The sequence below is a fragment of the Drosophila miranda genome (assembly GCF_003369915.1).
Source record: "Drosophila miranda strain MSH22 chromosome Y unlocalized genomic scaffold, D.miranda_PacBio2.1 Contig_Y1_pilon, whole genome shotgun sequence".
Lineage (NCBI taxonomy): Eukaryota > Metazoa > Arthropoda > Insecta > Diptera > Drosophilidae > Drosophila > Drosophila miranda.
This window is the reverse complement of record NW_022881603.1, coordinates 6,188,575-6,260,663: the sequence shown is the minus strand read 5'-3', so window position 1 is coordinate 6,260,663 and position 72,089 is coordinate 6,188,575. Positions and strand designations below refer to the sequence as shown.

The following is a 72,089-nucleotide window of genomic DNA, read 5'->3' as shown; positions in this document are numbered from 1 at the left end:
TAACTATCACAATCAAACTCAGAGTTCATCTGGAACAGGTCAGACTAATCGAACAAATCAAAATCAAAATTCCCAAAATCCTGGATTATACAATGAGTTCAAAAATTCCTTGAATCAAGGTAGGGCTCAGAATCCATTCAATCAGCAAATATCTCAAAACCAAGCTAGTGGGAGTGGACCCAACCAACCTACTAAAAGAGGGAGGGAGAGCCAGAGTGGCCAAACGAAGATGGACGTAAATTTTCATCAAGCCGCCTCGGAAGAAACCGAGGAGGACCCTATATAAACATTACCATTAATAAAAGAATATTAAGGTGTATCGCTGACTCGGGATCATCGATCAACATCATGAAAGAAAATTATACAGATTCCGAGATAAAAGACGATAACCTTACGGTCCATACCATCAATGGACCTGTCCGTTTAACTAAGAGTATAATGAGGAATGCGAACAAAACATGTCCGTCCGAACAAAAGTTCTACATACATAACTTTTCCGAAAATTATGATATTTTATTAGGAAGAGAATACTTGATGGCAAGTAAAGCCGTCATCGATTACAGAAATGACACTGTAACACTAGGAGCTAGGTCGTACCCAATCATTCAGAGTGGAGAAGCTATTGAAGCCGGCAAGACCGCACAGAAGTGCACTGATCCCTCTACAAAAGAAGACAAGATCGCACCTAAGTGCCTTGACCCATCTCCAGAGGGAGATCAATACTTCGCTTCCGCTCTAGACAGTGAATTAAGGGAATGTAATCAATTAAGATTGGAACACTTAAACGACGAAGAGAGGGAAGAGTTAAAGAAGGTCTTATATGAGTTTAAGGATGTGCAGTACAGAGAAGGTGACAATTTGACTTTCACAAGTACAATCAAGCACGAGATCAAAACTCAACATGAAGACCCGGTCTACAGACGACCATACAAATATGCCCAGATACATGATCAGGAGGTATACCAGCAAATCAAAGATATGATCAGGCAGGGAATAATTCGAAAGTCGAATTCTCCTTACTGCTCGCCCATATCTATGATTCCGAAGAATATAGATGCTTCCAGAAAGCAAAAATATCGAATGGTAGTAGACTATAGAAGTCTAAATGAAATAACAGTTAAGGACAAATTCCCAACTCCACGAATGGATGAAATCCTAGACAAACTAGGTAAATGTCAGTATTTTACGACAATCGATTTAGCAAAAGGTTTCCATCAAATACCCATGGAACCTAGCTCAATCCCCAAAACTGCGTTCTCCACTAAGCATGGACATTACGAGTTCACTCGTATGCCCTTTGGGCTAACCACTGCCCCAGCTACCTTCCAAAGATGTATCAACAATCTGCTAGAAGAGTTAATCTTCAAAGATTGCTTTGTATACTTAGATGACATCATTATATTTTCCACTTCATTGGAAGAACACTTGTTGTCACTAAGGAGAGTATTTGGAAAGTTGAGAGACGCCAACTTGAAGCTACAAATGGATAAATGTGAATTCATGAAAAAGGAAACTGAATTCCTAGGTCATGTAGTCACTACTGAAGGAATAGTACCAAATCCAGGCAAAATCTCTGCCATTGTCAAATTTCCAATACCAGAAACGACTAAACAAATAAAGTCATTCTTAGGTCTGTGCGGGTTCTACAGGAAATTCATTCCTAATTTTGCAAACATAGCAAAACCCATGACACTCAAACTAAAGAAAGGTGCTGTCATAGACCCCAAGGAAGTAAAGTACGTCGAGGCATTTGAGAGACTAAAAGTACTCATCACATCAGACCCTATCCTTGCGTTCCCAGACTTTGACAAAATGTTCACGGTAACAACCGACGCTAGGAACATAGCATTGGGAGCGGTTTTGTCACAAGAACACAAACCGATCTTCTACGCTAGCAGAACCCTAAATGAACATGAAATAAACTATTCAGCCATCGAAAAGGAATTCTTAGCGATCGTATGGGCAACCAAGTATTTCCGTTCATACCTGTTCGGTAGAACATTCGAGATACAAAGCGATCATAAACCCTTGATTTGGTTGAACAACCTCAAGGAGCCAAATATGAAATTACAAAGGTGGAAAATAAAACTGAATGAGTTTGATTTTAAAATGAAATATCTACCAGGCAAAGAAAATCATGTAGCTGATGCCTTATCAAGGGTAAAGATTAGTTGGTGCAACTGTACATAGCGCACAGGAAGACAATCTAAATCACATTGCTATCACGAAAAGACCAATTAACTATTACAATCGGCAAATTGAGCTAATAAAAGGCAATGAAGATAAGGTAGAAACAATTCGTTATTTTCACAAGCTAATCATCAAGATCACGTATAAGGAAATGACTAACACCTTAGCGAAGGATATAATAAAGGAATATCTATGCACCAAAAAGAGCGCATTATATTTCCATAACGAAATGGATTTTCCTCCATTCCAAAAAGCCTATTTAGAAATCATTAATTCTAACAATATAACCAAAGCTATTAAATCAAGCACGAAACTCCTAGATATTCAGAATTACGCTGAATTTAAAGAAACCATATTAAAGAATCATAAAGGCTTACTCCATCCAGGGATAGAGAAAACCGTCAATTGGTTTAGGGGAAAATACTATTACCCGGATTATCAAAAACTAATCCAAAACATCATAAACGAATGTCCTACTTGTAATATTGCCAAAACAGAGCATAGAAATACGAAGTTGGCATTCGAAACTACACCGGAAATACTCAACATCAAAGAGAAATACGTCATAGATTTCTATATGGTTGGTAACCAACAGTTCCTATCATGTATTGACGTATACTCGAAGTTTGCCACTCTTGTAGAAGTAAAAAGTCGTGACTGGTTAGAAGCAAAAAGAGCCATCATGAAAGTTTTTAACGAGATGGGCAAACCAATTGAAATCAAAGCCGATAAAGATTCAGCTTTTATGTGCACAGCATTGCAAGCATGGCTGAATGCGGAAAACGTCAAAATAGAGATCACTTCCAGCAAAAATGGAATATCTGACGTAGAAAGATTTCATAAAACAGTAAATGAAAAATTAAGAATAATATCTAGCGAGGATAACCCAGAAGATAGATTCACGAAGTTTGAATTAATTCTTTATACTTATAATCATAAAACCAAACATAATACAACAAATAGGACACCAGCTGATATATTCATTTATGCAGGCTCACCTGATTATGACACCCAACTAAATAAAGTGAATAAAATCACTCAATTAAATAAAAACCGCATAGAGTATGAAGTAGATACCCGCTATAAACTATCACCTCTAGTTAAGTCTAAGGTAACAAATCCTTTCAAAAGGACGGGCGAAATTAGACAGGTAGACGAAAAACATTATGAGGAAAAGAATAGGGGTAGGAAAATAACTCATTATAAATAAAAATTCAAGAAAAAGAAGAAATCTAATAGAAGCAAATATAATAATTCCAGAGAAATCGAGGAAGTTAATGGAATCGGCGAACTTCAACACAATTAAAATCCTCATCTTCCTCATAATTACCATCGTAATGGCACAGGGCCAAAACATAGAAATAAATCCTACAAAATCCCAAAACGGATATATGATATTCAAAACTGGATCGATTAACATACCTATCAATTACGAATACCATTATCTAACTGTTAATGTAACTAAAACCGAAGAACTATACCAAAATTTATTAATGCAAGCCACTAAATACCAGGGCATAATCCAAATAAAATATCTAGTAGACAAATTGCAAAGAGAAATGAACGGGCTAAAAATAACCAAAAGAAATAAAAGAGGTCTAATCAATATAGTAGGAACAGCCTACAAATATCTCTTTGGAACACTAGATCAGGAAGATAAAGTCGATTTGGAACAAAAAATAGAAAATTTAGCCAGCCATAGCATTCAAATGAATGAACTAAATTTGGTAATAGATGCAGTTAATAGCGGAATAAACGTTATAAACAAACTAAATGAAAAAAAAGACAGAAATCAACAAATAGAAATTTTGATATTCAATCTACAACATTTCACAGAATATATCGAAGATATAGAACTAGGTATGCAATTAACTAGGCTCGGTATATTTAATCCAAAATTATTAAAACAAGACTACCTGGAACAAATAAATTCTGAGAAAATACTAAATATAAAAACCTCCACATGGCTAAAATCCGATACCAACGAAATTCTAATAATTTCCAACATTCCCAAAGACATTACAAAAGTACCAATCTATAAAATCGTTCCGTATCCAGACGAATTTAATAACATGTTAACAGATATGACATACGACAAGAACTACATAAAAAATGAAGAAGTATTTGTTAAAGAAACTAGATTGAAAACCAATGACAATTGTATAATAGGAATTTTAATGCAAATTCCCACTAAATGTCCATATTCCAAAACTTTTCAAAACTTTCAAATAAACTTTTTTGAACCCAATATACTAATCACATGGAATCTTCCAAAAACAACGCTAAACCAGAATTGTGTAAACCAAGAAATCATAGCGGAAGGAAATACCATTATAAAAATGTACAACTGTTCAATCCAATTAAATGAATTTACAATATCAAACACAATGTTAGATTTTGCCCAGAATATTTATGTCAACAACAACATAACTAAAATAAAACCACTGTCGTATGTCCAAACTAATGAAATAATTATGCAATACACCAAATATAGTAACCAATTACAAATAAGTCTACTAATTTCATTTGTCATAATTATATTAGTACTACTAAGTTATGTAGCTGTTAAATTTAAGAAAACTTCTAAAAGAGTCACGGTTAAATGTATTAACCCTATAATAGAAGCAGAAGAGGAACCAACCTCAGCCACCGCACTTGACACCCCGTCACTATACCCGAGGGTAATCGCCTAGGGACAGGCTAATAACAAACGTTGGGGAGTGACATATCCATAATTCCCCACATCCCATACACATTATGTTTATGTACAATTCATCCACCCCATCCACACAAGTAACAGGACCCCACTCAAGAATCAATAACTGTTTCTTCCCATACTCCAAGCTAGGGCCCCCCATAATATAAACAATGGACCACATTGTTTCATCAACATTAGAATCACGCCACTCTCGAGAAATCGATTCTTTAGAATCACGCCACTCATGAGGACCAATCAAAGCTAGACATAAAACCAAGGAGTATCACATTCCTAGCTCCGTCATGTAATGCAACACCGATCGCCAGCAGTGGATGCCTTTCATCAAAGCCGACGCATCCCCAAATTTCGATCCAGGCACGTACGCCACCGACACGAAGATGCAGCCGAGGAAAGCAACGCCCGAAGCCAGAGTCGGGAGTTCCAAGAGAAGGGCTCATGGAAACTAGCCAGCAGCAGAGAGATCAGTTCCGTTTGAGACAAGCAGACCCAAAGTCAAGTCGGGGAATTCATTTAAATCTTGTGACATAAAGATATTTAAGTTGTAAAATAAAAGTCTTTTTTAAAAAACTTAAAATCGAGTTGCGGATATTTAACTATATATATGTAGTAGTTTAAGTTGCTTGATGGCAACGAGTAACATTTATTTGATAAGTATGTTGGACTTAAAATTATAACAGCTCCAAGTTTTACAAGTATGTTTGTGAATAATTATATGCGTGTACGTCTGATGCGTGGCTGAACTGACAACTGACTATCTCTCTCTCTTGCTATCGGCTCTCTCAGAGCCGATTACTGCTCTATCCCGACGACACGACGAAAACACGACCGCTTCGTGTCTCTCTCTTTCCTTCGTTTCCTACATTCGGCTGTCCTGACGGACCATTCGCCTCGGATGGGTCTAGCCAAGGTTTCATATAATCTGAAACTGTAGAGGTCTTATAGGGACCCTCAGTATCCCCAATCTTCTCGACTTCGTACCTTCCATGATTCTTTACCCTAACCACCTTATACGGCCCTAGATACTTTCCTTTTAGCTTTAATCCAGTACCATACTGAGTACGCTTGATAGCTACTAGCTCATTAACCTCATACTGTCTATCCAGTTTCCTTTTTAAGTCAAAACTCTTCTTGTTTTCCTGCTGTAACCGTGCAATGTTTTCAACTACTTCCTTTCTAATTTTTTCGCGGTCCTTGTTCAACTCTTCGATAAGTGATTCTTCCAATATTTCTTTTATTTTTGGATCCATTCCTATACGCATGTCTAGCCCAGTCAATATCTTGAAAGGTGTTACCTTGGTACTTCGCGGCTCAACACTGTTGATCATTTGCTGTACTTTTCCTAGATGCTTATACCAACTACCGGAATTACCCTGACACAATTTCGACAACATAGGCACCACTATCTTGTGCATCCTTTCGACTTGACCATTCCCACGTGGAACGCCTGTGGCAATCATTAAATGCTGTATTTTCTCTCTCTCACAATATTCACGAAACAAATTGGACATAAACGCTGCACCCCTATCCGTCACTATTCTGTTCGGATTACCAAAACTAGTCCCCTGAATTTCCAAACACTTAACGACCTCTTCAACACCTGTACTACGTGTAGAATATAACCAAACAAACTTAGAAAATCCATCAACGACAACCAGTATATAATTGTACTGTTTTTTAGTCATTTCCATTGGTCCAACGTGATCAATGTGATACGTTTGTAACGGCCTATCACCCTTGTCTATTGGTTGCAAATAACCCTCACGTTTTCCTGTCTTTTCATTGACAATGATACACTCGACACAACTATTTATTACGCGCCATACTTTGTCTTTTAACTTCGGAATATAATACGACTTTTCAATGATATCTTGTGTCTTTTTAACTGAAAAATGTCCTTGCTTATGTGCTATTGATATAATCTCATTTTCCAACTGAGCTGGTACTACGATGAGCTCCTTATCCGGATCCTTAAACAAAATCTGATTCTGAATATAATAATCCTCATATTCCTTGTCCTCCACAATACTTTTAACGGCCTTAACCCAATCGTCGGTTAGCTGAGCTTCTTTCAAACGATGAGCTATACTTTCGGTCACCATAAAACAAGATACACGACTCAACGCGTCAACGTGCCTCATCTTCGTTCCTGAGCGATGTTCTATAACATAATTAAAATCTTGTAGGTACATGGCCCAACGTGCTACTCTCAAAGGAACGTCTTTCTTTTTGATCGTCATTGTAAATGCATTACAATCTGTGACAATTTTGAACTTTATACCCAAAACGTATACACGCCATTTCGCTAAAGCTTCGATAATTGCCAGAACCTCAAGGTCATAAGCAGGATATTTCTCTTCACATGGCTTAGTCCTACGGCTCATATATTGAACTGGATGGAATTGGCTGTCTTCCAAACTCTTTTGCAGTAACACGGCTCCATACCCCCATTTTGATGCATCAGTATGGATTTCTGTCTCCAACTTCGGGTTGTACATTTCTAAAACAGGTCTACTAATCAATGCTACCTTTAGTTGTTCAAACGCAACCTGATGTATCTCCTTAAATTCAAATTTAACATCCTTCCGCAGCAGATCTGTCAATGGTTTTGCAATAACAGCATAACCCTCAATAAACTTTCGGAAATAAGAAGTCAATCCTATGAAACGCTGCACTGTTTTTTTATCAACTGGCACTGGGAACTTTTCGACTGCCCTCGTCTTCTCATCACTTGGTCTTATCGTATTCTTTTCTATTATATACCCCAGAAAATTAACCTTTTGTCGTAACAGCTGACACTTTCTCCAATTTATACGTAGCCCATTCATTTCCGCTATCTTCAGTACTTTTCTCAACTTTAACAAACCCTCTTCTATATCTTGACTACAAATAATAACGTCATCCATATAGACTGCTGCTTCATTATTCTTTACCAAATCTCTCAACACAGCCATTATAAATCTGGTAAACACCGCTGGAGAATTTGAAATTCCAAATGGTACATATAAAAATTCGAACTGACCATTCTGAGTCACAAAAGACGTATATTTTTGAGACTCGACTTCTACAGGCACATGGAAAAAACCATTCGTTAAATCCAACGTGGTGAAATACTTTGCACCCTGCAGTTTCTCCAACACTGTATCCATATGTGACATTGGAAAGTTATCGCGAACTATTTTCTCATTCAGCTTTCGGTAATCACAGCATAGTCTCTTGCTACCGTTCTTTTTGGGTACCAACACTACTGGTGATGCATACTCCGATGTACTTGGCTTTATAATCTTCTGAGCCAGCCACTCTTCCACTTGCTTGTCCACGATTTCCTGTTCACACAACGGTAATCGTCTCGGATGCTGGAAAACTGGTATCTCATCCACTAATACAATTTTCATTTTTATCGGCGCATCTACATTTCTCTGAGGTTGGTACTTTCCTACCATACCCCTAACCTCTCTAGCATGTACTTCACTGAGATGACCAACATCAATTGAAAACTCCTTCTCAACTTCGTCAATACTTGACATGCAAATGCCTTTATATTCATTAAACAATTCCACGCATGAGGACGATGCTACCTGATCAAGTTTCTTATTTTTATCCTCGCCACAAACTCTACGAACAAATCTTGTTCCTGTCTTAGAAACTTGCATGTCCACATGATCCAGAATAGTCCTTCCTAAAATGGCTTCAAAACCAATATCCTCGTCTGGAATGACATGAAATTCTACCTCCATTCCAATCTCATCGATTTTCACTGGTATCGAAAAGCTACCAAAAGTTACAACTTGACTATCTCCAATACCTGTTAAACATTTCTCCTGGCCGATCAGTTCAAGATTTCCAAATTTCAAAAATACCCTACTGCGAATTAAACACAAATCTGCTCCAGTATCAATCAAACCTTGGAATACCAAATTCGCGTACTTAATATCCTTTAATTCCAAACCTGATGGAGTGAAAATACCTGACGGCTTATTGACGACTTCCTTATCTCGAATAATGTTCGTATTCGATCTCTTTTCTTGTCTGGTTTCGACCTTGACATTACAGCTTGCAGCACGGTGTCCTGGTTGGCCACATTTGAAACAACAAAAATCATTTTTGGGACAATCTTTCCTCAAATGCGATTTGTCTCCACACTTAAAACATTTCCTAAAATTCTCTGCCATCGACCCTTTCACCGAACTCTCACTTTTATTACTCAGCGGCCAATTCTTACTCATCGGCTTGGATCCGCCTCTAGCTTTCTGGTAAACATCGATCTGAAATTTAAGCTCCTTTAAGTTTCTAGCTTGGTACAGCATTGCCTTACTTGCCCTAGCGTCTGGTATACCATCCACAAAATATTCGATTAAACTCTCATCATCTAGTTTAATTGGCTTGGCTATCTCCATTAACGCATACAAAAACTCATGCAACGACTATCCTTTTTTCTGCTGGCGCTTTTGCAACATTCTATGTACTTCTACGGACGACAGTTTAACACTAAACTCATCCAACAGAGCTGCCTTCAACGAATTCCAGTTACGAATATCACGCAAACTACGAACGAAAGATTTTGCTGCACCAACTAACAACTGCTTGGCATAAATGAATAATTGTAATTGACTCCATTGAACAGTAGCTGCGCATTCTTCTAATTCCTCTATCCATTGATTGATGTCGGGGTTATTAGAACCAGAAAATTGTGACACACTACCTGCCACGTCTTTTAGCGTAAACCAAGATTTATACTCTGCCTGTCGCGTACCTGGTTGAACTGCTACGGTATCATCCACTGCTGTTACTACGGACTCATTCTCTGACTCTTCTTCATCCTCAACTGGAAAGCCGTGATGTATTAATAGTCTATCTTGCAAATCGCTCTTTCGTCCCGTCGTCTGCAACGCAAGCTCTCTTAACTTCTCTCGCAAATCTGCGACTCTCAGTGTCATTATCTCTTCAACTTGCATCGTGACGATTTAAATACAAAATAATTGATATTAGCTTATATCTAAGAAAATGTAATTAAATCAACTTAAACAACCTTATTACTGCTGGCCTGTTAACAATTTTCCAGTTAACATCGACTCCGAAAACGCCTTTAAAGTCGTCACTGTTAACGATCGCTTCTCTCTCTCTGTTAACGCTCACCTTACTATGGGTTTACCCTTGTTAACTCTCGCTTCTGCGCAGAACTTTCCAGACTCCAAATTTGACGCACACACACCACCACATCCAGATCTCGCTTGCCTGTCGATGTCGCTGTTGCCGTCCTCTCTTTGTTGCCTTGCCTTACTCTCGCTGTTCGCCGTTAACTCGTTGTCGCTTCCCGAATCGTCGCTGCTTCTGCTGTTACAAAATGGTCGTCTCCTTGCTGCTTGTCTCTTCTTGTAGTTGTAGTCTCCGTCCGACGCAGTGCAACACAACAACAATCAATGTTCTTTGATTCTTGCTGTTTGCTGCCGTCGTTTTGTCGCTTCTGCTTCCTTTGGAACGAACGCACTCAGATTGTCGTCTCTGTGCCGCTTGTCTCCTTGTAGCTCTAGCCTCTCAGACGCAATGCACAACAACAACAACGAAGGTTTTGATTCTTGCTGTGTTTGCTGCCGTCTGCCGTCGTTTTGTCGCTTCTGCTCTCTTTGGAACGAACGCGCTCAGATTGTCGTCTCTGTGCCGCTTGTCTCCTTGTAGCTCTAGCCTCTCAGACGCAATGCACAACAACAACAACGAAGGTATTGATTCTTGCTGTGTTTGCTGCCGTCTGCCGTAGTTTTGTCGCTTCTGCTCTCTTTGGAACGAACGCGCTCAGATTGTCGTCTCTGTGCCGCTTGTCTCCTTGTAGCTCTAGCCTCTCAGACGCAATGCACAACAACAACAACGAAGGTTTTGATTCTTGCTGTGTTTGCTGCCGTCTGCCGTAGTTTTGTCGCTTCTGCTCTCTTTGGAACGAACGCGCTCAGATTGTCGTCTCTGTGCCGCTTGTCTCCTTGTAGCTCTAGCCTCGTGTTCGCCAAAATTTCCAAATACACGCACAAATCTCACTTGCAAATGTTGTTGTCTTGGGCTTATCTTCGGACGAGCCCCCAATTTGTAGTAGTTTAAGTTGCTTGATGGCAACGAGTAACATTTATTTGATAAGTATGTTGGACTTAAAATTATAACAGCTCCAAGTTTTACAAGTATGTTTGTGAATAATTATATGCGTGTACGTCTGATGCGTGGCTGAACTGACAACTGACTATCTCTCTCTCTTGCTATCGGCTCTCTCAGAGCCGATTACTGCTCTATCCCGACGACACGACGAAAACACGACCGCTTCGTGTCTCTCTCTTTCCTTCGTTTCCTACATATATGTACATGAGTTTATCAGATCGTTCAGATCTCACTTGCCTGTTCCGTTCCGGGCAATAAATAGTTCGCGTGCTGTCTTGCGCAAAGTTTTGCCATTGACATTGGCCGGCAGCTTGTCGGTGAACTGGACTCCGGCATGCAGTTGCTTTTGCAGTGCAGGTAACCGCTTGGCCACGTGATCCGAAATATCCTTTGCTGTTACTATAGCTCCATTAGCCTTGACCACGAAGGCGTCGGCAGCATCGCCCTCCCGCTCATCGTACACTCCAACGACGCACACGTCCTGCACTTGCGGCAGCTCCGAGATGACACTCTCGATCTCAGTCGGCCAATAGTGAAGGCCCTGGTACTTTAGGATCTCCTTTTTGCGATCGGCTATGTAAAGGATGTTCTGCTCATCGAAGTAGCCCAGATCGCCGGTGTGGAACCAGCCCTTCACGTCCTGCATCTGAAGTGTAGCCTTGGGATTTCCGAAGTAACCATTCCATGTCTGCCCCCACATAGATCTCCCCAACTTCATTGTATGTCAAGTTCTTTCCATCCTCTTCCACAATGCGCATTCTCACACCCGCGACGGGTTTGCCAACCGAAGCTATATTGCTGATTCCAATACTACTCGTTATGATAAAGGTCTCCTTCAAACCATATCCAGAGGTAAGCATCGCATTCTTGCAGAGCTCTTGGGTCCGCTGCAGGGTGGCCATCGAAACCGCACCGCCGACATAGTGCACGTTCTTTAGGGGTGCCAGATCCTCCGGCGTGGCTTCTGGATAACTTATCAGGGCAGAGAGATGGCGTGGCGGCAGCACGGCACAGTCGATCTTGTACTTCTTCACCAGCTGCACAAAGTACTCTGGAGTGAAGGGTTTGCTGGTAATGATTCGAGTGGCACCAAACGCAATGCTATAGATAAATGTGACCACGCCGGTGACCCAGTCCAAGCCACTCGATGATAGCATGCTCAGTTCGCTGTTGATCAGGCTGTGCAAGAATAACAAATTTTCCATATTACTCAGAAATTGATAGGCGATACTCTTGATGGCAGTACCAACCTTCGTCTTGATCCGGATTAACCGAGTGGAATGGTGTTCCATTCATTAGGCAAGCCACTCCCAGGGGCATTAAGTAAGTACAGTTCTTAGCAACAATGCCAATAACATCCTTGTTACTGAGCGTACGCTTCTTGAAGTACTGAGCAATCCGAGTGGCCCAGGTGAGACCCTGTTCGAAGGTGACTGTGACTCCATCAATGTCGTTTATCTGCAGTGAAGTAGAAATCTGTAGGTGGGTCTCTTCGGGGCGAACCCAATTGGTTCTGACTCACCTGCCACACGATCTTGGGCCAGATCCTTATTGTGTTAAAAATAATTTTACCAATGGACGTGTCATAGTGGTATAAGGGGCTGCGTTTGGCTCCACTCCAAATTCTCTCCTTCTCATCGTATGTCGTGTGTATTCCTGCCATATTTGAATAGCTCCAAGAACGACTTTGTCGTTCTTTGTCGACTGTGCCGTTCTCTGTTGTGGAAGAACCTATTTATAGGGATCCACGGCTGAGCACTGTATCAATGTCTGAGGTCGATAGTACAGCACAAGACGCCTGTTGTTGCGCTAGGCCCCTACTACATGATACCCTGCACCAGCAGGGCATTCATATAGCAAATAATCTATTTCGCCTGAGCAAAAAGCTTGCAGCTCTAGTCTAAAATATATTTATGTAAGGGACAGTGTATCAAGCAGTTAGCACTATCCCATCTAAATTAACATTTGAACTTAAGATACCATCGATAAGACCTAACCGATATAGCCAGACTTAACCGATGTTTAAAAGACCTAACCGATAAGGGGCTATCGATACGGGAGTCGGTTGTTGGAAGTAGAAGCAGAAAGTTGAACAAAAAGTCGGAAGAACAGACTCATTAATTGCACATCTTAAATCATACCCTTTGTACTCTTTTTCGAAAAACACTATTAATAAACGATACATTATTATTAATCTTACATTTGGGGGCTCGTCCGCGTCGAATACAGAGCTCGGAGGGTGTGAAAAAGAAAAACAGAAGAAAGCAGAAGCTGATGCAAGAAGAGGCTTGTTGAAAAGTTGTTAAAGTTGTTTTTTGTAGCTACATAAAGTTGTAAAGTTGTTGTTGGTGGCTATAAACATTAAGTTGAACAATCCAAATTCTGTGAGCCTAACAGTAGACACGGAGTTTAATAAAAGATCGGTCGTTTAATTCGGTTGGAAAATTGTGAAATTCATTGTCGCGCCGCAGCGTCGCCTTGTCCGTGCGCAGTACGTACACAAGCAGAAAAAACACGCACAGACACGTTGTGTGTGATACACACTTATAAACAGAAAAGACAAGCACTCGTCGGGTACACAGACACAAGTCGAAAAGAGTCGCAAAATGATGCAAACACCGCCGCCGTTGCACTGGAAAGAGAGAGAGAAGGAAGAAGCTGTACCAGGAACGTCGCGCCCGAGTGCAAACGAGATGGAAGATTTAGAAAATGCAGAAAACAATAGTGATGACAAGATTGATCAAATGATAAAGTTGCTAAGTTTGAAACTGCTTTGCGATGAGCAACGAGAAATGAAGATCGCTCCAGATAATTTTACAAAAGTTGTGAGCGATTGTGATGGAAAATCGGTTCCCATAGAAAAATGGTTTGAGATATTCGAAAAAAATGCCGACGCATATGAGCTTACTGAAAAGCAAAAGTATGTGCAGGCCAGAGGAAAAATGACCGGTGCAGCTAAGCTTTTCCTTGAAGCTGAATGCGTGTGCACCTATGAGGAACTCAAGAACGTTCTATTGGATGAATTCACATGTAGCTATAACAGTGCAGACATTCATAAGCTGCTGCTGCAAGAAAGAAAGAGGAAGAGTAGTGAGTCGATGCACGAGTACTTGCTGCAGATGAGAAAAATAGCAGCAGTCGGACATGTTGAACACGCGGCTGTTATAAGCCATATTGTAAACGGTCTGGACATAAGAAACGAGTATAAGTATGCCATGTATCGCTGTAAGACCTTCAGGGCCTTGAAAGAAGAGTTCGATATCTATGATCGTTTGAACATATCGGAGAAGAAGGGCAATAACGAACAGCATAAAACGAGTTTCAAGCAGCAAAGTGGGCAAAGCGGTAAAAAAGAATATTGCTATAACTGTGGATCAGGAGAACACAAACGCAAAGACTGCAAAGCCGAAACAAAGTGTTTTAAGTGCAATCAGAATGGTCACATTTCGCGTAACTGTCCTTATGAAGCTGATAAAGTTGATAAAGTTCGCGTCATTTTGGATCGCAGTCGCATGAAAAAAATTCAAATAAACGGCATTGTTGTGGACTGTCTTGTGGATACAGGGTCAGATGTAACCATAATCAAAGAGAGTATGTTGAAGACCATGAAAAACGTTAAACTTTTGAAGTGCACAACTATGTTGCGCGGTCTGGGTCAGATATCAACAAAGCCTGTTGGATACTTTAATGCAGAAGTTACCGTGGATAAGTTGCAGACCACACAGAAGTTTTTAGTAGTCCGCAGTAGCCAGATTGATTTCGACGCACTTTTGGGGCATGATTTCATTAAAAAGTTCCGTTTCGTCGCTGATATGCAAGGATACACGTTTTTGAAGCATGACGCAGATCCTGTGCCAACAGATGAGCATGCTCTTATATATAATGTAACTGAAGAGTCATCCTTTGTAGCTCCGCCGCAATATCAAAATGACGTTGAACAGATGATAAGAAACAGTTACCAAATGCCCACAGAAGTTGCAAAGCAGTCTCCAATCCAACTGAAGACGGAGTAATCAAGCCGTTTCATCACTCACCGAGTCGTTTATCAACAGACGAAGCCAGTGCCGTAAAGAAGCAAGTCGAAGAATGGATCGAGCAAGGAATCGTGCGCAAGTCGTCTTCAAATGTAGCGAGCAGAGTTGTCGTCGTGAAGAAAAAAGATGGTACACTTAGAGTTTGCGTAGACTACAGGAAGTTAAACAGCATGGTATTGCTGGACTGCTTCCCAGTCCCGATCATGGAGGAAGTCTTGGAAAAGCTGCAGTCGGCTAAGTGGTTTACCATAATGGACCTTGAAAACGGATTTTTCCATGTGCCTATGGAAGAGCAAAGCAAGTCGTATACGGCCTTTGTTACAAAGGAGGGATTATTCGAGTTTAATAAAGCGCCTTACGGATTCAAGAACTCGCCAGCTGCGTTCATTCGGTTCGTAAGCTATATTTTTCAAGAATTAATCAACTCTGACATTATGCAGCTTTATATGGACGACATAATTGTTTACGCCGCGTCGCCCGAGGTATGCATGAGGAAGACAAAGTTGGTCCTGGAGACAGCTGCGCAGTTTGGCCTAAAGATCAAGTGGAAGAAATGTAGCTTCATGCAGCCACGCATTAGCTTTCTGGGCCATATCATTGAGGACGGGAGAATCTGGCCCGGCAAAGAGAAGACAGCAGCTGTCAGTCGGTTTGCTACGCCCAAAGACATTAAAGCAGTTCAAGCATTTCTGGGACTCACAGGCTTTTTCAGAAAGTTCATCCCTGGCTATGCACAAGTTGCCCGGCCGCTCACGAATCTACTCAGGATGGAAGCAGTTTTCAACATTGGCGAAGCAGAGCAACAGTCGCTACAAACCTTAAAGAATCTGCATGTAATCGCACCTGTATTACATTTATACTCACGAGAAGCGCCAACGGAACTCCACACGGATGCATCCAAAGAAGGTTTCGGAGCAGTTCTGTTGCAGCAGTCTGATGGCAATTTCCACCCGATTTACTATTGGAGTAAAAAGACTACACAAGCCGAGTCCAAACGTCACAGTTACTATTTGGAGGTCAAAGCTGCATACCTCGCACTCAAGAAGTTTCGTCACTACCTGTTGGGGATCAAATTTGATCTTGCCACTGACTGTGCGGCGTTTAAGCAGACAACAACGAAAGTAGATATACCCAGAGAAGTTTCCCAGTGGATTCTGTATATGGAGGACTTTACATTCAAAGCAGTACACCGCCCAGGGGACAGAATGAGACACGTGGACTGTCTCAGTCGTTTTCCGCAGACATGCATGTTCGTGACGACGGCGCTAACAGCTCGGATAAAGAAAGCACAGCAGGATGACGATTTCATCAAAGCCACAGTTGAGATCCTGAAGCAGCACCCATATCAAGACTACAAGCTTAAAGGAGGTCTTCTCTTCAAATCTGTAAATGGCAATGACGTATTGGTGGTTCCAAGGCTGATGGAAAGGGAAATCATTCAAGGATCGCATGAAGTTGGTCATTTCTCCACAGCGAAGACAATGCACTCAGTTCAGCAGCAATACTGGATTCCGCACCTTGAACGGAAAGTAAATAAGTTGATTACTAATTGTATCAGTTGTATAATTTTCAGCAAAAAGTTGGGCAAACAAGAAGGCTATCTTCATTGCATTGACAAGGGTGACACACCACTATACACGCTGCACGTTGATCATTTGGGACCAATGGATGCGACAGCCAAGCAATACAAGTTCATTTTTGCTGTGGTAGATGCATTCTCCAAGTTTGTGTGGCTGTTCCCAACTAAGTCAACAGGTCACGAAGAAGTTGTGAAGAGGCTGAGAGATTGGTCATTTGTGTTTGGTTTTCCCAAGCGCATAGTCAGCGACAGAGGAGCAGCGTTTACATCCAACGCATTCAGCGAGTTTCTTAACGAGTACAAAGTCGAACATATGTGTAGAACGACAGGTGTGGCGAGAGGCAACGGTCAGATTGAGCGGGTGAACCGTTCAATTTTTGGTATCATCGCAAAGCTCTCAGCTCAGGAGTCAACGAAGTGGTACAAGCATGTGCCACAGGTCCAGATGGCGATTAATTCGCATGTGCATTCTACGTTGAAGTCGTCGCCATTCGAGGTCATGTTTGGGACAAAGATGCACAGACAAGCTGAAAGTCGACTATTGGAGGTGCTCAACGAGGAGTTGGTTACGCAGTTTAACAACGAGCGCCAAGAACTGCGTGACCAAGCGAAACAAAACATTGAGAAGGCGCAAGAGGTGTACAAGCGCTATTATGATAAAAAACGACGACCTGAGCACGGCTACAGACTAGGAGACATGGTCTCGATCAAGAGGACGCAGTTCGTCGCAGGACGCAAGTTGGCCAGCGAGTATCTAGGCCCATATGAAGTCACCAAGGTAAAGCGGAACGGTCGCTACGACGTCAGAAAGGTTGCTCAAGTCGAGGGGCCAAATATCACAGCAACGATCAGTGACAATATGAAGCTATGGCGTTTTGTCTCAGAGAACGATGATATATTATCATCTGGGACAGATGAAGATGAGCAGGAGGAACGAATGTAAAGGACAGTGTATCAAGCAGTTAGCACTATCCCATCTAAATTAACATTTGAACTTAAGATACCATCGATAAGACCTAACCGATATAACCAGACTTAACCGATGTTTAAAAGACCTAACCGATAAGGGGTTATCGATACGGGAGTCGGTTGTTGGAAGTAGAAGCAGAAAGTTGAACAAAAAGTCGGAAGAACAGACTCATTAATTGCACATCTTAAATCATACACTTTGTACTCTTTTTCGAAAAACACTATTAATAAACGATACATTATTATTAATCTTACATTTATCCGAAATACCTACTACTGACAGAGACGTAAAATCAGACATGCACATAATCGTTAGTCAGCAGTTTTACATATCTTATCAGTGCATAAGCTACATATAGTCCACTAATTTTTATACCCGATACTCAAAATGAGTATTGGGGTATATTAGATTTGTGGTAAAAGTGGATGTGTGTAACGTCCAGAAGGAATCGTTTCCGACCCCATAAAGTATATATATTCTTGATCAGCATTAATAGCCGAGTCGATTGAGCCATGTCTGTCTGTCCGTCTGTCCGTCCGTCCGTCCGTCCGTCTGTCCGTCTGTCCGTCCCCTTCAGCGCCTAGTGCTCAAATACTATAAGAGCTAGAGCAACGATGTTTTGGATCCAGACTTCTGTGATATGTCACTGCTACAAAAATATTTCAAAACTTCGCCCCGCCCACTTCCGCCCCCACAAAGGACGAAAATCTGTGGCAGCCACATTTTTAAAGATACGATAAAACCAGAAACGCAGAATCGTAGAAGATGACTATATCTTCTACAGTGCAAAATCTGAACCAGATCGTATAATGATTATAGCCAGAATCAAGAAAATAATTTCATTCTTTCTCGCTCTGTCTCTCTCTAACACACAGGTTTCATGGTCGGTTTTGCCAATTGCAAAATATGAGTTCAAGGATCTCAGAACCTATAAGAGCCAGAGCAACCAAATTTGGTATCCACACTCCTGTGATATCGGACCTTGACCGTTTCGTGTCCAAATTTCGCCACACCCCCTTCCGCCACCGCAAAGGACGAAAATCTGGGGCATCCACAAATCTCAGAGACTATTAAGGCTAGAGTAACCAAATTTGGTATCCGCACTTCTGTTAGATCTCACTATAAAACGTATATCTCAGAATTTCGCCCCACCCCCTTCCGCCCACACAAAAGACGAAAATCTGTTGCATCCACAATATTGCACATTCGAGAAAACTAAAAACGCAGAATCATAGATAATGACCATATCTATCAGATTGCTGAATCTGGATCAGATCGGATCATTTTTGTAGCCAAAAGCAAGAAATCAATTTGCAGTGGCTACGCAGCGCCCGACGTCACGCTCAGACTGATTTTCTGTCTCTCTCGCACGCACTTTTTGTCGTGTCGTTTAAGATTAGCGGCGTCTGCCGGAGGAGAGCCATACTGACTAAGTATCGGGTATAACTGTAGAGTTGCGGTGTCCGCAGCAACTCACAACGTTCCCCCTCGTTTATACTTGAAGCTAACGCACTTTGATTGTTGAGACTTATGATACTATGTTCTATGTTCAAAAAAGCTCTTTTCTACGACATTCGATTCCAAAAATATTTTCAATTAGTTTAGATACATTTCACCGTCCAAATTGATATCAATCCTAAACAGCTAAACTTCAACCAAAATGTTTTCCTTTGCCTTATCTCTACAACCGTAAATCCCAATTGAAATCAAAAGATTTCATTTTTGAGTATTGAGTTTGAGTATTTTTCGGCCTAAAAATATACCATCAAATTTTTAGGTCTTTTAATAAAATCGAGAATACGATATTCTTAAAGATTGATTAACTATAAACTACGTTTGGTGTACTCATAATTACAAGTATATTTTAAGGCATTCAGATATTTTGTACACCATTCTTTTTGTATACTTATATGTAACTGCCTATGTATCAAGGACCTAATGTTTCTGCCAAGCGAAGGTATATATAGTTTAGTCATTTCTGTGAAATCTACCCATCAGTCAGGCTATTTCGTTTATAATCTCAATAACTTAACAATTGGGAAAGAAGTATTGCTGGTATTGCTCATAAAATTAGTGATCAAATTTAAACAACAAGGCCGAAAGTCGATAAACTAGCCTGATACTCGGTTATGAACATGTGGCAAGAAAACAGTCTCCAACATCAGAATCGATTTAACCATGTCCGTATGCATGAACATCTGTATCCTGGAGATTACACCTACCAAACTTTGTTGGTGCGAAAAATCTGAAGCTTCTATTGGGTGGAGTTTTTTTAATCAACTCATATATAACTTATCTTCACCGGTGCATCGATTGCGAGAGGTACGTTCTTTCTTGTTCACATTTCACATAGGTCATTGATTCAATTCCTTATTTGAGAGCGTTGATAGAAGCCCTACCGATATAGAAGCCCATTCATAAGAACTGCATCTTATCAGCAGTGCCTAAGAGCTCAAGCTTGTTGAGATATCATAGCTGGTCTTTACAAATCCAGGCCAAAGCAAGAAAAAGGACGGATTATTTCTGTTTCAGGAACACTTTATTGCTGACCAAAGGTTCGTCTGTATTGTCGAGTGCTCAGAACTAAAACACTCCAACTGAATATGATTCCTTGAACTTATCTGACACACTTATGATTGCAAAATATGGGAATATATATATGTACTTGTTAGATCGTTGAGAACTCACTTGCCGGTCACGTTTTGTGCAACAAAAACGTCGCGTGCCGTCTTGCGCAACGTCTTGCCATTGACATTGGCCGGCAGCTTGTCGGTAAACTGGACTCCGGCTCGCAGTTGCTTGTACACTGCAGGTAATCGCTTGGCCACGTGATCCGAAATATCCTTTGCTATTACTATAGCTCCTTTGGCCTTGACCACCAAGCCGCCGGCAGCATCGCCCTCCCGCTCATCGTACACTCCAACGACGCACACGTCCTGCACTTGCGGCAGCTCCGAGATGACACTCTCGATCTCAGTCGGCCAATAGTGAAGGCCCTGGTACTTTAAGATCTCCTTTTTTCGATCGACCATTCAAAGGAAGTTCTGCTCAACGAAGTAGCCTAGATCACCGGTGTGGAACCAGCCCTCGAAGTCCTGCATGCGGCGTGTCCTAACTGGATTGCCGTAATAGCCATTCCAGGCCTGACCTGTGTGCACATAGATTTCTCCAACCTGATTGTATGTCATGTTCTTGCCATCCTCTTCGACAATGCGTATTTTAACCACTGGAATGAGTCTGCCGGCCGAAGAGATGTTGCTGATTCCAATATTGATCGTTATAGCTCCAACCTCTGTCATTCCGTAGCCGGAATTGAACATGGCACGTTTGCACAGCTCCTGGGCCCGCTGCAGTGTGGTTGTGGAAACCAAGCCCCCGCCATAATTCAGATGCGTTAAAGGTGCCAAAGCTTCCGGAGTGGCATCCGGACAACTGATAAGGGCCGACAGATGGCGAGGCGGCAGCACGGCATAGTTAATCTTGTACTTTTTCACCAAATACACAAAGTATTCGGGGCAAAGGCTTTATTGGTTATGATGCGAGTGACACCGAAGACCGCGCTAACGACGAATGCCCACAGGCCGGTGATCCAGTCCAGACAGCTGGCTATGAAGATAACCGATTTGCTGTAGACCAACCTGCGTACGTAGAACAGTGAGGATTATGCCTTGGACGCGATTGAATGGGGTTCTCAAACTTACATGGAGTCTTGTATGAGGATACTGTTGGAAATGCAAACCGCCTTGGGCAAACCAGTTGTTCCCGAGGAGCACAAGATAGCCACAGTCTGGTCGCCTCCGTCCTTCAAATTTTCCGGCCTAAGAAACATCTTGGGTTATCCTCTGTATATTTTATTATTTGGATGAGGCAGTTCCACTTACTGGTACATCTTCTCTGACGTTGTAGGATCCAGAAGAGTTTCAATCTTAGGGACTCCTTCGACGTGGTCTGTGAGCGTGTAGATATCCGGGTGCCATCCAATGGTATCAGCATGCACCTTCTCGTATTCAATGCCATCGCAGAATATCAGAGACGGCTTAGTTATCGAGAACACATGGGTTATTGTAGCTGCATTCAGAAGCGCATTTACAGATAACTCAGTGAGTTTTTACATTAACGTACAGAATGGAAGAACGCACCTGCATCCAGCACTGGATTGACCGAGTGGAATGGTGTTCCATTCATTAGACAACCCACTCCCAGCGGCATCACATAGGTTGAGTTTTTCGCTGCAATTCCAATAACATCCTTGTGGTTGAGTCCACGTTTCTTGAAGTACTGGGCAATCCGAATAACCCAGGTTAGACCCTGTTCAAAGGTTACTATCACGCCATCAATATCGCATATCTGAAGTGAAGAGATAATCTATAAGTGTGTCTCTTCGGGACGATCCTTTTCAGCTAACTCTTACCTGGCACACGTTCTTGGGCCAGTTCTTCATGGTATTGAAAATGATTTTACCTAAGGACGTGTCATAGCTGTATATGGAGTTGCGCTTGGCTCCACTCCAGACGTTAATCTTCTCGTTGTAGGTAGTGGGTATCATTGCCATTTTGGGGTTTCTGGAATAAATTGCGTGCTGTCACAGCCTGCAGTTAAATGTAGCGTTGGGCCAGGTGCAGGTCTATTTATAATGATCCAAAGATCTGAAAATTCAGGCCGGAGACACCTTGAGTGGATCCACTTGCGATGGCTAACACCTGTAACATCTTATCTTCTTCCTGGAGACGATAGTGCACCGCATGAAGAATGTCGTGAGTATGGGCCATGCCTGTTGGATACCCTGTATTAATGTACAGAGTTATAAGTTCCTTCCAGAAAGATATCAATTTTATCATAGTTTTCCACATTTCTACTTTTTTGAGAGAAACATTAAAGTGATATTCATTAATGCAATAGGACCAGTAATAGGTATAGCTCAAAACTGCAACTACATTCATGTGTAGGCAGTTTTCTTTATCTAATCTGTTAAATTCAATACTGAATCGAATCAAAAGGAAATTCCAAGTCACGAGAACTACGCTTTTCCCCAGGAGGCTCCCCACTTGTTTATGGTATCTACGAGTATTGCAATGTATTACTTATAAGATTTGCACACTAAAATTTAACGGGCCCTAATCCGCAGAGTGCTCGTCATACTGGTTCAAAACAAGTAGTGAACAACTTTTTACTTTGTGCCCATGAGCGTTTGATCATCATTTATTTTCTTGTCTTAATATAAATATTGCTGATTATTCTGGAGTTGAAAAAGATAAAACGGAAGCTGAAAAGTATAATACTATTGATGTGACAAATTTAGTTTGCATAGGAATAGGAAGATAACGCCTGAATCTTAGTTATCTTAGTTGTATCTTATCTTAGTTTTAAGTTTGTACAAATGTGTTTGACCCGACCATTGATACATATGGGTACCTGGTTGGTGATCCAGTTGCAAGGATCTTAGCGACAGTAGCAGAGATGGCTTCCGCTAGCTCTCGCCCCCTAGGGGAATTGTAAGTGTCTCCCCACAGCCAGTGTCGGGCATTCCAGTCACCACCAACCAAATACCTTTGCCCGCAAGCACGGAGTGCATCGATGTAATGTCTTTCCTCAATCCTGACTCTGGGAGGGCAGTAAATGGCGCTGAACTCCACATCGCCCAGTCCTGTGGCTACTTTTACTGCTGACATTTGCATGCTGCGTGTCTCAATGACCCTTTGTGGAAAATGACGAAGCGAAGTCTTAACTAAAACCGCAACTCCACCAACGCTATTATTATTCCGCGATGGCTTGAAGGCTGGATAGAAGGCATATCCATGTATTTTTACAGCTGCCCCTCTTTTAATTCTGATCTCCGTCAAAAGAAGAATGTCAACGCTATTCTTGTGCGCGAAGAGCTCAACTTCTTTTGCTTTCCCTGAAATGCCGTTAGCATTCCAGATGAGAACCTTTAGTGGGTTCATTGAGATGCTGAAACGTTGTTCTGGAGCTGAAGATTAGATCCAGCCCATTGCTTAATCGTGTTGGACAATTCAAAAACCATTTTTTCAAGTTTTTCAAGGCGTTGATTGGCTTGACTATTATGCTGCTGCTGTTCTTGCTGCTGTTGCTGTAGCCACATAAGAAACTGCTGCTGCTGCTGCTGTTGGAGCTGTTGTTGCCATTGTTGAAATTTTGTCTGCTGTTGTTGTAGCAGTGCATGAACTTCATATGAATTCTGTTGCTGGTTATTCAATCCTTGTGGCTGATGCACTTGTAGACTATGAAAACGACGCTGAGCAGGTGTAGCAGGTATTGCATTTGAATTACCATTTGCTACGGCAGCATAGGAGGCTCCTGTATTACTTCTAGTGCCTACCAAAGGTTGCTGCTGAACAATATTTCGCTGGTGCTGCTGTATTGTTGGTCTATTAGCCCCCTTTTTGTGACTAGACTGCAAGGTAGGAAGCTGTTGCTGGTCTCCAGGAAGTGTGGTAGAGTAAGCATATGCCACTTGATTATTTAAGGGGATGTGACCCGTCCTGTTCGTATTAATTGCCTTCTTTGCGGAGCCCATTAATCGGCGTAGAAACTCCTGATACCATTGGCATCCTTTGTAACTGGCCATATGGCTTCCAGAGCAGTGAATGCAGGTTGGCTGTGCATCTAGGGGGCGTGTGCATTGTGAGGTTTGGTGATTTTCACCGCATCTGGCACAGTTGTGATGTCGGCGGCAGTATTTGGCTGTGTGGCCGAAATCCTGGCATCGACGACATTGAGCAATCTCTGTGGATTTTCGCATCCTTTCAATCCTTATTTTTTGGCGGCAAAGGGTCTTGACTTGGTAAATTTCGTTAATTTTTGCACAAGGCTTAATATTAATGAAAAAATATTAAGTTTTTCGTCCTTGTTAGTCCTTGAGCTTGGATTATGGATGTGAAGGACCTCGAAGCCCAACATTTTAAAATCGGCGGTAATATCATTGTTTAGGGTGCTATGATGTAGGTCTCTTACAACAATTCTATGAGGCTTTTCAGTCTGCAATTGGTATGTGTGGAATTCTATTCCAATGGCATCGAAACAATCCACAATTGCTCTATAGGTATCACTGTCTTTGGGGAGGATTCTGACCGTTTCCCCCTGGTTAGCTTTGACGACAACGTTATTCAAATTTGCAACGTCCTTTATAACATCAAATAAGTCATTTAAGTTGCTAATATTGACAACTATTTGCGGTGGTTTTGGAGGGCCTTTAAGCTGATTACCAGAGCTCGTTGATTCTCCTTGAAGACACTGGTCTGTATTAACTGCTTCATAAAGGTGTTCATCCAGTTGGTCATTTCCAGCGTCTGCATCTACATTCATCCGAACTTCCTCATTATTACTATCACTTGGGATGTTCGTGTCAAGAATGGAAAATCTGTTGTTGGTGTTTGCCTGTTGGCTTGTAGTGGGGGGCAAGCCCAGGTCCCGGCCGCCGCTCCCTCGTTTAGATTTAGATGACAAAGTCTGATCGTTTTTTCTTTTGCCCGTTCTCCGTTTTTGAGCATCCAGAAGTCGTTCGGCAGCAGTGTGAAGTGTTTTTGCCTCAGTGTCGTCGGGGCATGTGGATATGGAGTTTTCTTGGCTATCAAAGCTTAGTGCAGGGCACACACTGCTTATTGTAGCAGTTGCCATGGTGTAGGTGGTGTTGTTGGTGGCACTAGTGAATGTTACTGTTGTTGTGGTTTCTGTGCATGTAGAGCGTTCAGCATCTGAACGGTACTCAGAACGAATCTCAGAAGGTAATTTGCCTGATATTAGAAGCATTCTCTCATGATCAGTCCGCTTATTTCTAAGCCGAGAGTCAGATGAACTATTCGCATTCATTATACCGTAGCTGATAAGCGAAGTTTTTATTGCCCCTCTTGTGCGACTGTGCGCAGACTGAGGGGAATGTCTTGCCCGAAGGGCAGTGAATACAGTTGTAAAAACGTTCACAAATGTGTTTTTTGTTTTTGTCCAATTACCGACACCGCACAAAGCAGCAACCGAATTTACGATGTATGCTATTTTTAGCACACAAGAGAATGCTCCGCTAAAGCAGAATAAAGAAAACAACTTTGCACAAGCGCGACACAACCGATTTTTATGAAAGTTGATTCGAGACTCAATAAAAGCAAGTATTTCAAATAAACCACTCAAGTATGTTACACTTGGCTTGTTTCCCAGAGGGCCATGCCGGCTAGCTGTCGACCCCAGGGCTGGGTAGTTCCCCTTTCCCGCCAAATGTAGATAAAAAGGAGACATACTACTTCTCGGGACATCAAAACTAACAACAACCTAAAGGAAAAGAAAATCATAAACAGACGGCTATCAAGTGGGTGAAGCTTGGGTGTTATCACATCGCGCGACCGGCCTACCTGTGACCAAACACAACGTTCATTTTGGCCACCCTCTGCTGGAACGGTAACGGCTGGCCTAATCCATGGCTTACGCCACGCGTCCTCTATTTTAAATTTACTGCATCATGCTTCAGTATATATCCAAGCTTTAATAATTATAAATTGACAATTTCATCTTTCTCATTAATAAATAGATATACTCAAAATTATCACTAACCAAAAAGAAACACCAAAACGTTCGACACAAAGGCAAACACGGAAATAACTGCTGAAATTTCGTTCAACCAACAGGGATACCCTCACCCATACGTAATGGAATATGTGTACATGAGTGGATCCAGTTTTACGGGAGTTAATTTAATTTGGGCCCCTACGGAGACTTAACCTACCAAGAGCTCTTGTTAAGGGTCCCCGGGACATAAACAATAAACAATTTTTTTCCACAAATCGCTCGACCAAATACGGTGGACTGATGGGACCCCCGCGTCACCCACTAAGGGTTAATATTCTGGAACCGAACAGCTGATCGCAGATTTAGGCTCGTGAAAGGTGTTGGTGTTTTTACATATTTTTTTCAATGGCCAAAATTTTACGTTAAACGGTTTAAGCTAATACTAAATACTAAATAAAGGACAACACACGGAACAAAATAACATTTAATGTGGAACGGTGTTTGGAGTGCGGATTATGTTTGTTTTCCTTTAAGTTCAAACGACGCGGGCGATCGCTGGCCGTGGCCGGTCAGCCCTAAATTTATATAGGTCCGTGTATACGTGTGCGTGTGTGTGTGTGAATAGGGTTTCGGGGTTTTTACGTTGTGAATGAGACCAAACGTTTGGCACGCACTGGAAGGCGATGCAACGATCATGCGGTGTGGCTAGAATCGCCCTGGCAGCTAAATCGTCCTCTTTCACCCTCCCCCTTCACACGTCCCGCGCTACTTGGCTCACACACGCGCAACTGGAACGAACTCACTCAGGTTCACGTTGGACAGTCTTCTTCTTTGCAGTCGACTTTCTCGAACTCCAGTGTTCCTCTCCAGGAAACCTTCTGGCCCGGTTCTGGTGGCTATATTCCTTGCCGGCTGTGAGTAAAATTTTCTGCATTACAACCTATTTTCTCGCCCGCTTTTTTCTGTACTCACTTCAAACTTTCTGTTTTAAGCACAAAATTTCAAATTTCGACGTTACTTTTCCGTCCACGCTCCACGATTTCCATAATCCAATCCACGTTTTCTAATATTTTCACTCCTATTTATCCCTTTTTCCCTTACTAATGCATATAACTAATCCTATTCTATTACTTACATATATCCCCAGTACGGCTCCAGCTCCCCCCGATGTTACCATACACCATCGAGCCTCCCTGGACTTCCGCTAGATGGCGCGACGCCCTCAGCCCTAGCCACCTATCAGTCACAAACAGGCATGGCAAATTGCAATTGAACCTCACCTCGCGTTTGAAGGACAATTTACCTTGAAGACGAAATCGGCTTTTTGTCTTCAAGGTAAATTTAGCAAGTGGTGTGGACTTTACCTTACATGCGTTGCATTTTGCCTGTTGTCCATACCCTCTTTATAAAATAGCCTCCATGGTATATTTAGCAACTAGGGTGGGTTTTACTTGCGCTCATTGCATTTTCTGGGCCATTTTTTTTCTTTTTTCGCCCATTAGGTAACGACGTAACATAAGATATATTCGCGACGACGTCAATTCTCGTCCGTTCCAATTGAATTTCATTAAATTTACTTTACTTTCAAATAGCCAGCGGGAGCGGCGCTTTGTGATCGATCAGAATCACGCAATCAGTTAAACAAAGTTCAGTTTGGAGAAGTGCTTCGTCATGCAGTGTCCGTTTTTAAACAGATTTACTACTAACTTCGTCCGCAATTATGCGGAGGTGTTGTGTCAGTCATATGGAATGTACTGCCCCGTCGTTGGCAAGACGTTGAGTGGGAGTGAGAAAAAACTTTCTCTTGTCGCCTCATTGCCATATGCAGCAACTGTTACAGGGCCGTTATCCAAACGCGAATACTCAACCGAGAGTAATCGCTTTGGGAGTGACGTTAAAGGAAACCATGAGAAGGAGAGGGCAGTCGCCTCCGCTAGGGATACATTTCCCTACGAGAAGTTCTTCAATGAGCAAATTATGAAGAAAAAACGGGACCACTCCTATCGCGTGTTGGCGATAGCTGGCGATAGCTGGCTATGGGCTGTTCCCCCACGCACTGGAATATTCCGAACGGACGGAGCGACCAATTACTGTGTGGTGCTCCAATGACTATTTGGGCATGTCTGCACATCCCAGTGTGAAAAGGGCTGTGCAGGATGCTCTGAATATGCATGGCTCTGGCGCAGGTGGAACACGGAATATTTCGGGAAACTCCTTACATCATGAACGACTCGAGGAGAAACTGGCCGATCTTCATCAAAAAGAGGCAGCTTTGTTATTCACCTCGTGCTTTGTGGCAAACGATTCAACGCTGTTCACGCTCGCCAAGCTTCTGCCAGGATGTCACATCTTTTCTGACGCTGGGAATCATGCCTCAATGATTCAAGGAATACGGAACAGCGGAGTCCCAAAGCACATATTCCGGTACAACGATGTTGACCATCTGCGCATTCTCTTACAACAATTGGACAAAACCACTCCCAAGATCGTTGCATTTGAGACCGTACATTCCATGACAGGGGCGATATGCCCACTTGAAGAGCTTCTCGATGTGGCTCACGAATACGGTGCTATTACGTTCATTGATGAGGTCCACGCAGTGGGACTGTATGGGGATCATGGTGCCGGGGTTGGTGAACGTGACGAAGTGCTGCACAAAATGGACATCATATCTGGAACCTTGGGAAAGGCCTTTGGTAATATCGGAGGGTACATAGCAGGGTCCGATAAGCTTGTCGATATGATACGCTCATACGCGGCTGGATTTATTTTCACAACGTCGTTGCCACCCACGGTGCTTTGCGGCGCTCTGGAAGCTGTCAATGTTCTGGCCTCGGATGAGGGTCGTCATCTTCGTAGTTTGCACCAACGAAACGTTTCTTACCTAAAAAACTTGCTCAAAAGAGAAGGTACTTGTAATTTAACGCTTTACGTAATTTGAAGGTTATTTTCTGAATAATCTATTTTTAAATTATTTTTTCTATGAATAGAAAAACCATTGTAATATCTTATGATATCTAAATGCATCTGATCTAATTGTCTGTTTTGTGTACTTTTTGGTTTTAGGTTTTCCAGTAGAGGACACGCCCAGCCACATTATCCCAATAAAACTTGGGGACCCATTGAAGTGCACCCAAATCTCAAACATGCTAATCGAACAATTTTGACACTACCTACAATCCATAAACTATCCAACAGTTGCCCGCGGCCAGGAGAAACTTCGACTAGCTCCGACACCTTTTCATACTTTCGAAATGATGAACGCCCTAGTTACGGACTTGAAGAAGGTGTCACCGAACGGCTGCATGTTCTGCAACACTGAGAGCTGCGGACACCAGGATACGTGTCCCGACCTCGAGTGTGGTATCCCCAACTGCCCGCGTCTGGAAATCTCTGTAGCAGCATAGTTAACCAAAGCATTCAAAATATTCAACTTTGGCTTAAATTCTTTTAATGGTTTTGGACAAATAAACAAATGATTTTGGTGCTTTAACATGATGATTGCTTACTTTAATTTATTTATAATCACGCGATTCCCTCGTTTGATGTGCGCATAAGTCTTCGCTCGAAGTGTCACCTTCGATAAGAAGTGCGTGTGGCACATGCCAAGTTCAGAAGCAGGACAGGTGGCATGTTAATCAGAATAGGACTCGAAAACTTCTCCTTGAACTTTGCCCCAAAGTCGAATAGCAAATTGCTAGTACCAGTAGTTCGCTGACCATCTACCGAACCGAATGATGAAATTGATAGCAGCTTACTCTGGGTAATTGTGACTCTGCATTTGGAAATAAAATATTTTTAGTAGGCTGATAGCCATTGTCCGATTGCAGATTATTATTATAATTTCTACAGTTGTAATTTATTTAAATAATTAGCTTAGTATTTGAAGATTATAAACAATGATTCTGCCAAACAGATCTGAACTAGACTCAAATACAAACTTTATCTTCGAACAACTTTTTGTAAGAGATACATCCTTAAAGTAAAAACGCTGAGGAGAGTTGATGTCTTCGGGATAAAATGTCTCTTGGTAAGTGGGATCTCCTTCACACGAATACACCAAAGCCGTAAACTGCTTACCAGCAAATCCACCCTGAAATTGCAAGCTCACTCCACTGACAGTGCGTGGCTCATCCAGCGTCAATATTATCCATTGATTGGTTCCCTGGCCAAAGTTAAAAATTGCAAAGAGAATATGGTAAAGATACTTGTACTGTCGCAAGATGCAGACTGTATAATACCTCAGCTGAGCTCCAAGCGGAATCATCGTTCGTATCAAACATGTATTGCTTTCAATACTGCTTCACATCTTTATTTAACACGGAACTCACTCTGCGGAGGTACAATTGATAATTTACTGATACTGGCTCATAAAGGTGCGCTTGTGAGACATAATATAGTATAATATATATATATATATATAATATATAATGTATAGTTTACTTTCGTCAAAACATTCATCTCAATTCAATCATATCAATTTTAATCAATCGGCATAAACAAAACAACAAATCCACGTTGGAGGCATTAGTGATGACGATAACACGCACCTGTTACTTGTGGTATTCTACTGCACTTCAGGCTAAGCCCGGATCTGAGAAACCTATAGCAGTGAAACGAAAAAAACAATTGATACTATGGAATAATAGTTTGGCTGGTCTGAATCGGCACAAATATTGACAAATATTGACTGATAGCACTGTGGTATCGGGTAATAAGAAAAATTTACTTACTGACTAGCTGCAAAAACAGAGACAGTCTTACGCGAAAAGCATGCAGTGAGAGCGAGACAAATTATCACTTTTCAGATCCCATTTTGCTGGAAAACATAATTTTGTTGCAAATCGGAGACGGCTGCAAACACTAATTTTGCGTTTTGTCTCTAATGATGTCTCTCGCTCCAAACAAAGTAAGTTTAGTCTAGTGTCATAAAGCTATCTGACTAAAGCGGTAGTGAAGAAGTGTAGTGGGTAGCGAAAGTATCGTAGCATTCGATAGCTATCTTGAAAGAAAACAGCTGCTTGCTCAAACATTGCAGGTTGTGGAACTACTACACAATTAGAAATGATTAAAGCTATTCTTGTATTTAACAACCATGGGAAGCCGAGGCTCTCAAAATTTTATCAATATTTCGTAAGTTTATCTCTTTTAGAATCAACTGTGCCCTCAGTGCTTGTGCACTCAATCGTGCGTACACTTATGACGACTGCAGTTTTAATACACTATATTTTATTTTCCAGGATGAGAATCTGCAGCAACAAATCATAAAAGAGACTTTTCAGCTTGTCTCCAAGAGAGACGATAATGTTTGTAACTTTCTAGAATGCGGCAGGTGAGTTCTATAAATACCAAAGTCCTCCTTACATATGTATATAGTATGTGGCTAACAACATTTTTTCTTAACAATAGCTTGATTGGTGGATTGGACTATAAGCTGAGATACCGCCACTATGCCACATTGTACTTTGTCTTCTGTGTGGATTCTTCAGAGAGCAAACTGGGTATTCTTGACTTGATACAAGTATTTGTTGAAACCCTAGACAAGTGCTTTGAGAACGTTTGTGAACTGGATTTAATATTCCATGCTGATGCCGTACATCATATTCTATCGGAATTGGTTATGGGTGGGATGGTGCTCCAAACAAATATGACTGATATAATGGCAAGAATTGAGGAGCAGAATAAGATCGTCAAACAGGAGGCGGGTATTTCAGCAGCTCCTGCTCGAGCCGTTAGCGCTGTAAAGAGTATGAACATTCCTCAACAGATTAAAGATATAAAGCTACCCGATCTGCCCCAGGCAATTAAGGACTTAAAGTTCTGACAAATGTATGTTCCACCATAGCGAGAGAAAAATTTTTACCCATTTCATTGACTCTAATATCTATTTTTCCTCAGCTCTATGAATTCCCATGAGCACAACGCCGTATTCCACGTTTTGATGCTTTAATAATATTAGGTCATGTTGGATTTATGTACCCACTCTCATTTACCGAATAAAATGCAGCTTATTTATCTATAGAAACTTATTTATTTTGTTTAACATGTAACATGTACATATGTCAACTATTGGGTCCAGCATTTTCTCTATCATCCTCTTCTCCGACTTCCAGCATAACTTGCATTATTTTCCGTTTGAGTCTCTTGCGTGAAATGTCCGAATTCAGGTTGCGAAACTCATTAGCTATTAGTTCACCAAACGAGTCCCACTGATCCCGTGCATTGCTGACGTGTGCTGGGACAGACAACGTTCCTGCCGCATCTACTTGTCGCGTTGGAATAGAGCTTGTGCAAGTGGTCGATGCAGATAGGATAGAGGATGCATATTCAGGAACGCACGTTTCAATTGTTTCACAGAAGCTTTGATGCGCTTTACTTTCGTCTACAACAGTGACCAGTTGGTCCATGGACTCGAATTGGCCTTTCGATACTGAAGATGGGCTCTGTGTTTCTACTTCTTCTACGTCGTTACTGACGCCTTTCAGTTTTGCACTCAGTTTCTAAAATAGCCAACAGGAATGAATTCAGAAGGAAAATACTTCAGTGATATTTAGTCTACTCACCTTGCATTGTGTAGGGCCATTTTGTTGATATCCAGGTCTCGGCTCAATAATAGAGCGCAAAAACATCAGAGATTGAAAATGTTCCCACCGACAATTCGTCTTGTCAGCCATGGGACTGGAATCACCACCCGTCTCCTCCTGACGACGCTCCAACTTTTTCAATTCTGAATTGAATTGATTTCGCAAGCTATGAACTTTTTTCCCATAATCGTTTTTGGTAATTCCAAGAGTTGTACAAATGCTTTTAGTCGCTTTCGTCGACAATCTTTATTTTTATACAAATCCGAGTAGTGGTTCCATAAACAATCCGAATTTCGGTACAGCTGGATTAGTTTGGAAATCTTCTCGCGGCTCCATATAGTTGGCTTGCGCCGCACTCGGCTCTGTCTCTTAGCTTGGGAATAATCTCCGACATCATCAATAGGTGCAGACATTTTAAGATAATTCATTTAATTAATTAGTCGATGAATGTTTTGATTTTTCCTTCCGCCAAACCAAACTATTGCGATAGCTATCGATGACACAAGTCGCAGATGTTTCAATATTTAGTTCGATACCATATATATTTAATTTAATTTAGAGTTTTAGACTTTCAACCTGCAAATCTGTGGCCAAACACTACCTGAACAGCCGAAATAATATTTATTATAACTATAGCACCTCACTTGACTCTGAGTTCTGTCGATAGTTTTCAGAGTGCCATCAATAAGTGTCAGTCAATTGGTCGCTATATCGCCATACAACACTTCAACCATCGCTATATAATGTTCTGCAGATATAAATAAAATAAAAAATACAGTTAAATTAAATTATATTGTATATGTATTTTTGCTGGTTTTAATCTATAAAAAATTGTGTACGGCACATGCAATTCAAAACTAAATCGGTATCCGTGCTGGCTATGGTGACGAGGGACCATTTTACTGATAAATACCGCCGACGCCCACTGAGCAGAATAGGGTAAAGTAAATAATTAAACTGCCCCTTTGTGTTGGTTTAAAATTGCAGACTGGATACGGAACACATTTCGGCTTTTAAGGAAACTCAAACGTGAGCGTAATGTCACAAGTAGTAGCAAACACGCCCACACCCCAAATGCTGACGACATCAACGTTAACGCCTATAGAATCCATGAAACCACCACCAGCGTTTCCGACACTAGCGGTCGGCACACATTTAAATGAACAGGCGTCAGATATAATACTTAGAGCCTCGACCATTTTTGGCGATCTTAAGCATGATTCGGCGCCATTGGATCTCGAAAATGTACACAACGGAGTTGAGACTGAGAATAACCGGAATTCAAACGGAGATGGTTCGCAATTCACCGGGAATTCTAAAATTCGCATAATGCCCACCATCAAACTACTAGCTACTCCACATGCAGCTGACCCCAAACGAAAATTCGTTTGTACCTACGACAACTGTACGAAAAGCTATGGAAAAAGCTCTCACCTGCGCTCCCATCTCACATGGCACACAGGCATCAAGCCGTTTGTTTGCAGCGAACCCAAATGTGGAAAGGGTTTCACCCGATCGGACGAACTCAATAGGCACCTGCGCACCCATACGGGGGAGAAGCCTTTCGAGTGCGTGCAGTGCACCAAGAAGTTCTCCCGCAGTGATCACCTAACAAAGCACCTGGCCACACATGACCGGCAACTAAAGAGCAGCACTCCTAAACGTTCGATACCCAACAATGTTCGGTTAAAATCATCCAGGAAACAAACATCAGAGCCAGAGTCGGGGTTCCACTTCATGGCTGTGCTGGGTACAGGGGAGCAGAACATAGACCGACATCAACAACAGCCTGCGGATATAGTTGATTTTCAGCACAAGCCACTGAAAATCAAATTGGAACGTCCCGAGCATAGTGACAAGTACCATATTGTAGCACCTTTACCTGAAAGTCAGTTGCCATCTTTCCTTAACTCCAAACCTGAGGTCAAGTACGAGCCTGCCGACGAAATTGTAAATACACTGTCTCAATTGCCGCCACAGGATGGTCCTAGTACCTATGGTATACCTCAGTTTGTGCAAGATCGTCCTTTTCGCTGCCGACAATGTGAAAAGCGATTTAAACGGCAGGATGATCTTAACCGGCATATACGAACGCACACGGGCGAAAAGCCCTATGCCTGTCCTCAATGCTTACGACGCTTTGTACGAAGCGATCACTTGAAAAAGCATCAGCAGACGCATTTGAAAATACGATAGTCTCTTAAATATTCAATAAGTTACAAAGCCATTGGCATCCCAATTTATATTGGCTAAAACGGGCGTGTGTTGGGTGACACACAGTACAATAAAAATAAATAATTCTGCAATTTAACAATATTCCTATAAATATTTATTCCTGGTTCTGTAAAATCGTAACTTTTATGTGTGTAAATAATTTTTTTTCTGTATTTCATATGAAAATTTTGCTTAAATGAATTTGTGTTTATCAGAACATTAAGATGTATGTATTTTTAAAATGTTTGCCTTTTGGACTGGGATGTTTACATTAAAAGAATATATACATATATACTACATAGTCAGTATATCTGTGTCTTCAAACTTCAATTGAACTTAGTTAATTGATCTGCATGTTTAAATGTACAGTGGAATGTACGTTGAATTATGCCTGAATGGTAATTAAAATATTCTTCACGCAGGAAATTAAAATATGTATTTGAATAAGTATTTCTTGCTAATAGCTTTAATACAATCGGTGATTTCCTTAATACTCGCATCGGAGCATATCGATAGTGATACCGTACTATCGATTTATTTTTACACTTTTCTGCAGGGTTACCATTTACGGTATATTATATACTTTTATTTATATTTCTACAACGAAATTGAGTGAAGGTATATTGACGGTTTGTATTATCAATCTATTAAATTAGCATTCGTATCCTTTTCACTTATTCACTTTCAAACAATTTCTATTTGGCGAGCACTTCTCGTATAAAGTCGATGGTCGTATAAAATCACCTCTCTTCCCCGAGGTGATTTCAAATTCCGTTGCCACTATTTTTTGTGTAACTTTTTTTTAAACCTTGTTTTAGACACAATAATATAAAAGGGAGTACTTAAAAGCAGTTAGCCTTGTAGAAAATTTATTTATCAATGTCATACAATTATGTGGGTAGAGCTGAGAGTCTTAGTTAGCCAGCATTATTCAACGGAATATAAAAATTGAGCAATACGAGCGATTACACACTTATGTTTTATTTATTTAACCTTTTTCGATAAAACACTTTTTCTAGAAAAAATTCAATAAAAGGCAGTAGATAAAATTAGCAAATCTTGTAGAAAATTTATCTATCAATCGGAAAAAATTATGTTTTCAGGTATGAAAGTCCTACCTAGGTAGTGAAATCAAATCGAACATCAGGTTTCCAATCCTTGACGGAGAACGATTAACCCATTGTAGACCAAGAGGTACTTTCATATTCCACCGAATAAATAATGATAATTTAATATTTTTAGCGCAGTATCGTGTTTTTTTTTAAGTTCAGAGGAAAGATGGCATGCATCTACAAGAAAAATTTACATTCGATAATTTTTACCGTCATTTACCTGAAGTAGTTAAACTGTTTAAATAGAGGGGGACTTAGTGTGCTAAGTTCGCTTTTTCACCTGGTCTGCAAATTATTGTTTACATTTTTTAATAGAATAAGATGTGCGACTTTGATGCTTTGTGGCTGGACGTGCTGAAAATATTTCCAGTTCTGGGTGGTGGGGTAGGTTTTGTTATTGATAGCACGGATATTTTTATTATTAGCATAACACATTTTCACAGAGCCCTGGACCTTCTCAGCCGGTTGAAGAAGCGGTGTACGAGAATGTTCGCCGGCACCTACAGGAATTGGGCAACATTGACACATTTGCGGCAATTTTGGATCTAGAAATTCAGTCGGTGATTCGAAATGTACTTGCGCCCAAATTCTGGAAGCATTTTCAAGGAGACAGCGTACCATAGTCATAGAAGCACTACCGGATAAGAACAAATTGTTTACCCAGTTCATTGATGCTATTAACGAGCTGTATCATAGCTTTAACATTTTAATGCAAGTTAAACCCCGACTTGCACGTCTTATGAACCCGGAAATTAGTTCAGGCCTAAGCTCTGCGAAATTATTGCACGAAGATTCCATCAAATCCTACCTACGTGATTCGTTGTTGTCCCAGTTGCCACCAGCATTCAGTGTGGTTGTGGGAGCCTTCTATTGGGTTCATTTCAAACTCTACACCAAAGCTTCGCATCTTGCTTTAACAACAGTCGGTACGTACATACAAAATTATGGATAATTTACTTTGCAGGCTTATGATTTATAATTTATAGACTCGGAGGTATTCGACGAACTGTTATGCGTCGGCTGCAATTTCGACGTAGAGCAGTGCTGCTGTCTTCGTCTTACTGAAATGGTGAACAAAACCAATATGAAATTGTTTGAGATGAACTTAATAGATCGTTTGACTGGCAGGGCTTTAACATCCCTCATAAAGCTCAAAATCAAAGAGCATATAAACAACACGTGCCAGGGTATTTTTGATAGAAGTCACCTCAAGCAACTGGAAAAGGTAAGCCATGCAGTCCTCCAATAGGAGACTAACTTGTGCTAACTGTAGGATATCCTTTACAGTGGCTGGCAGATGTTATAATGACATGGTTGAAGAGCATTTTCACAGATTGGCAAAACAAAGATAGTGCCAAGGAACTGGAAGTTCCCTCATCTGTTCAATCCTTCAAACGTTTGCCCAGAGCGTTATTGGCCAATTCTTCAGTATTATAATTGGTAGGTTTATATGTTTATTATATATTCATTCCTTTCCTATCTTTACTCATAAAACCATGTACATTTGTACTGTAGACTATCCAGATTCAATACCAGCCATAGATGACTTGAAGATTTGTATGGAGAAAATTGATATGCGAGTCTACTTAACGGAGTCACTGAGAAGCTCGTTGGAAGCCAGAATTCTCCATCCTGGGGTTAATACGATGAATATATTAACTGGATACGTAGCCGCCATAAAAGCAATTCGTCATCTGGACCAATCTGGGGTAATTTTGGAGATGGTTACTGCTCCGATCAAAGATTATCTGCGTAAACGCAGCGACACAGTTCGACGCGTTGTAACAGGACTTACAGAAGAGGGACCAACCGACTTGTCCGAAGAATTGGCCAAAGGGGAGTCGATCAAAAATGGCAAGGAGTCTGGCCCCGACGAGTTCAGCAATTGGGAGAACTGGGAACCGGATCCATTTGGAATCGATGCTAATCTCATGAAATACAACAAATCAAAGATAGGATAGATATTCAGAAAAGGAAATTCGAAACCTAGAACTGTTGAAAATTCGCTTTGGGGATTCGCTTTTGCACAGCTGCGAGGTGATGTTGAAGGACGTAACCGATTCAAAGCGAATCAACGCGCACATTCACGGCGATGGCAATATCAATGAAAGTGAGTAGCATCCAATCAATCAATCGAAGGTAATCAGATGTATTCAAATTATTACTACTGCTATTTTAGATCAGATGTTTGACATCTCTTCGCTCATTATATCTGCACAGTTTTGGCCATCCTTTAACAAGGAGAGTCGTCAGTTGCCAGAGGAAATCGAGAATGAGTTCAAAAAGTATACCAAGGCCTATGAGGGGTATAAGGGGAACCGTACTCTCAACTGGCGTACGGTAACAGGTCGCGTCAATATTGTTATTGAAATCGGAGACCGAACAATGGACATTGTGGTGAGCCCAACGCTGGCCGTGATCATATACCATTTCCAAAACAAGAGTAAGGAATATGCCATTGAAAAGAACTAGCAGAAATATGTTTAATAAAAATCAATCTCAACAGGTGAATGGACCATTGAGGAACTTAGTTCAATCACAAAAGTTCCTGATTCAGCGCTCAGGCGTCGGATAAGTTTTTGGCAAAATCATGGTTTGATTTCAGAATCTTCCCCGGGACTATTTACACTTCTAGAAAAGGAAACTAAAAAGTCACAGTTTGAGGAAATGAGTCTTGCTGAGGCCGACAATGAAGATCTAGAGTCGGCCATGGCATCTGCCAGCGATCAAAGGGAGGAGGAACTTCAAGTAAGTGCAGCTCAGACTCTATTCAAACAGATTATTTAATTGGAAATTACTTTAGGCATTTTGGTCCTATATTGTGGGCATGCTCACGAACCTTGATTCCATGCCCATCGATCGAATCCATCAGATGCTAAAACTCTTTGCCTCGCATAGTGGAGGCGTGGAGTTTACTCAAGACGAGCTTAAACACTTCCTGCAGCGTAAAGTTAGAGAACATAAGGTTCTATTTTCTGGTGGAGTTTATCAATTGGCCAAGTAAATTGGGAGCGTGTTGAATAATGAAGAGTAAGCACATGAATGAAGAAATCAGTTCATACAAATGATAACATTTATGAAATTCAACGTTAGAAGAATCGGTTCTCTTATCAAACCGTAATCGCACCTTATCAGACTGGTTTTCAAGTGTTCTCTTCTATGAAGAGTCACTCCGCTCAAAATGAAGTCGTTACTTTTTGAAATATATAACTTTTGGCTTTGTTAGTTAATGGTTTTCGGTTATTTATGTAATATATGTATATGAAAGGGTGGTCCTTTTGGTTTACAGACACAGTAATGCTATATAAAATACATCTGTAAGATATGAATATTAGTTTATAAGATTTGAATATTAGTTTAAGATTTACTCATCGATAGTATTATAAGAAATACCAATGTACTCGATATATCGATACTTGTCCTCGACAAGTATCGATATGCCAACACACATTCATTCGAATACGACGATCAAGAAAGAAGAACATATAATAAAACCGTGCTATTAAAAGTTTACACATCTAAAACTTATTTTATTTAGCAGTTTAATATTATCTTATCCCTCTATCAACAAATCCAATTTCCTTATGGTACTAAATATTAGCAAAAAAGCAAAATGAAATTTCGTTTGACGTGCTAGCCATTACAGGTTGAATATTTTTTGGCTTGGAAAAGGTCAATCACAAACTCAGCGGTTACATTGATTACTCAAACAGTGTGCTTAATACAGGTCGTAGTCGTAATCTGACTAAATTGTAATATTTACATCAACGAATAATTCAGGTATGAATACAAAATACAAAACGAATTATTCTACATTGCGGAATCGAGCCTTGTAGACTTGTTCTCTGTGATTTGGAGTCAGGATGGGATTTAGAATTGGAGCTACACGATGTATCCTCTGCTGGAATCGGAAACGATCCCGAGCCATCACTTGCCACTCGCTCTTCCGCGCTGCCCGATAAGCAAAGTCCCAGGCGAGCATAACATGTACTTCGGGCTTCAAGTTGAAACGCACCTATTAAGACACAATTATGAGGATCAAGAGCATTTATATTTATGAAGAATTCTATCCATACCTTTTTGTTTGTTGTCGAGCTGTCGTTGATGCACTCACACACCTCAAACTGTTCGTAATCCTCCTCATCATCGCTGCATGCTGTGTGTTGCACGCTACTTTCGTCATCGTCCTCGAAGCAAATATCAAAACTATTATCGCTGCATTCCGAAATACTCCTCTGCCGCTGCATAGACTTCTTAGCAGATGAACCAGCCGTGTCATCAGCATTATTGTTCTTGTCGTTGGATAGATGACTAGTGCTATTGCCAAACTCTTCTTGAGAGTCCTTAAAGCGGTTTGTAGTGTTTCGCAGATCGATAAAAAAGTAGCAAGAAGACGACGGTTCGCATTGATGAAACGCATCGAGCCCAGGCAGGTTTGTTGACACCTTCGACGTCACTCGATTCTGCAAGGCCGTTTGCATTTGGTTGACAACATTAATCGCCATTAATTGGAGAGAATTGAACATGTTGGCCAAAGGTTCTGGCTCCAGTGAATCCATGAGCAGGTTCTCCGTACCCGTTCGCTGTTCAAGCGAAGGCGCTGGCTCTTATTCCTGCATATTGTTAGGTGTCTACCCTCCAGCATGCTGGCGCGACGGCGCGCATCGATAGTGCTCGTATATTGGGGAGCTCATGTTTCCAATCATTCGAAGAACAAAGAGAAGGAAATAGTCAAGCAACGTACCCATAAGGGTGTGAAATTTCGACATCTATTCTTCAAAACACAAGTCTGCGTGGAATTCCTTTTGAAAAGCCATTTTCTTGTGTTTTGTTTTGGGTGGCATTGCACAAAGCCAACTTTAATTTGAGGCAGATTTATCCATGATTACTCGATGACTTTGTTCAAATGGAATATGGTATGAAATCATGCATCTAAGTTGTGAAATGTTACGTATATTTCTCATCAGTTCCTTTTCGGGAAGATTTTAAAACAATTGTAGCCTTGCACTGCGTTGTTTTTGCATATACACAATGAAATATGTTGTCCAGTTACGAAAATATTAATAATTTCACACGTTTTACACAAGAATAATTCCATATTAGTGTGACCGCGGATTTATCGCTAAAATATTCCGTCCGACCCTCAGAAATATACCAAAATATACCGTAAATATACTGACGAAATCAATTTATATTATACATATTCCTCGTTTTTGATATTCCGTCGAATATTACTAAATAGTTAGATCTTTAAGCCATGCCCACATAATTTGATCCAATTAATGAATCTATTTTCTACTTGACTGGCTTTTTTTAAATACTTGAATTGGATTTTTTTTACCTCAATTTTGGTTTCTCAACAATAATATATCGTCTCGTACGATGAAAAACCGAACTTAGCCCACCTAAGCCCCCTATATTTAAAGAGTTCAACTACTTAAGGTAAATGGCGGTAAAAATTACCGATTGTAAATTCTTTATGTAGATCCATGCCGTCTTAAAATACATTCTTGGTTTTCAATGGGTAAATTGTTCTCCGCCAAAGATTGGAAACCATAATTTTATCAAATGAACCTATTTTCTACTTGACTGGATTGTTTGAAATACTTACTTATATTGGATTTTGCCTAAAAAAAGGTTTTAGCGAAAGAGGTTAAACAACAAAAAACGTAAGGCAGTAATCGTTCCTATTGCTCAATTTTGATATTCCCTTGAATAATGCTGACTAACTAAATTATAAGGTATCCAATTATCGCCGAACAATATTCTGAATCTGCTCCACCTGAATATGGGGTTGACCTTTTCAACGGCTAATTTACATAATTTACAAGGACTCATTGTTGCCTCATTGTATATGGTGCCAGTGTGAATCGGAGTTTCACATCCATCAAAAAATCCCACCGTTCCCCCGGGATGGGATCAGTGTGCAGAGCCTATTACCCGCTTCAAGTTCGGTTATCGATAGTTCCATATTTTTTCACAATGAACAAATTGTACACCCAACAAAACAGCTTCGTGCTAATCGGATAATATCGATGTTGAAAAATGTTGTTAATTTATTTGTAATACCTGTACCGAACATATAACAGAACTGATTCTGATTTTTGAGGTGATGAACAGCTGTTTCATGAAATCCATTTTATGATCGTATTGCACCGGAATTCAAGTCCAATCTAAAGTGCAGGATAACGAGACGACGTTAACCAAGGCAAAATCAAGCCAAATTATACTTTTAAAGTATATTTTCGGCGAAGCAAAACTAGATAAGAAACAAACTTCCGATAAGATTTTTATATCTGGTCTAACTGCGTGGTTTTAATAATTATAGTACATAATGTGTTCGTATGGTGTTATTTGTGTTATTTGTTATTATTAATAACAAGAGGCCAAATCAAAAAAAAAGTCTACCTGCCTTAACTTGAAGTCTGGTTAAGCAGATGAGGATTTATATGAGAATATATGATACAGGAACAGAAATATTTACATATAAGCATGCACACATATACATAGATGCATTTATCACATTATAAGGATGCGCATAGGTGATCAAGTGTGCAAAATAACAAAATGAATTTGAATTCCGAAACCATTTTAAGCATCATCTTTTATGACGTTCAAAATTTTTAAAAACTAAATTATTTAGAAATGTTCCCTAATAATACATGTTTGACGAAATTTACAAAAAAAACGTGACTTGATCCGCTATATGATCGAAAAATTAATCACGCGTGTCCAAACACGATTAAACACCAAAAATTATTGTTTTTTTCGATGTATAAAATGCAGGTATAAACCTGCAACTGTAAAAAAATGCAAGTGCTTGTTCCGCTGCGTCATTCTGGGATATACACACTTGATCATAATAATAGGTACACGTTGAAGCTTTTCATTAATAATTAATTTTGTTGTACTTTAAGTGATGAAAACAAAATTTTTTTTGGTATGTTTTATTTGTCAATGTATTGCAGTTCCGTGACAAAAAAATGAAACAGGGAAACCGCCGAATAACAGAGTTTTAACCGTAACAGGCTGCTCATCCTGGTACGGCGTAGGTCCATTTTTCCTGACAACGAACAGAATGGACGCTGACGCAATACAAACCCAGATTGCAGACAGTTATTCTACCTTATGCTGAAGAAAACATGAGTTTCCATTGGGTATTTAAGTAATATAACGACCCAAGGCACACATCCAAGCTTTTGACCAAATTTTTTGAGGACCAAACAACAGACGTTTTAAAGTGTCTTCCGACTTAAATCCAATCGAAAACTTGTGGGGAGATTTACGAAACAAAATTAGCTAAGTTTTCATTTTCAAATAATCAAAAATTATGCGAGGGCGTCCAAAAATTGTGTTATGAGACACCTGCCAGACGCTTATTAAAAGTACGCCAAAAATAATTATAAAGGTGACAAAAAATAAAGGTGGATACATCGGATATTAACTATTAAATAACATTTAGGCAACAAAAAAATAATAATAATCAGTTAACAAACTTTTTTCATAAAAATACTTAAAGTGTACCTATTATTTTGAGCAGCCTGACATTGACTTTGAAGTACAAATGGATCTATTTTCTTTTATAACATTATGTTATAATATAATCTAGTTTATTTGATTGAAAACAAATACTTAAGTGTAAGATATGAATATTAGTTTATAAGATTTGAATATTAGTTTAAGATTTACTCATCGATAGTATTATAAGAAATACCAATGTACTCGATATATCGATACTTGTCCTCGACAAGTATCGATATGCCAACACACATTCATTCGAATACGACGATCAAGAAAGAAGAACATATAATAAAACCGTGCTACTAAAAGTTTACATATCAGATGTGGGGTTTGCCCAAAAAAAAACTCTGTGATGAACTATGCAGACATAAGAGCGTAGGCAAAACGTATATTTTGATCAAGATGCCAACATACACCAATTACGTACAGCAGTAAAAAAAATCATGGAAGACACGCATGAGCTAGGAAATACGGCGCCAAGCGCAGACGAGACTATGCAGGCAGACATTTTTGCAGTCCCGGTTGAGCGCGAGATAGATAGAGACAACCGTAGTGCACAACACGCAGTAAAAGCGGTGCCAGAAGAATATGGTGAAAATGTGCAGAAGGCTCGAGAAGCATTCATGCCGCGACACGACAACGCTTGTTCGAAATTGACCATGCGATCAGATGAATACGAAGAAGAATCGCGCCGTTTGCAGCAGTTGGAACAATTGTACGTTTCTCGCAAGCGCTTAGCTGATCTCAAATTAAGCATATTGAAAACGGAGAAAGAGGCTATGGAGTTGGAAACGTCGAGAGATTGCATCGACTTGACACACATTGAGGCGTTGATGCGTCCATTTTCTGGAGATGACGACCAGCCTGTAACCAGTTGGATAAGTAACTTTGAGGACATTATGAATTTCCATGGTGTATCCGAGTCCAAATGCTGGATATTAGCGAAGCGGCTGCTAGGCGGATCGGCGAAGGCGTACATCGACCATGTGGCGCCTTTGACTTGGCAATTGATGCGAGCAGAATTGCTCAACGTCTTTGAGCAGAAAGTGACAGCGTGGGACATTGGAAAGCGACTGGAGGCACGGAAAATTGCAAATAATGAAAGCGCATTGCAATATTTCGTCGCAATGTGCAGCATAGCGTCGCAAGCAGACATGGCCACGAGCGATGTGGTCAAATTCATCGTAGAGGGACTGCAGGACAAGACGGGCATGGCAGCATCCATGCTATATTGCAGCACACTCAACGAGTTGCGTGACAAGATGGTCACCTATGATAAGGTCAGAAGAGCTCCGGGCGTCGTAGCAATTCGTAGCGAAGGTATGACAAAGGGAAAACTAAATGTGAGTATGGCATTTGGGCAGCAGCAAGGTGGTGGCGCAATGCGTTGCTACAACTGTCGGCAATTTGGGCACGATATGAAGAAATGCAGTCAGCCAAAGAGACCGGATGGGGCATGTTTTAACTGTTGGAGTACCAGCCACCTATATTCGCAGTGCCCGAAACGAAAGATGGCCACTAGGGTAGCTGCAGTTCAAGATGAGGAGCGACCAGGAGAAAAAAACAACGACGATTTAGCGGCTGTCCAGTTAATCACTTTATGACTTCCGTTTGGTGAACAAAGAGGCGTCAGTATTTTTAGTCTATTTGATACAGGTAGCCCTGTAAGTTTTATTCATAAGTCTTTGATACCGAAGTCGGCTATAGTTGAAGCCTATAATGAAGTTAGGAAATACTATGGACTAGGAGGACAACCAATTCCCATATCGGGAAAATTTAAGTGCCATATTGAATTTTGCACAAAGAAATATATCGTTCTATTAAACATCGTAGATGATAACATGCTGCCTTTGCCGGTATTGTTGGGACGCGATGCCCTTAAAGTTATTGAAGTAAAATTAGTTCATAAGAAAAATATCAATGCGAAGCAACACACACCATTAAGCTCGTTAAAGCAAAAAGCTATTAGTTTAACCTGCGCGTCTATATCCACCGAACGTAAAAATAATATTAACATAAGACTATATGATAAGTTAGATGGTAATCAATCAGAAAGAAGCGAGCTAATCAAACGTTCTAATCCATTTAAAAATCAGACACAAGAAAACTCAAGGAATGACAAAATGGCCATCGAGAATATGAATCAAGGCGACGAGTTCAGTAACTTTTATGCGGCGGTAGAGATTGATGAAGAGGAACATATTAACGTAGGTTTCGAATTTGGCCCCACTCTTGCAGAAAAGTGTAGGGAGTTATTAAGACATACTATTTACACAAAGAATTTGACTTTAAAGCACCACCAAAGTATCAGATGCCGATTCGTGTAACAGAAACAACACCATTTCATTGTACTCCGCGTCGTTTATCCTACCATGAGAGAGAGAAAGTAGCTGAAATAGTAGATGATCTGTTAGAAAAGAAAGTAATCCGTCATAGTGAGTCTCCTAGTGGTCCTAGTAAAAAAAAAATCAGGAGAACTTCGAATGTGTGTCGATTACCGTGGTCTGAACAAACGAATTGTTAAAGATAATTTCCCATTGCCCCTTATTGAGGACTGTCTTGAGTTTTTAGAAAACAAGTGCTGTTTTTCCATTATAGATTTGAAAAGTGGGTATCATCAAATAGGCGTAGAAGAAAAAACAGTTCCGTATACATCGTTTGTGACACCGCAAGGACAGTATGAGTACTTGAGAATGCCCTTTGGGTTAAAAAATAGATCCGCTATTTTTCAGAGATTTATTTCGGAGCTCTTGAGAGACTTTATTAGGAACAAAAGCATTGTAGTGTACATGGATGATATATTAGTAGCGACTAAAACAGTTGAAGAACACATGGATATATTAAAAAGACTATGCATTCGGTTTAGCGAGCAAAATTTAGAGATAAATGTAAAAAAGTGTAGGTTTGTCAATCGAAACATCGATTTCCTGGGGTATAAAGTTAATCAAAACGGAATAGTTCCTAGTGATTCCCATATTGAGGCCTTGAAAAAATACCCAGTCCCTCAAAATGTAAAAGCACTGCACTCATGCTTGGGATTCTTTTCGTATTTTTGACGTTTCATGTTGTCATTTGCGACGACAGCTAAGCCCTTGGTGCAGTTGTTAAAAGAAGGTGGTCCGTTTCCCATGAATAGAGAACAGGTGAAGACGTTTGAAACTCTTAAGAATGCGTTGGCAAATCCTCCGGTATTAGCCATTTTTAGCCCAAATAGAGAAACGGAATTACAACAGGACGCAAGTTCATACGGTTATGGCGCAATACTGATGCAAAGACAAGATGATGGGAAGATGCACCCTGTGTCCTATTATTCCGGCAAAACAACAGAAAGAGAATCATAGTTTCGAACTAGAGACATTGGCTATAATTTATGCATTGAGGCGTTTTAGAGCATATTTGGAGCATAGGTCCTTCAAAATAATCACGGATTGGAATTCGTTAGTACAGACGTTAACCAGAAAGTCAATTAGTCCTAAGATAGCACGGTGGTCCCTAGAGTTAGAGAACTATGATTACTCCATTATGCACAGACCTGGAGCCAGTATGGCGCACGTTGATGCGCTGAGCAGACAAGATCAAGTGACGAATATGTTAGAGGATGGTTATAGAGTCAAATACGGTTTAGAAAAGTCTAATTTAGAAAAAGATGAGAGTAGAAAGCAATATACAAGGAATAGTGTAAGTAGAGACAACCCTGGTAGTGAGCATAGAGGTACCGTAGAGAACCCTGTGATTAAGTGTAGAGAATTAAATATCAGTAAAGAGCGTAGTAGTACCGTACAGAACCCTGCGATTGAGTGTGGAGAATCAAGTGCAGTAGGAAGTAGATTGGGAAATAGGTGGAAGTCTGATGATAGAGAGAACCTTGGTAGTGATTGTAGAGATAACATAGAGAATAGTGAATATAGGGAAGAGGATGGATCGAAGATTGAAATTAGAGATTTGAGCCAATGTAGAAGAAGCGTTAACGATGTGGTGGGGGAGTAAAGTACATTAGTAATAGGAATTCAGATAAAGAGAAAAAATGTGTTGAGGATACAGTAGAGAGGGACAAGTTAGAGTTTCAGGAGGAAAGATAACTAAAATCATTGATAGTTGGGGTAGTAGGTGCAACGCCAGAAGATGTTGATTGGATATTGCAAACAGAACAGATGCGAGACAAGGAAGTAGTTAGGATTCGAAAAATGCTAGAGGATGGAATTGAAGTAGATTTTGAAATTATAGATGGTATTGTTTACAAGAGGAGTTGTGAAAACAAACTATGTTTCTATGTACCAATGTGTATGGAAGAGCAGTTGATAAGGCGGTCACACGAAAAACTAGGACATCTGGCCGCAGAGAAGTGCGTGAGTGACCTTTTGAGGACCTACTGGTTTACGTCAATGAGAAGTAAAGTGGCAAGGTTCATCAGAAACTGTCTACCGTGTATACTACACTCGATGCCTAAAACAATCCATAACAGAACGCTCCATAGTATCCCAAAGTCGTGTGTTCCTTTTCATACCCTACATGTTGATCATTTGGGTCCGTTGCCGAGTATTAGATCTAAGCGAAAACACCTCCTTGTGGTAATAGATGCATTCACTAAGTTTGTCAAATTGTTCCCGGTTAATAGTACCAGCACGCGGGAAGCGAAGGATGCCTTAAGTAAATATTTTGATTTCTATAGTCGCCCTACTAGGATAATATCAGATCGTGGGACCTGTTTCACCTCGTTAGAGTTCTCTAGTTTTCTGCAGGAGAGAGGGATAGAGCACATTAAGGTAGCTACAGGTGCACCGCAGGCGAATGGCCAAGTGGAGCGGCGGTGACGTGTTCTTACTCCTATGTTAGGAAAACTGTCAGAGCCCCTTGAGCAAGCCGATTGGTATAGGTTGATGAGCAAGGTAGAGCACGCCATTAATAACTCCGTTAACAGCAGTACGAAAAAGACACCTAGCACATTGTTATTTGGAATACCCCAGAAAGGACCCGTTGTAGATGAATTAACCGAATACCTAGAGGAGAAGTTAGCGTCAGAACTTAGAGAGTTGGAAACTATAAGAGAAATAGCAAGTGAGAACATACGGTTGTCGCAGAAAAGAAATGAGAAGATGTATGCCCATAAACATAGAGCCCCATTAAAGTATGAACCTGGTGACTATGTAGCAGTCCGGCATGTGGACACAACACCGGGGATCAATAAGATGTTCGCACCAAAGTATCGAGGACCGTACAGGATCAATAGAGTATTGGATAATGATCGTTATGAGGTTGTCGACATTGAGGACTGTCAGTTGACGCAAATGCCATTCCGAAGTATACTAGAACCAGCAAGGCTTAAACCCTGGGGAGAGTGTAAGGATAAAACCATGGTCTCATGTTGTTAATCGATGAAATAGTATGTTAAGTAAGACAATACCGAATAAGAAATGTTTAACCAACTGTAGCATAATCGATGACATTGTCATCGAGCGTTGCCGAAAAATCATGCACTTAATAAGCGATGATTTTTCACGAAAAATCATGCATTTTATAAGTGATGATTTTTTGGCTTAAAGATCATGCACATAATAAGCGATGATTTTTACCCAAAAATCATGCTTTTTTAGGTGATGATTTTTCCCGAAAAATCATGCATTTAATATAAACGAGGGGGAACGTTGTGAGTTGCTGCGGAGACCGCAACTCTAAATTTATACCCGATACTAAGTCAGTACGGCTCTCCTCCGCTAATATTAAATGACACGACAAAGAGTGCGTGCGAGAGAGACAGAAAATCAGTCTGAGCGTGACGTCGGGGGCTGCGTAGCCAGTGCAAATTGATTTGTTCCTTTTGGCTATAAAAATTATCTGATCTGATCCAGATTCAGCAATCTGATAGATATGGTCATTATCTATGATTCTGCGTTTTTAGTTTTCTCGAATGTGCAATATTGTGGATGCAACAGATTTTCGTCCTTTGTGGGGGCGGAAAAGGGTGGGGCGGAATTCTGAGATATACGTTTTATAGTGAGATCTAACAGAAGTGCGGATACCAAATTTGGTTACTCTAGCCTTAATAGTCTCTGAGATTTGTGGATGCCCCAGATTTTCGTCCTATGCGGGGGCGGAAGGGGGTGTGGCGAAATTTGGACACGAAACGGTCAAGGTCCGATATCACAGGAGTGTGGATACCAAATTTGGTTGAGGTTCTGAGATCCTTGAACTCATATTTTGCAATTGACAAAACCGACCATGAAAACTGTGTGTTAGAGAGAGACAGAGCGAGAAAGAATGAAATTGTTTTCTTGATTCTGGCTATAATCATTATTCGATCTGGTTCAGATTTTGCACTGTAGGAGATATGGTCATCCTCACCGATTCTGCGTTTTTGGTTTTATCGTATCTTTAAAAATGTGGATGCCACAGATTTTCGTCCTTTGTGGGGGCGGGAGTGGGCGGGGCGAAGTTTTGAAATATTTTTGTAGCAGTGACATATCACAGAAGTCTGGATCCAAAACATCGTTGCTCTAGCTCTTATAGTCTTTGAGCACTAGGCGCTGAAGGGGACGGACGGACGGACGGACGGACGGACAGACGGACAGACAGACAGGGCTCAATCGACTCGGCTATTGATGCTGATCAAGAATATATATACTTTATGGGGTCGGAAACGATTCCTTCTGGACGTTACACACATCCACTTTTACCACAAATCTAATATACCCCAATACTCATTTAGAGTATCGGGTATAAAAAGAGTTCTGTCGACGCAGGCGCAAAGAAGACGAAAAGATAAAACAAAGTTCTCTACTACTGCGCACGGTCGGCAGAACCGAATTACGTACGGCACGCGCGGAAAAGAAAGAAACAAAAGAAAAAACGAGGGGGAACGTTGTGAGTTGCTGCGGACACCGCAACTCTACGGTTATACCCGATACTAAGTCAGTATAACTCTCCTCCGGCAGACGCCGCTAATATTAAACGACACGACAAGGAACGCGTGCGAGAGAGACAGAAAATCAGTTTGAGCGTGACGTCGGGCGCTGCGTAGCCAGTGCAAATTGATTTGTTCCTTTTGGGTATAAAAATGATCCGATCTGATCCAGATTCAGCAATCTGATAGATATGGTCATTATCTATGATTCTGCGTTTTTAGTTTTCTCGAATGTGTAATATTGTGGATGCAACAGATTTTCGTCCTTTGTGTGAGCGGAAGGGGGTGGGGCGAAATTTTGAGATACACGTTTTATAGTAAGATCTAACAGGAGTGCGGATACCAAATTTGGTTACTCTAGCCTTAATAGTCTCTGAGATTTTTGAATATCCCCAGATTTTCATCCTTTGCGGTGGCGGAAGGGGTTGTGGCGAAATTTTGAAACAAACTCGTCTCGGTCCGATATATTAGGAGTGTGGATACCAAATTTGGTTGCTCTAGCTTTTGTAGTCTCTGAGATCTAGGCGCTAATGTTTTACTCTAAGCAAAGCCGCCTATGCTACGTGTGTGTTAGAGAGAGACAGGGCGAGAAAAAATGAAATTGTTTTCTTGATTCTGGCTATAATAATTATACGATCTGGTTCAGATTTTGCACTCTAGAAGATATAGTCATCTTCTACGATTCTACGGACAGACGGACAGACAGACATGGCTCAATCGACTCGGCTATTGATGCTGATCAAGAATATATATACTTTACGGGGGCGGAACCCATTCCTTTTGGACGTTACACCCATCCACTTTTACCACAAATCTAATATACCCCAATACTCATTTTGAGTATCGGGTATAACAAAGGGTTCTGATTTGGCTGGCGTCAACGCCTAGATGACATTGTAGATGACATTCGTCATCGCTCACTGCTGGTACGGCAGGGTATGATCAAGTGTGTAGATGCATACATATTCACATATGCAAGCATATGTGTATCCATATGTATATGCATATGTATATATAGTTAAATATCCGCAACTCGAAATTTAGTTTTTAAAAAAGATTTTATTTTTAGTACTTAATTTCTTTGTGTCACAAGATTGGTTGAATTCCCCGACTTAACTTTACGTCTGCTTGTCTCAAACGGAACTGCTCTCTCTGCTGCTGGCTAGTTTCCATGAGCCCTTCTCTTGGAACTCCCGACTCTGGCTTCGGGCGTTGCTTTCCTCGGCTGCATCTTCGTGTCGGTGGCGTACGTGCCTGGATCGATATTTGGGGATGCGTCGGCTTTGATGAAAGGCATCCACTGCTGGCGATCGGTGTTGCATTACATGACGGAGCTAGGAATGTGATACTCCTTGGTTTTATGTCTAGCTTTGATTGGTCCTCATGAGTGGCGTGATTCTAATGAATCGATTTCTCGAGAGGGGCGTGATTCTAATGTTGATGAAACAATGTGGTCCATTGTTTATATTATGGGGGGCCCTAGCTTGGAGTATGGGAAGAAACAGTTATTGATTCTTGAGTGGGGTCCTGTTACTTGTGTGGATGGGGTGGATGAATTGTACATAAACATAATGTGTATGGGATGTGGGGAATTATGGATATGTCACTCCCCCAACGTTTGTTATTAGCCTGTCCCTAGGCGATTACCCTCGGGTATAGTGACGGGGTGTCAAGTGCGGTGGCTGAGGTTGGTTCCTCTTCTGCTTCTATTAAAGGGTTAATACATTTAACCGTGACTCTTTTAGAAGTTTTCTTAAATTTAACAGCTACAGAACTTAGTAGTACTAATATAATTATGACAAATGAAATTAGTAGACTTATTTGTAATAGGTTACTATATTTGGTGTATTGCATAATTATTTCATTAGTTTGGACATACGACAGTGGTTTTTATACCCGATACTCAAAATGAGTATTGGGGTATATTAGATTTGTGGTAAAAGTGGATGTGTGTAACGTCCAGAAGGAATCGTTTCCGACCCCATAAAGTATATATATTCTTGATCAGCATCAATAGCCGAGTCAATTGAGCCCTGTCTGTCTGTCCGTCTGTCCGTCCGTCCGTCCGTTTGTCCGTCTGTCCGTCCCCTTCTGCGCCTAGTGCTAAAAGACTATAAGAGCGAGTGCAACGATGTTTTGGATCCAGACTTCTGTGATATGTCACTGCTACAAGAATATTTCAAAACTTTGCCCCGCCCACTTCCGCCCCCACAAAGGGCGAAAATCTGTGGCATCCACAATTTTGACGATACGAGAAAACTAAAAACGCAGAATCGTAGAAGATGACTATATCTTCTAGAGTGCAAAATCTGAACCAGATCGTATAATTATTATAGCCAGAATCAAGAAAACAATTTCATTTTATCTCGCCCTGTCTCTCTCTAACACACACGTAGCATAGGCGGCTTTGCTTAGAGTAAAACATTAGCGCCTAGATCTCAGAGACTATAAAAGCTAGAGCAACCAAATTTGGTATCCACACTCCTAATATATCGGACCGAGACGAGTTTGTTTCAAAATTTCGCCACACCCCCTTCCGCCCCCGCAAAGGATGAAAATCTGGGGATATTCACAAATCTCAGAGACTATTAAGGCTAGAGTAACCAAATTTGGTATCCGCACTCCTGTTAGATCTAATATTAAACGACACGACAAGGAGTGCGTGCGAGAGAGACAGAAAATCAGTCTGAGCGTGACGTCGGGTGCTGCGTAGCCAGTGCAAATTGATTTGTTCCTTTTGGCTATAAAAATGATCTGATCTGATCCAGATTCAGCAATCTGATATATATGATCATTATCTATGATTCTTTGTTTTTAGTTTTCTCGTATTCTCAATATTGGGTTCAATAAAGTTTATTTGAAAGTTTTGAAAATTATTGGAATATGGACATTTAGTGGAAATTTGCATTAAAATTCCTTTTATACAATTTTCATTGGTTTTCAATCTAGTTTATTTAACAAATACTTCTTCATTTTTTATGTAGTACTTGTCGTATGTCATATCTGTTAACATGTTATTTAATTCGTCTGGATACGGAACGATTTTATAGATTGGTACTTTTGTAATGTCTTTGGGAATGTTGGAAATTGGATGTTGTTGGAATCCATGTGGAGGTTTTTATATTTAGTATTTTCTCAGAATTTATTTGTTCCAGGTAGTCTTGTTTTAATAATTTTGGATTAAATATACCGAGCCTAGTTAATTGCATACCTAGTTCTATATCTTCGATATATTCTGTGAAATGTTGTAGATTGAATATCAAAATTTCTATTTGTTGATTTCTTCATTTAGTTTGTTTATAACGTTTATTCCGCTATTAACTGCATCTATTACCAAATTTAGTTCATTCATTTGAATGCTATGGCTGGCTAAATTTTCTATTTTTTGTTCCAAATCGACTTTATCTTCCTGATCTAGTGTTCCAAAGAGATATTTGTAGGCTGTTCCTACTATATTGATTAGGTCTCTTTTATTTCTTTTGGTTATTTTTAGCCCGTTCATTTCTCTTTGCAATTTGTCTACTAGATATTTTATTTGGATTATGTCCTGGAATTTAGTGGCTTGCATTAATAAATTTTGGTATAGCTCTTCGGTTTTAGTTAGATTAACAGTTAGATAATGGTATTCGTAATTGATAGGTATGTTAATCGATCCAGTTTTGAATATCATATATCCGTTTTGGGATTTTATAGGATTTATTTCTATGTTTTGGCCCTGTGCCATTACGATGGTAATTATGAGGAAGATGAGGATTTTAATTGTGTTGAAGTTCGCCGATTCCATTAACTTCCTCGGTTTCTCTGGAATTATTATATTTGCTTCTATTAGATTTCTTCTTTTTCTTGAATTTTGATTTATAATGAGTTATTTTCCTACCCCTATTCTTTTCTTCATAATGTTTTTCGTCTACCTGTCTAATTTCGCCCGTCCTTTTGAAAGGATTTGTTACCTTAGACTTAACTAGAGATGATAGTTTATAGCGGGTATCTACTTCATACTCTATGCGGTTTTTATTTAATTGAGTGATTTTATTCACTTTATTTAGTTGGGTGTCATAATCAGGTGAGCCTGCATAAATGAATATATCAGCTGGTGTCCTATTTGTGGTATTATGTTTGGTTTTATGATTATAAGTATAAAGAATTAATTCAAACTTCGTGAATCTATCTTCTGGGTTATCCTCGCTAGATATTATTCTTAATTTTTCATTTACTGTTTTATGAAATCTTTCTACGTCAGATATTCCATTTTTGCTGGAAGTGATCTCTATTTTGACGTTTTCCGCATTCAGCCATGCTTGCAATGCTGTGCACATAAAAGCTGAATCTTTATCGGCTTTGATTTCAATTGGTTTGCCCATCTCGTTAAAAACTTTCATGATGGCTCTTTTTGCTTCTAACCAGTCACGACTTTTTACTTCTACAAGAGTGGCAAACTTCGAGTATACGTCAATAGATGATAGGAACTGCTGGTTACCAACCATATAGAAATCTATGACGTATTTCTCTCTGATGTTCAGTATTTCCGGTGTAGTTTCGAATGCCAACTTCGTATTTCTATGCTCTGTTTTGGAAATATTACAAGTAGGACATTCTTTTATGATGTTTTGGATTAGTTTTTGATAATCCGGGTAATAGTATTTTCCCCTAAACCAATTGACGGTTTTCTCTATCCCTGGATGGAGTAAGCCTTTATGATTCTTTAATATGGTTCTTTAAATTCAGCGTAATTCTGAATATCTAGGAGTTTCGTGCTTGATTTAATAGCTTTGGTTATATTGTTAGAATTAATGATTTCTAAATAGGCTTTTTGGAATGGAGGAAAGTCTATTTCGTTATGGAAATATAATGCGCTCTTTTTGGTGCATAGATATTCCTTTATTATATCCTTCGCTAAGGTGTTAGTCATTTCCTTATACGTGATCTTGATGATTAGCTTGTGAAAATAACGAATTGTTTCTACCTTATCTTCATTGCCTTTTATTAGCTCAATTTGCCGATTGTAATAGTTAATTGGTCTTTCCGTGGTAGCAATGTGATTTAGATTGTCTTCTGTGCGCTATGTACAGTTGCACCAACGCTATTGGAAGCTTCTCCACGGAGATTTTCATTAATCTTTACCCTTGATAAGGCATCAGCTATATGATTTTCTTTGCCTGGTAGATATTTCATTTTAAAATCAAACTCATTCAGTTTTATTTTCCACCTTTGTAATTTCATATTTGGCTCCTTGAGGTTGTTCAACCAAATCAAGGGTTTATGATCGCTTTGTATCTCGAATGTTCTACCGAACAGGTATGAACGGAAATACTTGGTTGCCCATACGATCGCTAATAATTCCTTTTCGATGGCTGAATAGTTTATTTCATGTTCATTTAGGGTTCTGCTAGCGTAGCAGATCGGTTTGTGTTCTTGTGACAAAACCGCTCCCAATGCTATGTTACTAGCGTCGGTTGTTACCGTGAACATTTTGTCAAAGTCTGGGAACGCAAGGATAGGGTCTGAGGTGATAAGTACTTTTAGTCTCTCAAATGCCTCGACGTACTTTTCTTCCTTGGGGTCTATGACAGCTCCTTTCTTTAGTTTGAGTGTCATGGGTTTTGCTATGTTTGCAAAATTAGGAATGAATTTCCTGTAGAACCCGCACAGACCTAAGAATGACTTTATTTGTTTAGTCGTTTCTGGTATTGGAAATTTGACAATGGCAGAGATTTTGCCTGGACTGGGTACTATTCCTTCAGTAGTGACTACATGACCTAGGAATTCAGTTTCCTTTTTCATGAATTCACATTTATCCATTTGTAGCTTCAAGTTGGCGTCTCTCAACTTTCCAAATACTCTCCTTAGTGACAACAAGTGTTCTTCCAATGAAGTGGAAAATATAATGATGTCATCTAAGTATACAAAGCAATCTTTGAAGATTAACTCTTCTATCAGATTGTTCATACATCTTTGGAAGGTAGCTGGGGCAGTGGTTAGCCCAAAGGGCATACGAGTGAACTCGTAATGTCCATGCTTAGTGGAGAACGCAGTTTTGGTGATTGAGCTAGGTTCCATGGGTATTTGATGGAAACCTTTTGCTAAATCGATTGTCGTAAAATACTGACATTTACCTAGTTTGTCTAGGATTTCATCCATTCGTGGAGTTGGGAATTTGTCCTTAACTGTTATTTCATTTAGACTTCTATAGTCTACTACCATTCGATATTTTTGCTTTCCTGATGCATCTATCTTCTTTGGAATCATAGATATGGGCGAGCAGTAAGGAGAAATCGACTTTCGAATTATTCCCTGCCTGATCATATCTTTGATTTGCTGGTTTACCTCCTGATCATGTATCTGGGCATATTTGTATGGTCGTCTGTAGACCGGGTCTTCATGTAGAGTTTTGATCTCGTGCTTGATTGTGAAAGTCAAAATGTCACCTTCTCTGTACTGCACATCCTTAAACTCATATAAGACCTTCTTTAACTCTTCTCTCTCTTCGTCGTTTAAGTGTTCCAATCTTAATTGATTACATTCCCTTAATTCACTGTCTAGAGCGGAAGCGAAGTATTGATCTCCCTCTGGAGATGGGTCAAGGCACTTAGGTGCGATCTTCTCTTCTTTTGTAGAGGCATCAGTGCACTTCTGTGCGGTCTTGCCGGCTTCAATAGCTTCTCCACTCTGAATGATTGGGTACGACCTAGCTCCTAGTGTTACAGTGTCATTTCTGTAATCGATGACGGCTTTACTTGCCATCAAGTATTCTCTTCCTAATAAAATATCATAATTTTCGGAAAAGTTATGTATGTAGAACTTTTGTACGGACGGACATGTTTTGTTCGCATTCCTCATTATACTCTTAGTTAAACGGACAGGTCCATTGATGCTATGGACCGTAAGGTTATCGTCTTTTATCTCGGAATCTGTATAATTTTCTTTCATGATGTTGATCGATGATCCCGAGTCAGCGATACACCTTAATATTCTTTTATTAATGGTAATGTTTATATAGGGTCCTCCTCGGTTTCTTCCGAGGCGGCTTGATGAAAATTTACGTCCATCTTCGTTTGGCCACTCTGGCTCTCCCTCCCTCTTTTAGTAGGTTGGTTGGGTCCACTCCCACTAGCTTGGTTTTGAGATGTTTGCTGATTGAATGGATTCTGAGCCCTACCTTGATTCAAGGAATTTTTGAACTCATTGTATAATCCAGGATTTTGGGAATTTTGATTTTGATTTGTTCGATTAGTCTGACCTGTTCCAGATGAACTCTGAGTTTGATTGTGATAGTTAGTAGTATTATAATTTGCAGAATAGTTTCCAACATTCTTTCGATTTGATTGAGACGATTTCGATTGATCTTTATTTGTACCTGAATCTGTTGTACTAGCTTCGTACAATCCTTCTTCTTGTGCTGCCTTCTTAAGATTAGACAATGTGGTAATATCTTTTCTTGCTAAGGTCATGAACATTCTGTCAGGAAGTTTTCGAGTAATGACATCTTTAATTGTGTTGTTCAAAGCGTTTTTATAAATGACATTATTTTCTGGTATGTTTTCTAAGTTTAGCTTATTGTTTATTAATAATGCTTTTATCTCTAATTCTTCTATAAACTTACGAAGACTGCCGTTGAATCTGGTGGTGTATAGTTGTCGTAAGAGTTCTTCATATGGTGTGTGATTTTTGAACTCGTTGATCAGCGCCGTCTTCAGTTCGAGCCACGTGTTGGGTTGTATCATTTGCGATATGCGTTGTGCCTCTCCTGACAGTTGGATCTCGGTCGCTCCAAATAGGATCCTTTGTTGGCGAAGATCTTCAGTTGGATATAACCCGCATACATATTCGATTCGTTTGATAAATGAGCTTAGCTGTCCAGATGAACCGTCATAGGCAGGTATTTGTCTGATCGACAGCAGTGCCTGGTTCAAGTGGATTTCGCTCAATGATAGTGGTGGTAACGCCATGTTGTTGGTGTTGATTGGATTTTGCTTTGTTTTCAGTAGTTTTTAACTTTATTTTGCTTCACTTGTAAGTTTTTTGATTTTGTATTTAGTGTTTCACTGTTCTTGGTGGATCACTATCTCCGCTTACTTCAGTTCACTTAATATTAGTTTTGCAAATCGTATGTGGTCGTAACACATAGGTTTTTGGCGGATTTCACAATTTTATTAACGATTCCGGGATTACGTGATCACAGTAATTAGATATTACACAAGCTGACCATTACCGAAATATAGGAGTTGTTTTAAACGAAATCCTACCGACTGCGCCAGTTAAATATCCGCAACTCGAAATTTAGTTTTTAAAAAAGATTTTATTTTTAGTACTTAATTTCTTTATGTCACAAGATTGGTTGAATTCCCCGACTTAACTTTACGTCTGCTTGTCTCAAACGGAACTGCTCTCTCTGCTGCTGGCTAGTTTCCATGAGCCCTTCTCTTGGAACTCCCGACTCTGGCTTCGGGCGTTGCTTTCCTCGGCTGCATCTTCGTGTCGGTGGCGTACGTGCCTGGATCGAAATTTGGGGATGCGTCGGCTTTGATGAACGGCATCCACTGCTGGCGATCGGTGTTGCATTACATGACGGAGCTAGGAATGTGATACTCCTTAGTTTTATGTCAAGCTTTGATTGGTCCTCATGAGTGGCGTGATTCTAAAGAATCGATTTCTCGAGAGTGGCGTGATTCTAATGTTGATGAAACAATGTGGTCCATTGTTTATATTATGGGGGGCCCTAGCTTGGAGTATGGGAAGAAACAGTTATTGATTCTTGAGTGGGGTCCTGTTACTTGTGTGGATGGGGTGGATGAATTGTACATAAACATAATGTGTATGGGATGTGGGGAATTATGGATATGTCACTATATGTATGTACTTAGATCGTGTGGAGATAATGTTTTTTATCCCCAATCGGCCGACTAATTATTTCGAATTAAATAAAACTCGGCGCAGAAATAAAATTACGATATGTTCTTTAATGCGTGACATCCAAATTGCAAGTGTGGCTTGCCTGCCCTTTACATTGCCGCTCCGATCGCTAAGCGCAGCTTCGCTCGGCCGACGTCGGTAGGCAGACGCAAAGCGGAGATAGCGAAGAGCGAGCTGGCAGAGAGCGTTTAGCAGGGCAAGCAAGCGCAAAGCTTTAACAAACAAATGAGTGACATAGACATAAGTAACAAACAAAATAAGCGGTTGAGGGCCAAGAATTAGGTGCTATTTGGCATGCAGCTAATCGGCTGGGTTCTGCTCCGAACATTCACCCCCGTTGGAAGGCAAAGGCTTTCAACAGATCCATCCTGAAGGGGCAGAACCGCTATTTTTCCAACGGCCCTCTTGAAGATGCTTGCTTGGGCGCAGCTGGCGGCTACGCTGGGATGATCGTCGAACGCAGCAATCGGCGCTTTTTTACGAAGGCGGCTTGTCGTGATTACGTCTTGATCATCGGGAACCTCTGTAATTGCATAGAATGGCTGGAAATTTGGCAATGTAGAAATTGTTGAAAGTTGAATTTCATTTAGCGTGGATATGTAGGTTTTTAATATATGGAAAAGTTCGCGCTGCAGTTCCTGATTCTCCGATCGCAGTTTTTCCACTTGCACCTGGCACTCGAGCAGCTGCTTCCTGCATTGCTGCTCTAAGTTTTGGTACTCCAGCGTTGTGGGTCGAAAATCGTCAATAGAGATGCACGAGGAATTTTCAAAAGCGGCTAATGCTGCACGCTTATTCTCCGAGCTATCAATGCTTCCTGATACTATCCAACCAAGTTTAGTCTCCTGCAATGTTGGCAATTGGGCTGATAGTCGAATCTGTCCGACGCACATTAAATCGAAGAACAAACCAAAATCTATCAACGGATCGATACGTTGGGTCTTGGAGAAATTAGGATCAGCTAGTTTTAGATTATTCGGCATTGGCCAATCCTTTGCGTCTACGCCGAAGTTAGGCTGCATTTCCGTAATTGAGTTGGTGACAATTGCAGCGAAGGAAGCTCGATAGCTTGCGTCCTGGGATTGTACAACTATATGTACAGACTTGCTCGAAGGTAGAATGGAATCTCCGATTCCAGAGATGTGAACATAAGACGAGCGATGATCCAACTGCAACTGATCAGCAAGTCTAGATGTTACAAAGTTTGCCTGTGATGCAGAATCCAAAATGGCACGACATGGGATAAGTGCTCCATAACGATCTGTTACATGGACGAGGGCAGTAGGTAGCAACACGTTCTGGCTAGGCTGAGATTTCTGGATCGAGGGGGGAGGGCTAGAACACCCGCTTGCTAGAAGCACAGTCGCGGCCTCTTGCTGGATCGATTCCTCGGCCGGTGAAGAGGAAGATGAAGCACCAGTTCCCGATGGAATGTGGAGTAGCGTGTGATGTTTGGCCTGGCAATGCCTGCAAAGTCCTGACCTGCACCTCTGCAATTCATGGCCTTTGTTGAGGCAGTTCAAACACAAGCGGCTCTTCTTTGCTTCTTTGTATCGTTCAAACGCAGAGAGATTCAGGAATGCCTGACATCTAGATATGTAATGCTCGGAGGAATTGCAATGGTTACATATGGGGTTAGGATGGTCGTTACTGGAGGTGATAAGGGTGACAGGTTTGTGTTCTCCCACCTGTTGACTAGGACTTGTTGCCATGGCTGATCCCAAATTCTCCAGCATCCGACATCTCGCTTCCAAAAATGAGGCCATGCTTGACCACCGAGGCAATCCTGACGTCGGCAAGTTCTCTTCCCATTTCTCCTTTGTTTTGTGGTCCAGTTTCGTGCCTATGATGAAGATCAGCAACCCATCCGAAATCTCCTGCGGGGTCGCCAAGGTCTGAAGTGCACGCAAGTGCGAATTGATTTTGTCGCTGAGCGCGCGCAAGCCGATAGCTGAGCCCTTCTCCACCCCTTGCAGCCCGAAAATAGCCTTGACGTGTGCCTGAAAATGTAACAGTTTATTATCGAATCGCAACATTAGCAAATTCAACACCTTGTCGTAATTCTCCTCAGAAAGTTCCAAGGATCGAATCGTATCCAGCGCAGCACCATCTAGACATCCACGAAGATATTGGAATTTTTCGATGATTGGTATACGATGGTCTTTGTGCACCATTGTCGAGAACATCGAGTGGAATTCTGGCCAATCCATGTAGTTCCCCCCGAATCGCGGAAGCTGCAACTCGGGCATTCGAGAACGGCCTATACTATTATAGGCGAACAGCGACGAATTCCAACAGTATGCCGAGCCGTTGAATTGGCAACATTTACCGTGCGAGCAGCCATCAACTCCCGCGACACCCTGGACTTAACCTTGACATAAACATTCGAAAAGTCCAGCCGGGCATCATGGGCTAACTGCAGGAAATCCAGCCTTTCAAGGCTCGTTTGAGCGGCATCGAAATCCGCATTCATTCGCTCGATCTGCTCTAAGCGAGCTTGAAGTTCTGCCTCATCTAACTCGGCAAGCTCTTCCTTGGTGAGAAAGCGATCCATGGCCTTTAGTTGGCGCGCGATGGACTCGGTCTTGTGCTTGTAGAAATCTACATCACTCGGCAATGCTGCGTTCGCGACATTGGTAGGCTCAGGTGCTGCCATGTTGAGGTTTTAAAAGAGTCACTCAGCACGACCGAAAAAGACACCCTGTATACCTATAAACGTGGGAACCGAAAGCAAAGGGATTACAGCTAATGCCTTTAGCTGTGCGAGCTGTCCGATTCCGCTTTGTACTCCGCTTGTGTGTATTAGTGAGTTCGCTGCACTGCCTACCGCACTGAACTGACCGAATTGTCGCGACAGAGAAATTAATAGCCAGCAATGCGTGTACGTAGGTGTATGTAAGTGTGTTTTAGCACCGAATTGTGCTTAACCGCCGAAAATTTGCTAAGGCTAACGAATGTCGATCGCGAATGATTATTAATTGACACTGCAACTCAGAGATCACGTCGGGGTCACCAAATTTTATGTGGAGATAATGTTTTTTATCCCCAATCGGCCGACTAATTATTTCGAATTAAATAAAACTCGGTGCAGAAATAAAATTACGATATGTTCTTTAATGCGTGACATCCAAATTGCAAGTGTGGCTTGCCTGCCCTTTACATTTCCCCTCCCATCGCTCAGCGCAGCTTCGCTCGGCCGACGTCGGTAGGCAGACGCAAAGCGGAGATAGCGAAGAGCGAGCTGGCAGAGAGCGTTTAGCAGGGCAAGTAAGCGCAAAGCTTTAACAAACAAATGCGTGACATAGACATAAGTAACAAACAAAATAAGCGGCTGAGGGCCAAGAATTAGGTGCTATTTGGCAAGCAGCTAATCGGCTGGGTTCTGCTCCGAACAGATCGTTTTGAAGTAAATATGTGTATACATATATTTATGTGCATTAATAATTAACTTGAATTGCATATATGTATATGCATATATAACCACATCAATATATGGACATACTATATATGCGATTAGATACATTATTATACATACATATACATATATGGATTTATAATACGTATTATTCAGATTTTACATGCATATGTACGCAGCCAGTATTCTCGCTTTTTGTGAGTATACATCTTTGGATGTGTATGTATGTATCTATGTGTGCCATATGATTAATACACACCAAAACAGCTGATTCATACGCGTTCCATACATACACACACACACTCTCTCTCCCACATGTTACTCACACCAGCTAGGTGCAACAGTTAAGAGTCAACAACAGGACCGAATCGAGGGTTGGTCGTTTGTTCTGATTAATCATTCGCAGTTTTGATTTTCAATAAATTGGAGAGTTCATTTAGGGACACCTGCCCACTATAACAAAGTACAATAACTATTTAGCATAAATATGCTTAAATACTATATCTGTGGCCACAAAAATATATGGAAAATGTTTTTGGAGCCCCAAATCAACTTCGATGCGTCACTGGCTGGTCGAGGAAATAAGTCTGGTTGAGAGAGTCATTGGGCACAAACACAAACAAGAATACACAACCTGCTCTCTCGCTCTCGCTCTCGCTCTCTCTCCCCTCTTCACTGCTTAGCAAAATAAATGCACAGCTCGCAAACAGTGTTTATACCCGATACTCAAAATTAGTATTGGGTTATATTAGATTTGTGGTAAAAGTGGATGTGTGTAACGTCCAGAAGGAATCGTTTCCGACCCCATAAAGTATATATATTCTTGATCAGCATCAATAGCCGAGTCGATAGAGCCCTGTCTGTCTGTCCCTCCGTCCGTCTGTCCGTCTGTCCGTCCCCTTCAGGGCCTAGTGCTCAAAGACTATAAGAGCTAGAGCAACGATGTTTTGGATCCAGACTTCTGTGATATGTCACTGCTACAAAAATATTTCAAAACTTCGCCCCGCCCACTTCCGCCCCACAAAGGACGAAAATCTGTGGCATCCACAATTTTAAAGATATGAGAAAACCAAAAACGTAGAATTGTAGAGAATGACCATATCTTTAAACTGCGGAATCTGAATTGGATCGTATTATTATTATAGCCAGCATCAAGAAAACAATTTCATTTTTTCTCGCCCTGTCTCTCTCTAACACACACGTAGCATAGGCGGCTTTGCTTAGAGTAAAACATTCGCGCCTAGATCTCAGAGACTACAAAAGCTAGAGCAACCAAATTTGGTATCCACACTCCTAATATATCGGACCGAGACGAGTTTGTTTCAAAATTTCGCCACACCCCCTTCCGCCCCCGCAAAGGACGAAAATCTGGGGATATTCAAAAATCTCAGAGACTATTAAGGCTAGAGTAACCAAATTTGGTATCCGCACTCCTGTTAGATCTTATAATAAAACGTATATCTCAAAATTTCGCCCCACCCCCTTCCGCCCCCACAAAGGACGAAAATCTGTTGCATCCACAATATTGAGGATACGAGAAAACTAAAAACGCAGAATCATAGATAATGATCATATATATCAGATTGCTGAATCTGGATCAGATCAGATCATTTTTATAGCCAATAGGAACAAATCAATTTGCAGTGGCTACGCAGCGCCCGACGTCACGCTCAGACTGATTTTCTGTCTCTCTCGCACGCACTCTTTGTCGTGTCGTTTAATATTAGCGGCGTCTGCCGGAGGAGAGCCATACTGACTTAGTATCGGGTATAACCGTAGAGTTGCGGTGTCCGCAGCAACTCACAACGTTCCCCCTCGTTTTATATTCATATACTTATTTATTTGCTCTGTAATATATACTATACAATTTATATTTAACTTAATTTAACGGACAAGAGTATGTTGGGACTAGGGGCCCCGCGGACTGCGCTACTGCCGCAAAGCATTGCTTCGCAGTGGCGTGGACACCTACTCCGTCTGCTCCTTCCGCCTTCTCTCCAAGGACCTAAGCGTTCGCATCACGCTAGTGGCGAACTCCGCGGCCGCTTCCCACACCTTCGGGTCTGCCAGCATCAGCGGCACCAGAGTCTCGGTGCTGACCCTAGACCCTGCTGCTGTCTCCAATGTCTGACGCTCGAGGTCAAACCTGTGGCAGTCGAAGAGGACGTGGCGAGCGTCCTCCTCTATGCCTGTGCCACACTCGGGGCACCAGTCCTCTGTCTCGTGGCCGAAGCGCTTGAGGTAGCCGCGGAAGCAGCCATGTCCGCTCAGTGCCTGGGTAAGGTAGAAATCCACCTGGCCGTGCTTCCTTTCAACCCAGCATGCTATGCTTGGGATGAGGGTGTGGGTCCATCGGCCTTTGGGTGAGTGGTCCCATCGAGTCTGCCATCTGTCTATGCTGGTCCTTCTGGCGGCGTCCTTAATTTCTGCTTTGGAGCGTACCTCGGCTGCACTGTCCGTCATGGCATCATGGACCTCCTTCCTCTCCCTTATCAGCTCCCTGAGCGGAACTTGCCCGGCAATGACTAACGCGGCTTCGTCTGAGATGGTCCGGAACGAGCACGCGATCCTAATGGCGCACAGTCTGTACGTTGCCTCCACTCCTCGCATGTAGCTCCTCACCTTCGCGGCTTCTGCCCACACCGGTGCGGCGTAGAGCATCTGCGACGTCACGACGCTCGTCAGCAGTTTCCTCGTTGCCTGCTTTGGCCCTCTGGTGTTTAGCAGCATCCCACCGGCCTTCGTGTGGACGTATTCCAGATGCTCTTTGAAGGACAGGCGCGTGTCGATGAGAACTCCAAGGTACTTGATGGAGCTCTGCGATTCAATCGCGGTCCCACTAACCTGCACTCTGGCGGTCTCGACCACTTTACGGCTGGATATCAGGACCGCCTCCGTTTTTTGGGCCGCCAGCTCCAGCCCCGCGGCGGCTAGCCACGCTTCGACGGCTTGTATGGCGACGTTGGGAAGCTCCTCCACTGCGGCAAGTTCCTTCGCTACCGCCACTATTGCGACGTCGTCAGCGAAACCCACCAGGTTAGTGTTGGCTGGCATCGGGAGCCGTAGGACCCCGTCGTACATGGCGTTCCAGAGCAGAGGTCCCAAAACGGAGCCCTGCGGGACTCCGGCTGAGACTTCGTGTGCCCTAGAGCCCTGACATGTGTCCATTGTCAGCACCCTATTGCTGAAATAGCTGCGCGCTATATTCAGTAGGTAGCCCGGGATGTTGAAGGACCTCAGTGCCTCCAGCGTCCGGGTCCAGTCGGCCGAGTTGAAGGCGTTCCTTATGTCCAGTGTCACCACCAGACAATAGGACTTGGTTCCGCCTCTCCACCTAGTCCCAGCAATGGCTTCCTCCGCCGTTTGTACGACCCTCAAGATGGCGTCCAGCGTCGACCTCCCTTTCCTGAACCCGTATTGGTTCTGGGAGAGGCCGCCTGCTGCTTCGATGGCTGCGCTCAGCCTCGCACCGATCACCCTTTCGAAGACTTTTCCCATGGAGTCCAGAAGGCAGATGGGCCTGTAGGAAGAGGCCACCCCTGTCGGCTTGCCCGGCTTGGTTAATAGTAGCAGCCGTTGCCTTTTCCACCTCTCGGGGAACGTCCCCTCCTGGAGGCATTTGTTGAAAAGGACCGCAACTTCCCTCGGGAGTATAAGAAGTGCCAGCTTCAACGCGCTGTTGGGGATCGCATCCGGACCCGAAGCCTTCCTAGGTATCAGGTTTCTGCCTGCCTGCAATACCTCGGCTTCCGTAACCTCGCAGATGTCGCTCGGGCTATGCTCGAACCGCATGGAGCTAGGGATCTGCCGTCCTCGAGGAAACAGTGCCCTGACTATACCCTCCAGTGCCTCTGGATCTGTTGGAGCTTTACTGCCCGCGTTCAGCCTCTTCACCACCATCCTGTACGCGCCTCCCCAGGGGTCCTCTTCGGCGGCATCACACAGCTTAAGGAAGCATTCCCTCTTGCTGTTCCTTATGGCGGTCTTCAGATCCTTCCTCGCCGCTTTGTAGGTCTCGCTGCATCGGGCCAAGCGCGGTGTGCCTCTGGCTCGCTGGAGCAGCCTTCTGGCCCGGTGGCAGTACGGAGAACCGCAATCGCTTCGCTCCACCAGAAAACTGGATCCTTGTGCTTCCGGAACGTCCCTCTCGGTAGCATGCTCTGGTCGCAGGCGCCTTCAAGTGCGTCCGCCAATTTGGTCGCCATATCGTTGGCTCCGTTGGCGCTTGCGAAGGCTTGGGCCCTCAGCGTGTCCTGTCGGTACGCCTTCCCATGCCGGAACGGGGTACCTCTCGATCGGGCAAGGGTGCCCAGGGTGCATAGTATGGCCTCGTGGTCGCTGGCAGTATATACGTCGCTGATCCTCCATCGGGCGTGCCGGGCCAGCGTGCTGCTGGCATAGGTGAGATCGAAAGTTTGTTGGGACCCTTCGATCGCAAACAGTGTGTGTGTGTGTGTGTGTGTGTGTATTTTGTGTGTTCGTATGCGAGGGATTCAAGTCGTAAACTTTGCAGTCAGTTCATTCGAACCGAACAGCTGTGAGTGATCAAACGCCGTTGTCGGGGACAAAATATAATACATATATATGCGCCATACATATATGTATGCACATATATTCATATATATTTACATATATTCACCGTGCATGTAGCAGAGCGCATAAGAGATAAGTACAACAAAAAATAATAAGTAAGGTCGTTCGTTTGCTTCACTTGAACTCGTATCTTCGTCGCGCTGGATGTCTTGTGCGGGCGCAGTACTGACTGGCTTATTTGCTGCTGCCGATGTTTTGACCAGGACAAGAAATGCCCTGGCTGTCGCGACACTGTCGTTCGCCTGTTCCGTCGTCCCGTCCCCTAACCACCCAGCAGCACTAACCGTAGCCGTAGTGAGCCGAGACACCAAATAATAACACAGTTACACAGCGCACAGTACCAGACCGCGATTAGCCCGACTATCACGCAGTTCAACTGCAGCTCAGATCAGTTGAGGAGAACTGAATCTTGTAACAATAACAGGAACGTGTGATTGTGATTGAAACGAAAAACATTAGAATAAAATAAACCAAACCCCGTTTAGTACCCGAGATACTTATACACAATTGGTCTCCCATTGCACTTGGAAGTTGTGAGAAAATTCTACGATAGCGTGATAACATTGAGGAATATCCAAAATAAGTATTGGGGTATATTCGATTTGTGGTAAAAGTGGATGTGTGTAACGTCCAGAAGGAATCGTTTCCGACCCCATAAAGTATATATATATTCTTGATCAGCATCAATAGCCGAGTCGATTCAGCCCTGTCTGTCTGTCCGTCCGTCCGTCTGTCCGTCTGTCCGTCCCCTTCAGCGCCTAGTGCTCAAAGACTATAAGAGCTAGAGCAACGATGTTTTGGATCCAGACTTCTGTGATATGTCACTGCTACAAAAATGTTTCAAAACTTCGCCCCGCCCACTTCCGCCCCTACAAAGGACGAAAATCTGTGGCATCCACAATTTTAAAGATATGAGAAAACCAAAAACGTAGAATTGTAGAGAATGACCATATCTTTAAGACTGCGGAATCTGAATTGGATCGTATTATTATTATAGCCAGCATCAAGAAAACAATTTCATTTTTTCTCGCCCTGTCTCTCTCTAACACACACGTAGCATAGGCGGCTTTGCTTAGAGTAAAACATTAGCGCCTAGATCTCAGAGACTACAAAAGCTAGAGCAACCAAATTTGGTATCCACACTCCTAATATATCGGACCGAGACGAGTTTGTTTCAAAATTTCGCCACAACCCCTTCCGCCCCCGCAAAGGATGAAAATCTGGGGATATTCACAAATCTCAGAGACTATTAACGCTAGAGTAACCAAATTTGGTATCCGCACTCCTGTTAGATCTTATAATAAAACGTATATCTCAAAATTTCGCCCCACCCCCTTCCGCCCCCACAAAGGACGAAAATCTGTTGCATCCACAATATTGAGGATACGAGAAAACTAAAAACGCAGAATCATAGATAATGATCATATATATCAGATTGCTGAATCTGGATCAGATCAGATCATTTTTATAGCCAAAAGGAACAAATCAATTTGCACTGGCTACGCAGCACCCGACTTCACGCTCAGACTGATTTTCTGTCTCTCTCGCACGCACTCCTTGTCGTGTCGTTTAATATTAGCGGCGTCTGCCGGAGGAGAGCCATACTGACTTAGTATCGGGTATAACCGTAGAGTTGCGGTGTCCGCAGCAACTCACAACGTTCACCCTCGTTATACCCGATACTCAAAATGAGTATTGGGGTATATTAGATTTGTGGTTAAAGTGGATGTGTGTAACGTCCAGAAGGAATCGTTTCCGACCCCATAAAGTATATATATTCTTGATTAGCATCAATAGCCGAGTCGATTGAGCCCTGTCTGTCTGTCCGTCTGTCCGTCCGTCCGTCCGTCCGTCCGTCCGTCCGTCCGTCCGTCCGTCCGTCCGTCCGTCCGTCCCCTTCAGCGCCTAGTGCTCAAAGACTATAAGAGCTAGAGCAACGATGTTTTGGATCCAGACTTCTGTGATATGTCACTGCTACAAAAATATTTCAAAACTTCGCCCCGCCCACTCCGCCCCCACAAAGGACGAAAATCTGTGGTATCCACAATTTTAAAGATATGAGAAAACCAAAAACGCAGAATCGTAGAGAATGACCATATCTTTTAGACTGCAGAATTTGAATAAGATCGTTGTGGAGATAATGTTTTTTATCCCCAATCGGCCGACTAATTATTTCGAATTAAATAAAACTCGGCGCAGAAATAAAATTACGATATGTTCTTTAATGCGTGACATCCAAATTGCAAGTGTGGCTTGCCTGCCCTTTACATTGCCGTTCCGATCGCTAAGCGCAGCTTCGCTCGGCCGACGTCGGTAGGCAGACACAAAGCGGAGATAGCGAAGAGCGAGCTGGCAGAGAGCGTTTAGCAGGGCAAGCAAGCGCAGAGCTTTAACAAACAAATGAGTGGCGTAGACATAAGTAACAAACAAAATAAGCGGCTGAGGGCCAAGAATTAGGTGCTATTTGGCAAGCAGCTAATCGGCTGGGTTCTGCTCCGAACATTCACCCCCCGTTGGAAGGCAAAGGCTTTCAACAGATCCATCCTGAAGGGGCAGAACCGCTATTTCTCCAACGGCCCTCTTGAAAAGGCCTTTTTGAGTGCGGATGACGGCTACTCTGATGGTTCCATCTTTTCCTGGGATGACGCTCTCAATGCGGCCAAGCGGCCACCTTAATGGTGGCAGCGTTTCCTCCTTGATCATGACGAGCGCTCCTAGCTTGATGTTTGGAGACGATGACCGCCACTTGCTCCGCTCCTGAAGAATCGAAAGATACGCCGTGCTCCATTTTCGCCAAAACGCCTGCTTCATTTGACACAGCCGCTGCCATCGACTAAGTAGGTAGACCCGGAGATGCGCCACATCTGGCTCGTCGAATGCAGCTTTCGGGGCTCCATTGAGAAAGTGGTTTGGCGTGAGCACATCTAGATCATCGGGACTTTCTGTAATTGCATAAAGCGGACGGGAATTTAACAAAGCAGAGATTTCACAAGCCAAGGTCTGAATTTCATCAAGAGTAAAAATGTAGGTCCCGACGATGCGATGAAAATGATATTTAGCTGCTTTAACAGCCGCCTCCCACAAACCTACAAAATGAGGTGAGCGAGGGGGGATGAATTTCCAGTCGATTCCACTAGAAACGCAGAGATGTGACACAGCCGACGTATGAGGATCGCTGAGGAACATTTGCCGAAGCTCCAAAAGCTCATTTTTTGCTCCTACAAAATTTGTAGCGTTGTCTGACCAGATGATTCGAGGTTTGGGACGTAGACTTATAAAACGCCTTAATGCTGCCAGAAAGGATTCTGTAGATAGATCCCGAACGACTTCCAAATGAGTTGCTTTGGTGCTAAAGCATACGAAGACAGCGATGTAACATTTGATAGGAGGCCTGCTTCTGACTTCCGACTTGTGATAAAAGGGTCCGCAAAAATCAACGCCCGTTGTGTGGAATGCTGGATTAGTCCTTACGCTATCCGCAGGCAAGTTTCCCATGATATGTTCCCTCAGCACTGGCTTCAAACGAAAGCATCTAACACATTTGCGAATGATTCCCGCAACATATTTGCGTCCACCAATAGGCCAGAATTTTTGCCGGAGCAGTCCGAGCAATCCTTGAGCTCCTGCGTGGAGAAACCTTTCGTGAAAGAAGATAATAATAGAGACAGTCACAGGATGTCCCTTAGGAAGCAGGATCGGGTGCTTCGCGTCGTAGTCCAATTCGGCATTTTGGAGGCGGCCTCCAACACGCAGCAATCCAAAGCTATCCAGAAATGGATTCATTGAGGCCATCGTGCTTTTTGGGGGTAGGGCCTGTTTGCTGGCGAGGGGCCCTTATCTCTTCCGAAAATTGTTGCTGCTGTATTGCCCTTATGAGCAAATGCGTACCATTTTTGATGTCGATTACGGTAAGTTGACCCTTCGACCGCGCTATGCCTTTGTCCTTGAGAATGTAGAATCGATATATGTAAGCAAAGACGCGCTGCATGGATCCGAATGAGTTTTGAAATTTGCAATCGTACGATACATCCCTTTCGTTTGAAACAACCAATGCTGCATGACGACGTTCTGGTACATCGGTCGGCAATTGCAAGCCTGCAGGCCACTCTAAGCTCTCAAGACGCAAGAATGGTGGTCCAGAGATCCAAAGGCTGCTATCCATTAGTTCAGCGGGCGTGGCTCCACGTGATATGATGTCGGCAGGATTCAACTTTGTGGGCACGTGATGCCAAGTCATTCCAGCGGTGAGCTCCTGAATCCGCTGAACTCGATTAGAAATTCAATGGTGATTCTCGAATCCAGGCAAGGGCTATGGACGAATCCGACCAGCAATGTATTTGGCATGGAGCTGATAATCCCTTAACTATGGTGGACACTAGTTCGGCTAATACGAGGGCAGCGGACAGCTCAAGCTTGGGGATAGTCATACTCTTCAAGGGCGCGACTCTGGATTTAGAGCATAAGAGATGACTTTGCACAATGCCAAGAGCTTCCGAACGCATGTATACACAGGCGCCATATGCTGCTTGGCTCGCATCACAAAACGCGTGCATTTCTAATCTGGCTTGCTGCCGAAGCACGTAACGTGGAAACTTAAAGTTTTTAACCATCGACAACTGCGAAGTCAGCTCAATGCAAGTCGTATGTAGATCCTGGGGCAGGCCTTCGTCCCAATTCAACTTTAGGCTTTCGTTCCATAGC

At 41.8% G+C, this 72,089-nt stretch overlaps 4 protein-coding genes, 1 long non-coding RNA gene and 4 pseudogenes across 7 annotated transcripts; 4 read left to right on the top strand and 5 right to left on the bottom strand.

The window, feature by feature from the left end:
• Positions 1-11,237: 11,237 nt before the first annotated feature.
• On the bottom strand, positions 11,238-12,707 carry LOC117190369 (annotated as a pseudogene).
• Positions 12,708-20,240: 7,533 nt separating this feature from the next.
• Positions 20,241-22,194, bottom strand: LOC117191936 (annotated as a pseudogene).
• A 5,468-nt stretch (positions 22,195-27,662) lies between these two features.
• Positions 27,663-29,639, top strand: LOC117190770 (annotated as a pseudogene).
• Positions 29,640-29,993: 354 nt separating this feature from the next.
• Positions 29,994-30,969, bottom strand: LOC117190771. 3 transcript variants are annotated; one of them, XR_004473821.1, is made up of 4 exons: positions 30,875-30,969; positions 30,585-30,744; positions 30,383-30,522; positions 29,994-30,306 (listed from the first exon to the last, which is right to left on the bottom strand). It is a non-coding gene; the product is annotated as an uncharacterized LOC117190771 (long non-coding RNA). The 3 variants fall into 3 exon arrangements; XR_004473820.1 differs by having other exon boundaries at positions 30,383-30,473; positions 30,875-30,889; XR_004473822.1 differs by having other exon boundaries at positions 29,995-30,306; positions 30,383-30,473; positions 30,692-30,744; positions 30,875-30,965.
• Positions 30,970-31,152: 183 nt separating this feature from the next.
• LOC117190744 (AP-3 complex subunit sigma-2-like) lies at positions 31,153-32,170 on the top strand. The gene is made up of 4 exons (XM_033395803.1): positions 31,153-31,274; positions 31,382-31,473; positions 31,551-31,970; positions 32,040-32,170. The coding sequence occupies exons 1-3, from the start codon at positions 31,206-31,208 to the stop codon at positions 31,963-31,965; spliced, it is 576 nt and encodes a 191-aa protein (XP_033251694.1). The 5' UTR covers positions 31,153-31,205; the 3' UTR covers positions 31,966-31,970; positions 32,040-32,170.
• On the bottom strand, positions 32,166-33,191 carry LOC117190745. The gene is made up of 2 exons (XM_033395804.1): positions 32,705-33,191; positions 32,166-32,641 (listed from the first exon to the last, which is right to left on the bottom strand). The coding sequence occupies exons 1-2, from the start codon at positions 32,813-32,815 to the stop codon at positions 32,204-32,206; spliced, it is 549 nt and encodes a 182-aa protein (XP_033251695.1). The 5' UTR covers positions 32,816-33,191; the 3' UTR covers positions 32,166-32,203.
• A 254-nt stretch (positions 33,192-33,445) lies between these two features.
• LOC117190743 (zinc finger protein 572-like) lies at positions 33,446-35,036 on the top strand. Its single transcript, XM_033395802.1, has one exon. The coding sequence runs from the start codon at positions 33,764-33,766 to the stop codon at positions 34,919-34,921; it is 1,158 nt and encodes a 385-aa protein (XP_033251693.1). The 5' UTR covers positions 33,446-33,763; the 3' UTR covers positions 34,922-35,036.
• A 1,290-nt stretch (positions 35,037-36,326) lies between these two features.
• LOC117191008 lies at positions 36,327-39,281 on the top strand (annotated as a pseudogene).
• Positions 39,282-39,553: 272 nt separating this feature from the next.
• Positions 39,554-41,144, bottom strand: LOC117191091. Its single transcript, XM_033396054.1, is given in 2 exon segments — positions 39,554-40,066; positions 40,128-41,144. Coding segments are annotated over 2 exon segments (903 nt in total). The 5' UTR covers positions 40,821-41,144; the 3' UTR covers positions 39,554-39,856.
• Between the last annotated feature and the right edge of the window lie 30,945 nt (positions 41,145-72,089).

Excerpts from the sequence above, each read along its gene's own strand:
- LOC117190744 (XM_033395803.1), top strand. The coding sequence starts at position 31,206 with ATGATTAAAGCTATTCTTGTATTTAACAACCATGGGAAGCCGAGGCTC. Across the intron at positions 31,275-31,381 it reads CAAAATTTTATCAATATTTC|GATGAGAATCTGCAGCAACA; the intron begins GTAAGTTTATCT and ends TTTATTTTCCAG. Across the intron at positions 31,474-31,550 it reads AACTTTCTAGAATGCGGCAG|CTTGATTGGTGGATTGGACT; the intron begins GTGAGTTCTATA and ends TCTTAACAATAG.
- LOC117190745 (XM_033395804.1), bottom strand. The coding sequence starts at position 32,815 with ATGGCTGACAAGACGAATTGTCGGTGGGAACATTTTCAATCTCTGATG. Across the intron at positions 32,642-32,704 it reads ATGGCCCTACACAATGCAAG|AAACTGAGTGCAAAACTGAA; the intron begins GTGAGTAGACTA and ends TGGCTATTTTAG.
- LOC117190743 (XM_033395802.1), top strand. The coding sequence starts at position 33,764 with ATGTCACAAGTAGTAGCAAACACGCCCACACCCCAAATGCTGACGACA.